Below are 72,089 nucleotides of genomic sequence, written 5' to 3'. Positions count from 1 at the left end.
CCTCCACGACCTTGTCCATCTGTAGTTGTTATGTGGAGGGGCCCTATTTGGAGGTCGTGTCCACCATCTTCTTCCTTCCTTGAGGTCGTATCATCAGGAAAACAAATTTCCCAGCTTTGGAAATGAGCTTACTACATTGTTTTGCAGTAAACAAAGAGATGGCAGTAGGCGGTGCTACATTCAGTATCCTGTACAACTTATTTCTCAAAGTAATAATAATAGCATGGGGCCTTGATTCATACACAGCATGTCCCTTCCACAAGTATGGTTGTCCTAATAGTACATCACAAACTTCAAGGGGAGAAATGTCACACAATACCTCATTCGTGAAGGGCTTGATGTTGTATGGAAGGCAACACTACTGGCTCACGCGAAGATCCCGTCCTTGGTGAAGCCTCTCGATGGTGTACAGTTGTGGATGTGTTGTGGTCGGTAAGCCCATCCGCTTCATGACCTCCGCTGAAATGAGGTTATTTTGGATCCCGCTGTTGACAATGAACTGTAGTGGGGATCCATTTACCCACATCTGGGAGTAGAAGAGATGCTCCTCCTCCTCTGGATCTTTGGGTTCCTCCTTCTGGATCTTTGTGGTGGCAGCGGTGGCATTGGGATCCACATCTATAATCTGTGTTCCTTTGTCATTCCCCTTGTCAGGTTTTGACTCAGAGTTGAAACATGCATCTGTTTCTGAAACCTTTAGCTCAGCCACTAGTGACTGCTTCACCTCACACTCACTTGTGTTGTGAGTGGAGCTCTTATGGAACTCACACCATTTTCCGTGTCCTTTTTCAGCTTCGCAACATTGTTCTTTGCTTGCAGCTTTAGCGGGTTGTCTTGGGCTACCTAGCCTTGGCTTTGTCCTTTGTTCTATGATTTGGGGGCACCTTTCACTTGCTTCAGATTCGCAGATCCAAAGTCTCGCTTCTTCTGTTTAAACTTTTTCTCTACGTTGACGGCATATCATTATGCCATGACAATCAAGGAGATGTTCAGGAATTATTTCTTCCTAGATGTACTTATGCAGGAAGCTATGGTATTCGAGTATCAAATGCTCCTCCAAATCCTTGATACCCAACTTTGTGCGAAGGGTATGGAAAATATTGGTAAACTCCAGCACGTCTCAGTCCCTTCCCCGCCGTAGCGTGGTCCACTTTATGTATTGATCCTAATAGCTTCCGACGGTGTAGTACTGCTCCTTGATGGCATTGCAAAATGAATTCCAGGTGGGTGTGGCTGAAAATAATGAGTCGGTATTTTCATCATTCTTCTTGCAGTAGATTTCCCACCAGTTCTTGACGTGGGGGGCTACTTTGAGAAGAGAAAAAACAATATTTTCCCAATTCGAAAATTCATGAACAGAAAAATAACCCTCTAGCAGATTTAACCATTTATCTACGATGTTTGCCTCTATCTGACCCTTGAATATGGGGATTTAAAAATTAATTTGTACCTTAAAGGGCGTGGCATTTCCAGAGTAACTACTGGAAGTCGAAGCGTTGCCTCTGGGTAGCCGCCAAAGGATCTGGGCAAAGCTATCCATCGTCGTGTTCCTTTGTCGCTTGAGGGCTTCTTCGAGCAAGATTTTGATAGGCTCTCCTACCCCCTCGTCTTTCTTCTCATCCGCCATGGGAGGCTGTCGGGATTTTTGAGTCTCTTCTTGCAAATGTTTGACCAGTTCAAGCCCTAACACCTCATATCCCGACCACTTCTTGATAGTCAGTTTGGCAATGGTGCAAGCAGTGCATGATCTAATGTACTTCTCGACATCCTGTCAAAGATTCGGCCAATAGAAATACTTCTATAGTACTACCACCGTTTTCTCGACCCCGAAATGCCCAGTAGCCCAACTGTAGTGTGCTTCCCAAAATCTGGAGGTCAAAATCTAGAACATGCTGACCCTCCAAGAGTGTCTAGTATGAGTGGCCGAATTCTGGGCTGCTTTTGTAGAGAAGTTGCCAATCAGAAGTCTCGTGCCCACAAGTGTTGAGCACAGTGGTTAATGCCATGATCAGCGGTCGACTAAGGCAATATGCAACATTATTGGTGCTGCCCTTCTTTTACTTGATATTCAAATGAAACTATTGCAGGTATGTGGAACACTTCTGATGGCAATCATTTTGCAATTTCCCATGGGTTTGTATGAATTGGAGGGGTAAGTGATCTATGTGGATGACCGTTTCCTTCCCCAAAATGTAATGTTTCCATTATAGGTAGACCTGCACAATGGAATACATCTCTTTATCGTAAGTGGGATAATTTTGAACTATGCTTGAAAGTGTCTCACTATGATATGCCACTGGATGCCCGTGTTGAGTAAGGACTGCCCCAATAGCATAGTTAGAGGCATCTGTCTCAACCTCAAATGGTTGATGCAAGTCTGGAAATGCGAGCACTGGTGCCGAGTAGAGGTGATCTTTCAACTCTTTGAATGCCTTTTGTTGAGATTCAGACCAAAAGAGTTTTGCTTTTGCTCCTCCCTTGGTGACTTGACTCAAGGGCCCAGTGATATGAGAAAATCCCAACACGAACCTGATATAGAAGTTGGCAAGACCTAGAAAGTTGTGGAGCTCTATTAGAGTGGTTGGGGAGGGTCAATCCCAAATGACTTGGATCTTGGCTAGATCCACATGCCTCCCATGTTCATCAATAATGTATCCCAGATACTGAACCTGGGTCATGCCAAAAGTTCATTTCTCCAAATTGGCAGATAACTTGTGTTGCTGCAGTGTTTGGAGAACCTGTTGGATGTGGTGGAAGTGCTCTTCTCAGCTCTGGCTGAAGATCGGGATGTCATCCAAGTATACCACTACAAATGAGCTGGATAATGGCCACAAGATGTCATCCATTAGCCTCATGAAGGTTGTAGGAGCATTCGTCAATCTGAAAGGCATAACCAACCATTCAAAAAGGCCCTCCTTGGCTTTGAAGGCAATATTCCACACATCGGAGGGTTCGATTGGTACCTGGTGATATCCTGACTTCAAGTCGATCTTGCTGAAATATTTCCCCCCCTTCAGTTGGTCCAGGAGGTCATCAATCCGTGGGATCGGGTACCTATTATGGACAGTGATCTTGTTCAGCGCCTGATAGTCAATACAGAGTCTCCAAGTCCCATCCTTCTTCTATAAAAACACGATTGGGCTCCCACAAGGCGATGAACTTAAATTGATGTGACCGTTCTGCAGCAGCTCCTAAATCTACCTCTTGATTTCATTGTTCTCTAGAATGGAGCACCGATAGATTGGTCCATTGCGTAGTGGCACACCTGGGGTCATATCGATGGAGTGCTTGACTTGATAGTGCAGAGGAATCCCTGCGGAGGAGGTGAAGATGTCCTCATACTCCTCCAAGACCTTGTCCATCTATAGTTTTTGTGCGGAGGGGCCCTGTTTGGAGGTCGTGGCCATCGTCTTCTTCCTTCCTTGAGGGCGTTTCATCAGGAAAACAAATTTCCCAGTTTTGGAAATGAGCTTGCTGCATTGTTTTGCAGTAACCAAAGAGATGGCAGTGAGCGGCACTACATCCGGTATCCTGTACAACTTATTTCTCAAAGTAATAATAATAGCACGGGGCCTTGATTCATACACAGCATGTTGCTTCCACAAGTATGGTTGTCTAATAGTACATCACAAACTTCAAGGGGAGAAATGTCACACAATACCTCATCTGTGAAGGGCTTGATTTTGTATGGAAGGTGACACTGCTGGCTCACGCGAAGATCTCATCCTTGGTGAAGCCACCTGATGGTGTATGATTGTGGATGTGCTATGGTCGGTAAGCCCAGCCACTTCATGACCTCTGCCGAAATGAGGTTCTTTTTTCTCCTGCTATCGACAATGAATTGTAGTGGGATACCTTTACCCACATTTGGGAGTGGAAGAGACACTCCTCCTCCTCTGGATATTTGGGTTCCTCCTTCTGGATCTTCATGTTGGCAACGGTGGCGTTGGGCTCCACATCGATAATCTGCTTCCCTTTACCATTCCCCTTGTTAGGTTCTGACTTAGAGTCAGAACGTGCATCTGATTCCAAAACCTTTAGCTTAGCCACTAGTGAATTCTTGGCCCGACATTCACTTGTGTTGTGAGTGGAGCTCTTATGGAACTCACACCATTTTCCCGTATCCTTTTTCGGCTTCACGACATTGTTCTTCACTTGCAGCTTTGGCGGGTTGTCTTGGGCTGTCCCACCTTGGCTTTGTACTTTTCTATGCGGTTTTAGGGCACCTTTTGCTTGCTTTGGATTCGCAGATCCAAACTCTCGCTTCTTCTGTTTAAACTTTTGCTCGACCTTGACGGCATATCGGTATGCTGTGCCGAGTGAGGAGATGTTCAGGAATTCTATTTCTTCTTGGATGTACTTGTGTAGGTAGCCACAGTATTTGAGTATCAAATGCTACTCTGAATACTTGATACCCAAATTTGTGTGAAGGGTATGGAAAATATTGGTAAACTCCGACACGTCTTGGTCCCTTCCCTACCGCATCATGGTCCACTTTATGTATTGATCCTCATAGCTTCCGATAGGGTAGTACTACTCCTTGATGGCATCTCGGAATGAATTCTAGGAGGGTGCGGCTGAAAATAGTTAACCGGTATTTTCATCCTTCTGCTCGCAGTAGGTTTCCCACCAGTCCTTGACGTGGGGGGCTACTTTGAGAAGAGCAAAAGCAATATTTTCCCGACTCGAAAATTCATGAATAGAAAAATAATCCTCTAGCAGATTTAACCATTTATCTACAGCATCTGTGCCTATTTGACCCTCAAATATGGGGATTTCAAAATTAACGTGTACCTTAAAGGGCGTGGCATTTCCACAGTAGCTGTTTGAAGCTGATGCATCGCCTCTGGGTAGCCGCTGAAGCATCTGGGCAAAGCTGCCCATCATCGCATTCCTTTGTCACTCGAGGGCTTCTTCAAGCAAGATTTTGATAGGATTTCCTACCCCCTTGTCTTTCTTCTTGTAGAGCTATAAAAAGGGTCTCTTTCACCTCTAATTACCTCACATTAATATGTCAATCCAGGAATGTTTGGTTATTTCAAAGAGTGACTCAATCCGAGGCTATTTGTCATAGTAATGCAAGTAGTACAACATCCTACAAAATACAAGAGTAAACTGATGCTTGTCTATAACTAAGTTCCTTCAAATGACTAAAGCACACACTCTCAAAGTATCAGTCAAGGGTCTAACAGCAATAGTCCATCCCTTGGAAACTGATGGAAAAGGAAACTAGAGCATGGATCCCAGGTTTGGGAGAAAGGCAGTAAATGCAGAGGCTCACTACAGCCACAGATCGTCTCTCACACCAAATGCGAGTAAATGAAATGGAAGATAGAAATGGAATGGAAAATAGGAAATTAAACAGTAAATCTAGAAAGGAATAGCAATGCTTAAAATGGAACAACAATTCTGAAATGGAACAGTAATCACTATAACTAAACCTCGCGAGCAACAATCAAACTTTACCCTATCAACTCAAAAGCTCTTATCGTAATCAAAACTCCAATCTTTCATTCTCCAAGCAAATCACGCAATCCACTAAAGGAACAATACTAACTCTTAATTATGGAACAACATGTGAAAGTCATACACACATAATATTCTAAGAAAGTAATCTGAATTTAATCTCAATCATCAACAGGAATTATAACTGTGTTTCCAAATGGAACAACATGGATTTTGAATCATAAATAACACACCTTTCAGATAATTACCTTAACACACATACTCAACATAGAAGCTTCATAACACAAGGATAACACTGTTGAATCTAATAAGATTTCATCCACTCTGAAAGTATTGATAATATAATGCAGAGTTAATGGGAAGAACATTAATGAATGAATCTTAGCAGAGCATGTAATGTAACTTATAAAGCATATCAGATTACCAATTAGTGACGATAAGCAAACCACAAAGAAATCAAATCGTAGTGATACAGAAGCAAATGTCCTCCGAGGCCGGGCCCTTAGCCTCAAGGGTACACCACTTTAAGCTAATCCAGATGCGAAGATGAGATAATCACCAAGTTTATATTAATGCATAAAACATAAAATACAATGAGCCAAGTTTAACGAGACTCGATGATCAAAGTTAAGTCTTAACAAAAAGTTACATAAAAAAGTCTCCCTTCAGACTAATAGTGCCATCCCTTTATATAAGGATAATGGCAGAGATGTCTAAGTGATAAGATAAATAAAGCAACGATCCCTCAGGATCGAAGATCCTGAGGGATTCAAAAAACTGTTAATCCCTAATCACTTCTTTATCTTCCGTCGAGCTGGTGCCTTTTCCTCCTTTTCCAGACCGGTTTGCTTCAGCTTGCTTTGCCTCGTCTACACTCGGTCCTTCGTTAAAGGGACAACAGTTACCCTATTCTTATCTTCTTCTTAGGAACAATAGCTCCTCGTTTCTACCCTTTCCTGCACAGGAGAATGAAAATCATCAGCGGATAAGTCTTTGCATACTAATTCCACGTATTCTACCACAATTCACTATTTTTTTCCTCATTCATGGTGTAAAAGATTCATAAGTCCTACTAAAAAGCCACTAAAATGATCATTAAAAACATACCTTTTTAGTACTCCACACACCCCCCTGCTTACCCTGTTTCATGCCCTCATGAAAACGTTGTAGTTGACATGCAAAGCAGTGACAGAGTAGGCTGGAGAAGGAATCTCATGTGGAGGCCTACAGCCATGGTGAGTGACTAGGTAGTCAAAGAACTGGCCTATTTGACCCCCAGGCATCTCATATAGGGCTTGATATCCGGGTGCAGGGTGCCAGATAATTGGACTGCGAAATCTATATCCTAACCAGGATGGTCCTACCCTCAAGATGCTTTCACCAGAGAGGTTCAAATGATTGGCGGCTAACTGAAAATTCTCATACTTAAATGGCTCCCTGAGCTGGATGTTTCGATTAGAGGTTCGATACTGGAATTTGGCTGCATCAATGGCGAGGTCTTTGATAGAAAGAAAATATTCTAAACTTTGTCGAATGAGTGCCTCGTGCATGGGTCCTAATGTTTCAATGACACCCGGAGTTCTCATAAGGTTTCTATGTGCTCTCCATAGCTGTGGTGGGTCCCTAGGCTCAACCCTTACCCATAGGTCTAGGCCATTTTCCTGTCTCTGAAAAATGTTATAGGCTTTGAGCCATTTAATCTGATTGACCCTGAATGAGATGAGTGCTTGCAATTGAATGTCCCCAACAAAAGGGCCAGGGTTCAACTCAGTTTCCTGATCTAGCACGAGGTTATGCAAATAGAATTCACATAGCAATCTCTGGACCTTCACCCCATAATGTTTACAACAATCTATAAAGTCACTGACAATATTAATTTGTATTGGGGCACCTACTTTAACAGCCTTTATCTTTAATTGCAAGTATCGCTCCAATAAAAACAAAGCATAGTTTTTGGCAGGACCCTACATACTAAAACGTCATTGTATAAAGAACACAAGGTATGCATCTGTTTGATAACAGTATCTAACCTACAGATTACCTTTGCAACTTTCTCCTGTTCCTTTTGCCACCCTTCAAAGGCCTCGCTTTCAGATTGATTAACATTCCGTAGTTGCTGTTGGAGTTCTTCATACTTCTCACGAGGGACTGTCTGCTCTCTAAGCCTCTCCATCTCTTGCTGAGCCTCTTTCAATCCTTTGTGCAGGGTCCTTGTCTTTGGATCTCTCTTCCATGCATTAGTGGAGGCCGGGAGTTTTACCTGAACTTTCTTATTTCATTACTTTGAGTTCAGAACCCTTATCACCCCTGAGGGTGGTGCCTCTGTTTGAATCTCCTTGTTGTCTTTTTCTTTTTTAACACGAATACCGGCTGGCAGCTTTTCCTTTTCAAATGGAATAGCAGTCTGTCCCTTAGCTTTATTTGGAACAACAGCTGAACTTTTAGCTTGATTTGGAATGTCAGCTGGGCCTTCGGCTTCATTTGGAACAACAGTTGGACCTTCATCTGAATAGCAGTTGGATTTTGGGAAGGGTTTTGATCAACAGAGCGATTTTTAGTCCTCCGCCGTTTTATCCTGCGGTTTCTTACTGCAGTGGTCATCTTTTTCTTACTAGTGGTCTTCCTTGTCCTCTGCCTTGCTTTCAGAATCCTGATCTGCTGGTGGAGCTGGGCTATTATGCTCAATAACCTCCGCTGTTCCTTTCGTAATTCTCTAATTTCCAATGTTTTGTTAGAAGGAATAGCAGGATTTTTGCTGCGTTCTGGGCCGTGACTAGTCCCTTGATCTTTCTCCTCGGGTACTTCTTCACTATGTTGTGCTGGTTGTTCCGGGGTAAGAACCCTAGCTGATTCCGTGGCTTCGCTTTCTATTCTCACTTCTTCTGGTTCCGTGGGAATAGATTGTTCCCTCTCAGTATCTCCTATCTTTTTTTCATCATGAACGGGCAGATTTCCTTCCTCTGCCTCTTCTGCATGTGGTTTTTCAGGTGGATCTTCTTCCTGGGGTTTGTCGTGGAGGTATGGTGGAATGGAAGGTTGGCCATACTCACCCATATTGGCCAAGATTGCGGCCAATTCCTCTTCTCCTACTGGGTCCTGTGGTGGGCTACCTACCTGCTATCCCATTTCCTCCTCCTTCTGGATTGTCCATCTTCTGCCTCAGGATGCTCAATTTCCATTTCAGGGTTCTCGGCTTCTATCTCAAGATGTTCAACTTCTGTCTCAGGGGGCTCGACTTCTGTCTCAGGGTGTTCAACTTCTGCCTCAGAGGGCTCGGCTACTTCATCATTTTCTTCTTCAGATCGCTTAGCCTTCTCAGCCTCCCCTTCCTTTTCTCCTTCAACTTATTCTTCTTCTATCTCTGGTCGTGTGGGTTGTTCATCCTCAATTACCACTGGCTGGCTAGTGCTTTCCTGGTATGTTATCTTTCCCGAATAATGAGCTGACACATAACTCGAGGAATCATGAGGTGAACCTCCCCCCCGCAATGCGATAGGCTGCCCCAGCTGTCAAAGAAAGGAGCGGCACCCCGATATATAACCAAGTCATAAGGGAATAGCGTATGACAATATGCCATGTTTAGAAAAACAACAGTTTTCTGAAATAGAGGCGTAAAGTTGGATCGCATATTACATAAGAGGTTGCTGTGATATGATGCGAGGCCAGGGATAGGACGTTTGTCGTACTTGCCAAATCTCAAGTGGTCATTGTCACCTCCTTTGCCATGATTGGTGTAATAAATGTCCATGTGGTATATAAATTGGGAGATAATGTATGATTAGTGCCTATGATATAAGAAACAAAAGAGTACTAGTATCCTGCCTATTGGTGTAATTAATGTGACCTCGATACCATTAACAGTGCTCTGCAACCGACAGGTGTCCATAACCTTGGCAGAGTTGTTTGTTTCACCTGCGGAACCATGATCCTTTGTGTGCATATTAAGGAATGCGATGTCAAAGTGTAGTTCATTATGCTGGCTTGGTAACCAAGTAGCCATAATTCCATTCACGAGGAGGGGGCGAAAAGTGGGCAGGCCGGCTCGTGATGAGACCTCCTGTTCCAAGGTTTTTTTTTTCTTTACTATACCTTTTGGACCATATCCCTGGTGTGGTGGCCATAGTGGGAATGCCACTTCGCTTCCATCCTCATGATCATGGTAGGCTGGCTCTTGATGAGACCCCCTATCCTGCATTTGACATTTTATAATTCATTTGCTTTTTCTTTCTCTTTTTGATAAATCACTATTCCTTATATATCCACAAAGGGTGGTTCAACACTCCTTAAGAGTAGGAATGGTGGAAGAAGTCTTATCATCTCAATAGGAGGATATAAACCCTTTGCTTTTATTCCTGAACAAAATCAAAGAAAAGAATGGCATGATAAAAGATAACCAATCAGGGCAAGATTAGTAAGACAATGATAGCAAAAGATAAGTACATCCTTCCTTCTGTCCTCTTACCAATACATAGCCTTATAAAGATAGCGATTTATAATTGCCTGATTTCAGTGTGTTGTGATTTGGATTCATTGCATAAGTGGATTTCTTGTCTCTAAAAGACTTTTGAAAGAATAGGGGCAAGAAGCATCCTTACTTGGACTAGCAAGAGGTTAGCTGTGTCACAAAGAGAGAAGAAGTATACTAGATGAATAAAGGAGCATGAGTTCAAAAAGTGCAAATGCCGTTCCTTTTGGAAAAGGAATAGCAGAACACAGCAATGCCGTTCCTTTTGAAAAAGGAATAGAAAAAATCAAAATGTGTTGTTCCTTTGGAAAAGGAACAACATAAAATCAAAATGTGCTGCTCCTTTTGAAAAGGAACAACAGAAAATCAAAACGTGTTGTTCCTTTTTAAAAGGAACAACAGAAAATCAAAACGTGTTGTTCCTTTTGAAAAGGAACAACAAAAAATCAAAACGTGTTGTTCCTTTTGAAAAGGAACAATAGAAATCAAAACGTGTTGTTCCTTTTGAAAAGGAACAACAGAAAATCAAAAGTGTTGTTCCTTTTGAAAGGGAACAACGGAAAATCAAAACGTGTTGTTCCTTTTGAAAAGGAACAACAGAAAATCAAAACGTGTTGTTCCTTTTGAAAAGGAACAACAGAAAATCAAAATGTGTTGTTCCTTTTGACAAAGGAACAGCAGAAAATCAAAATGTGTTGTTCCTTTTGAAAAGGAACAACAAAAAATCAAAATGTGTTGTTCCTTTTGAAAAGGAACAACAAAAAAATCAACAAGTGCTGTTCCTTTTGAAAAGGAACAATAGATAATCAAAAAGTGTTGTTCCTTTTAAAAAGGAACAGCAGAAACATGCAAATGCCATTCGTTTCAGGAACGGCAGAAAAATTGAAATCTATGTATGCACAACAAGTTTGAAAAAAAAAAGAAGAAGAGATTATGTACAAATTGTGAAAAGAAATAAATTCCTTAATGAATTACGGGTGAGGAAGATTTCTCTTCCTCCCCTAAAATCTCCATATCAGCGTCTCTGCGTAGCTGTTGGCAGAAGGATTCCAGAGTGATTGGTTTACGATAGAGACGAACCCGGTGGCCATTCACTTTGAAGGTGTATCCAGACCCGTCAATGGTAGTTAAAGTGATGGTCCCATTGTCATGTACCTTCTGGATTTCGTATGGTCCTAACCAACGAGTTTGGAGTTTCCCAGGGAAATCCTGAAACCGAGAGTCATATAATAGGGCCCAATCTCCTTCATGAAAGACATTGTTTTTGATAAGGGCATCATGCCATTTAGCTCGCTGCTATTGAATCAATGCTGTATTTTGTAGTGCGGAGAGCCTGATTTTGTCCAATTCATTGATCTGTTGTAGTCGATTAATCTGTGCCTCAGTTAAATCTAAGCCGACTCCCTGTGCTGTTCTTAATGTTTGGATTTCAAATTCTATAGGGAAATGGGTTGTTTTCCAAACACTAGTTGATAAGGTGAGTAACCATTGGTGCTTCTCCATGTTGTTCTATAGGCCCAAAGTGCTTCAGGTAGTCGGGCAACCCAGTCACGCCTATGTGAGGCAATGGTTTTTGTTAGGATCGATTCTATTATCTTATTGCTGCTTTCTACTTGTCCGTTCGCCTGTGGGTGATATGGAGTAGTAATTTTGAGCTGGACATGATAATTATTAAGTGTTGCTACTAATCTATGGCCAGCAAATTGTGGTCCTCCGTCTGTGATTATTTCCCTTGGAAGGCCATAACATACAAATAGATGGAAGAGGAACTGTATAACAGAGTCCTCTGTGGCCCTTGGCAATGCTTCTGCTTCAACCCACTTGGTGACATATTCTGTTGCCACCAAGATATATGTTCTCTGATTTGATGAGGGGTTGATGGGTCCAACGAAATCAAGAGCCCATCGCTCAAATGGTTCGATGAATAACTGAGGTTTAAGGGGCATCTCATCAGCTTGACCAGGACGTCCTGCTCGCTGGCAGCTGTCATAGGCTTGGACAAATTTCTTTGCATCTCTGAAAATCGTGGGCCAGTAATATCATGTCTGTAATACTTTGTGTCCCGTTCTACACTCAGCGAAGTGTCCCCTTATGGTCCATCGTGACAAGATTTTAGGATGTCAAATATTTCATCTTCTCGAACACATCTCCTAATATGCATGTCTGCCCCTATATGAAACAAATAACCCCCAATCTAGGAAAATCGAGTACTCTTCTGAACAATTTGTTTTTGCTCATTAGGGGTTAAGTGTTTTGGTAGTTTGCCTACTGCAAGGTAATTGGCAACATCGGCATACCAGGGTGTTCGAACAGCAATAGCAAACAGATGTTCGTCCGGAAATTGATCTTCAACAGCTGCTGCATCAACTAGCTTTGGCATTCTTGAGAGAAAATCGGCTACAGGGTTCTCTTTGCCAGGCCGGTCCTTGATTTTGATATCGAATTCCTGCAATAAAATCAACCATCTAGTTATTCTGGCATTTGTGACAGGCTTATTTGCTAAGTAGTTTATGGCGAAATGATATGTATACAAAATAACAGGATAGCCTGTAATATAATGCCTAAATTTATTGACAGAATGTATTACAACTAGGAATTCCTTTTCAGTAACAGTGTAATTTAATTCAGCAGGAGATAAATTTTTGCTGATATAATAGATAGCATATGGTTTTTATCTTCTTCCTGCCCAAGGACTGCGCCAATGGCTGTATCTGAGGCATCAGCTGATATTTGAAATGGCAGGTCCCAGTTTGGTCCTCGTAGGACTGGGGCTGTAGATACAAGCTTCTTTAAATCCTTGAAAGCACGTTCACATTTGTCTGTCCAAAGAAAATCAACGTTACCAGTTAGTGCATATAAAGGTGCAGCAGTATGTGAATAATTTTCTATAAATCGTCTATAATATCCAGAAAATCCAAGAAAGTTGCGTACCTCTGTTTGAGTAGTAGGAGTGGGAATAAGCAAAAGTATTTGGATTTTGGCCGGGTCTACCTGAATGCCGGCTGCTGAAATATAATGTCCTACAATAAGTCCTTCATTCATCATCATGTAACATTTTTCGTGACTTAAGCAGAGCCTGGTAGCTATACAACATTGTAGGACTTTTTCTAGGGTATTTAGTGCTGGATCAAAATCATCTCCATAGGGTGTAAACTCATCCATATACACTTCAAGTCCATCATTTATTAAATCTGCAAAAATGCTAAGGATAGCCCTTTGGAATGTGGCAGGAGCATTACATAGGCCAAATGGTAGGACTTGGTAGGCAAATGTCCCCCAAGGACAAGTGAAAGTTGTTTTGTCCTGGTCTTCATGGGCAATCTGAATCTGATTGTATCCACTGAAGCCATCCAGGAAGGAAAAGAATTTTTTTCCTGCCAAAGTATCTAGCACTTGGTCTATGAATGGAAGTGGAAAATGGTCTTTTTGTGTTGCTTTATTGAGTTCCCTGTAATCCACGCAAATTCTCCGTTTCCCATTCTTTTTTGGTACAACCACAAGTGGAGAGACCCATTTACTGTCAGAAATAGGATAAATAAAATTAACATCTAACAGTTTCTGAAGTTCCGCTTTGACCACATCTTTTAAATGAGGATTGAGTCTTCTCTGCGGTTGACGGACAGGTCTAGCATCTTTTTCTATATAAATGTGGTTGTACACAAATGTGGGTCGATTCCTTTCATATCAGGGTAATCCCATGCAAATTCCTGTTGATATTTTCTTAATACATGGATGAGCTTAGTTTCTTGTTCAGATGTGAGGTTGGCATTGATATTTAAAGTTTTTCCCGGTTCAATTTCCACAATTTTACTATTTGCGACAGAAGTAACAGGTATTGTTTGATCATGTGTGTCTTTCAGAGGATCTTCCTCTAATTCATTATCAAATGCTGCTTCTATCATGTGACATTGTGTGCAAGATTGAGCTTCAGTTTGACTGATGAAATTATTAATGGCATCATCTTATGTTTGATCTTTAAAATCAAGTGCCTCTTGCAACGTCAATGGAGATCTAATGTTGTCAGTAAGGTATGATACAGGATACTTGTTAGTTTTAGTTATTGTGAGACTTGGCTGCGCTGGAGGGTATAGAACCAAATTCTTAATATCGGGTCCTTTAGTTATGGTCATATTTCCTTGTCGGCAACTAATGTAAGCATCGACAGTGGCAAGCCAAGGCCTTCCTAGGATTAGAGGGTGTCCATCAAGTCGGGTTTTTGGATTAATTATCAAGAAATCGGTCGGATATTCCCAGGAGTCTACAGAGACTATGACATCGTGTAGAGTACCTTCCGGTCTAATCACAGCCGGTCAGCTAATTCTAACAAAGTAGAGGTAGGTTCTACAGATGTAATGTCGAGCTTTTGACACATGGTGGTTGTTAAAATATTGATTGCAGCTCCTAGATCAACTAAGGCATTAGACAAGGTCTGACTGTAAATTTGAACAATTACAATGGGATTTCCTGGGTCTTCATATTTGATGGGTGTTTCTTTCCCAGATAAGAGATCAGATAAAGTGCCGACTACTTGGACTCTTGGATTAGTTGTTATATTCCTCCTTGGTTTCTTTATGCACAATTCTTTAATAGTTTTTGCATATATAGGAATGTCTTGAATGGCTTGGAGGAACAGGATTTTTATGTACAAATTTTGTAATTAACCCAAAATGTCAAAGTCAGGGTATTGTAAAGGTCGAGGTATGACTAATCGTTTTGGGAATGGGGGAGAGGATGTGGTTGCTTGATTATGAGACTGCTGATTATTTACATCCTCTCATTGCAATTGATGTTCTCTTACTAACTGATCTTCATTATGAACTGTTTTATCCCCCTCATTTTGAATGATACATCCAGATCGTAGTTGAAGATCATTACACTCCCGCAGATCAGGTCCTATTTCTGGTGATTCAATGATTTGAAGAGATTCGACTAGTCTGTTATTTGGATTGGGGTTGGGTTGGGCTGGGAGTTGCGGTCTCAAATTAGACTGGGGATTTTGTTGTAGAGATGGCAGAGTAGGTTGAGGGAGTGGAATAGTTCCTACTGGCTGTTGCATCGGTCTTTGCCAGTTTGTCTGCCAGGATGAACCTTGTGAAGTAGGGGGAGTCCATTGCGGAGGATATGGGCTATTTTGCCAATATGGTGAATTATAAGGGAAATTCGGCCAACTAGATTGATTTGGATGATTCAGCCATGGGTTTGAAGAAGGAAACGGTGGTGGTGACCAATTTGGGAATGGGGGTGGGGGCTGCTTTTGCCACATATTATATTGTTGAGCGTTATATTGTGGAGGCTGAAAAGAAGAGGTTGGGTCTGAAAACATACTGGATTGTCTTTGCTGCCACTGGCGGCGTTGGTTGATCAAGTACACTGATTTTGGTTCTTCCTCTGCTTCCTTATATACTGCCTTTAATCCAGGAAGTGAGGGGAAGCTTTCCGTAAGATGATCGTTTGTACAGATGGCACATGTTTGGACTGTATCCAGTGGACACTCCTTGTGGCTATGTTTTTTTCTGCATCGGGGGTAGAAGATTACCAAATTCTTTTCTGCCTCCATCTGCTTCTTCTTGGCCTGCAAAATATCAAGTTGTGTAGTTAGTGTCCCTAGAATATCAGTTTTAAAATTTTCTAATAAATTTCCAATCTCCACACGCGTTACTCCTTCTGTTGCTATCTTATTGTCTCTTGCAAACCGATCATATTCTGCTGGTTTTATTCTTGTGTTGCCTCTCGAACTCCTGATACATAGATCAATAATGTCAGCAAAATTCTCTTGATAAATATCCCCTTTTCCCATAATGTTTAATGTTTCGATCCACTGTTCTTTCATGCCCCTTATCAATGCAGTTTTTAACACATTATCAGGTAAAGGTAGTGATGCATAAGGAGATCTTTGTAAATTATATTGAAAACATTCCACATATTCTTCTAATGTTTCGTTTGGTTTGGTTGTCATTTGAAATATTTCATCTTTCAATTCTCTAGACCTACAATAATCCTGATATTTTTTTAAGAAGGATTATTTCATCTGATCCCAATTGTTGATGACCCCACCACCTAGTCCCGTAAACCATCTTAGAGCAACCCATTTTAATGTTGAGGGGAATAATTTCAATTTTTGGGGATCGTTGGTGTAATCATATCCCCTACACAACACATCGAATTCAAATAAAAATGCATCCGGATCTTCTGATGTAAGACCGTGAAAGGTTGGGATATGTTGAAGAGGGATAGCTTTCATGGGCGCATTTGCTGCAGAATCCACTATAGGATATTGTAATGTAGAGGTTTGAGTATTTGGTGATTCTGAGCCATAGGATCAAATATGTGCCAATAACCTTCTGGGATATCTAGGAGGGTATTCCTAGGTTGAGAGGGAATGATTTTAGCAGGGATAGTTCTAACAGCACTTCCTTTATCTGGGATAGGAGGAATACTTGATGTTTGAGGGGATTGAATTCTTTCAACAATGATTTTCGCAGCACTCCCCTTATCTGGGCTGTTTACTGGCTGATCTGTTCCAATGAGAGATTTTGGTTCTTCTATTTCCCCTGTTTCTCCTTCTCCTTCACAAAAGTTACTGAAATTCCCTTCCTGCAATAGTTCTGGAGTAGAATTTTCAATTTCCTAAAAGTCCTGCTCTTCAATTTGACTATGCACCTTAGCAAAGGCTACAGATGGTGATCCTGTGGCCTAAAGGGAACTAGTAGGCTTCTTAGAAATGGTTTTCCTGAAACCTACTGATGGCTGAGTTCTATTTTCTTATAGATTTCTTCTATGAAAGTTGTTCGGCCAAGGGTCACCGACCCCTTGGCTTTTTCAGGTTTGGATGGAAGCTTGATATTCTTTTCTGGTTTTTTCTGCTTAGTCATTCACTCAAATAAACTGTTATGTTCTATTCAATCAAAGCAAAAGAAAATCTGTTAGGAAAGCGGACAATGGAGCAGGGCTTTTACATGCTCTCTACGTAGGTTCTTACCTTTCGTTTTTAAAATCCAACTCTTTCCCAGCAGGTTCGTACACCACTCTGAAGAAACAAATGGCTACACTCTTTCCCTAGCAACGGCGCCAAAATGTAGAGCTATAAAAAGGGTCTCTTTCACCTCTAATTACCTCACATTAATATGTCAATCCGGGAACGTTTGGTTATTTCAAAGAGTGACTCAATCCGAGGCTATTTGTTAGAGTAATGCAAGTAGTACAACGTCCTACAAAATACAAGAGTAAATTGATGCTTGTCTATAACTAAGTTCCTTCAAATGACTAAAGCACACACTCTCAAAGTATCAGTCAAGGGTCTAACAGCAATAGTCCATCCCTTTGGAAACTGATGGAAAAGGAAACTAGAGCATGGATCCCGAGTCTAGGAGAAAGGCAGTAAATGCAGAGGCTCACTACAGCCACAGATTGTCTCTCACACCAAACGCGAGCAAATGAAATGACAGATAGAAATGGAATGGAAAATAGGAAATTAAATAGTAAATCTAGAAAGGAACAACAATGCTTAAAATGGAACAGCAATTTTGAAATGGAACAGTAATCACTATAACTAAACCTCGCGAGTAAAAATCAAACTTTACCCTATCAACTCAAAAGCTCTTATCGTAATCAAAACTCCAATCTTTCATTCTCCAAGAAAATCACGAAATCCACTAAAGGAACAGTAATAACTCTTAATTATGGAACAACATGTGAAATTCATACACACATAATATTCTAAGAAAGTAATCTGAATTTAATCTCAATCATCAACATGAATTATAACTGTGTTTCCAAATGGAACAACATGGATTCTGAATCATAAAGAACACACCTTTCAGATAATTACCTTAACACACATACTCTGCATAGAAGCTTCATAACACAAGGATAATTGAATCTAATAAGATTTCACCCACTCCAAAAGTATTGATAATATAATGCAGAGTTAATGGGAAGAACATTAATGAATGAATCTTAGCAAAGCATGTAATGTAACTTATAAAGCATATTAGATTACCAACTAGGGACGATAAGCAAACCACGCAGAAATCAAATCGTAGTGATACAGAAGCAAGTGTCCTCCGGAGCCGGGCCCTTAGCCTCAAGGGTACACCGCTTTAAGCTAATCCAGACGTGAAGATGAGATAATCACCAAGTTTATATTAATGCATAAAACAGAAAATACAATGAGCCAAGTTCAACGAGACTCAATGATCAAAGTTAAGTCTTAACAAAAAGTTACATAAAAAAGTATCCTTTCAGACTAACAGTGTCGTCCCTTTATATAAGGATAACGGTGGAGATGTCTAAGTGATAGGATAAATAAAGCAGCGATCCCTCAGGATCGAAGATAGGGATTCGCAAAACTGTTAATCCCTAATCACTTCTTTCTCTTCCGCCGAGCTGGTGCCTTTTCCTCCTTTTCTGGACCGGTTTGCTTCAGCTTGCTTTGCCTCGTCTGCACTCGGTCCTTCGTCAAAGGGACAATAGCTACCCTGTTCTTATCTTCTTCTTTGGAATAGCAGCTCCTCGTTTCTACCCTTTCCTAAATAGGAGAATCAAAATCATCAGATGATAAGTCTTTACATACTAATTCCACGTATTCTACCACAATTCACTATTGTTTTCCTCATTCATGGTGTAAAAGATTCATAAGTCCTACTGAAAAGCCACTAAAATGATCATTAAAAACATACCCTTTTAGTACTCCACACTTCTCATCTTCCATGGGAGGCCATCGGGATTTGCGAGGCTAGTCTTGCAAAGGTTCGACTAGTTCAAGCCCTAACTCCTTATATCCCAACCTCATTAGGGACATGCAAAGAAAAACAGAGAAAAAAATAGACTACTATGATACCACGGATTCAAATTTAAATAGGAATGCAATAAATTACATAGATAACCATAAACATAGAGATACAACAGAAATAATACTTCATTTCGTTAATGTAAAACACTGAAATATGCTTACAAAAGCAATGGAAATAAACCTGCTAGGGCGATGGTAGCTTATCTTTGAGAAGAGATGTGGCGGCTACATGCCTCTGAACTGTGTTACAATGAGGCTCGAAGGCCTATTTATTGTTGAGAAGCATGGGAAACCCCTAAACATCCAAAAACCTAACCCCAAAAGATGAAATGCCAAACTGTGGGCCCCATTTGCGTAAATTGGTACATCAACTTCCCGGGGTCATAACTTTGGCATACGATCTCCGTTTGACACGTAGAATATCTCGTTAGAAAGATCTATCCAAGAACTACAAAATTGGGAAGAGCAACATCAGTCCTTGGACCCATGTTGCTGCTAGTTTTCCCAAAAAAAGTCATTTAGGGATTCAAAACAGCTCAGGAAGTTTAGGACCCAAAAAACTGCTAAAAATAGTGAATTGTGCTACAATTAATGAAACTGAAAAGCTGAAAGAAACAATGGTGGGGGTCCAAGTGGACTTGGTGGGTGGCCACCAATATCCACATGGATCATTCCTCCCCTCTTAGGAAGCAATGGTCCCCATTGCATTGATTTCCTCCGTGAGATGAGCAAACTTCTACTGAACTTGGTCCCTATTGAGCCACTTGCCCTGGTGAAGGATTTGGCTTGCTTTGACAAGTTGATACAGTTGGATATTCTGTTGATGAGCGTGATAGATCTATGTGTCCATGATCAGATCAGTCACCACTTGTTCCATGTTATCTGGATTTAACTTTGTGGGAGTGAGTTGTTCTGCAATGTCAGATGTGTCTAGTAATGGTGGAAAGTATGGCCGAAGGCGGTCGACATTGAATACTAGGTGCAGGCTAAGGAATGGGGGAATGCTAAGCTCAAATGCATTGTCTCTCATGACCTTGGTAATGGTGTAAGGACCATATCGGAGTGGTATGAGTTTCTAATAGGCTCTGGTAAGGCGTTCCTTTTGCAAATGCAACCAGAATTTGTCGCCCACCTGAAACTTGTGTGGCACCCGATGTTGATCATGTCGTTGCTTGTACTTGGCATTTTATTTCTCCATAATTTCATGGAATTTTTGGCAAATATGTTGGATGTGCTCAATGAAGTTGATTTCCTTATCTGTTTTAGACTGGAGATGAGCTAAATCTGCGTGAGTAGCTGCAAATGGCATGGCCACATCAATGGGACATAGTGGTTGGAATCCCAAGCCCACCTGAAAAGGGTTGTGGCTAGTCAAGCTGTGGAGAGCCCAGTTGTAGCTGTGTTGAACATAGGGGAGGCTCTCTTCCCATGTGCATGGATGCTTTGTGTTGTACATGTGCAAAATGTGTACAATCATCCTATTGACAACCTCTGTTTGGCCATCAGTTTGAGGATGGAAGGTTATGGACTTCGTGAGTTTGGTGTCCGTCATCAACCAGAGAGTAGAAAAAAATGTACTAAGGAACCTGTTGTCCCGATCTAAGATGATAGATTGTGGGATCCCAAAGTGTACCCACCTTCGTTCAAAGAAGAGTTTAGGAGTGGCTTATGTTGTGATATTCTTCTTACAGGCTGCCATAATGGCCATCTTCGAGAACCTGTCAATGACCACAAAAACACATTCATTTCCATGCTTAGTGGAAGGAAGGCCTAACATGTAATCCATGGAGATGGATTCCCAAGGTCGACTAGGGGTAGGCAGTGGGGTATAGAGGCATTGCTTCTTGACAGTCAGTTTGGCAATTGCACAAGCAGTGCATGATCTGATGTACTTCCCGACATCCCGTTGAAGATTTGGACAATAGAAATTCTTCTGTAGTACTGCCACCGTTTTCTCGACACCGAAATGCCCAACAGCTCGACTGTAATGTGCTTCCAAAATCATCTTGGCAGGCTTGCTTGAAGGAACACAAATTTGACCTAGGTGGCATAACAGGGCATCATGGAGGTGAAAATCTGGAACATGCCGACCCTCCAAGAGTGTTTGGTATGAGTGGCCGAATTTTGGGTTGCGTTTTTAGAGAAGTGGCCAATCAGAAGTCTCGTGCCCACAAGAGTTGAGCACAGTGGTTAATGCCATGATCGGTGGTTGACTGAGGCAATATGCAACATTATTGGTGCTGTCGTTCTTATACTTGATATTCAAATGGAATTGTTGCAGGTATGTGGACCACTTCTGATGGCAATCATTCTGCAATTTCCCTTAGGTCTGAAATTTTCTCATTGTGATATGCCACTGGATGCTTGTGTTGAGTAAGGATTGCCCCAATAGCATAGTTAGAGACATCTATCTTGACCTAAAATGGTTGTTACAAGTCTGGCAATGCGAGCATTGGTGTCGAGGAGAGGCGATCTTTCAACTCTGTGAATGCCTTATGTTGAGATTTAGACCAAAAGAATTTTGCTTTCGCTCCTCCCTTGGTGACTTGACTCAAGGGCCAAGTGACATGAGAAAATCCCAACACGAACCTGCGATAGAAGTTAGCAAGACCTAGAAAGCTGCGGAGCTCTATTAGAGTGGTTAGAGAGGGCCAATCCTGAATGACTTGGATATTGGCTAGATCCACATGCACCCCTTGTTCATTAATAATGTATCTTAGATACTGAACTTGGGTCATGCCAAAAGTGAATTTCTCCAAATTGGCACATAACTTGTGTTGCTGTAGTGTTTGGAGAACCATTAGATGTGGTGGAGGTGCTCTTCCTAGCTCTTGCTAAAGATCAGGATGTCATCCAAGTATACCACTACAAATGAGTTGGCGAACGGCTGCAAGATGTCATCCATTAGCCTCATGAAGGTTGTAGGAGCATTCGTCAATCTAAAAGGCATAACCTACCATTCGAAAAGGCCCTCCTTGGCTTTGAAGGCAGTCTTCCACACATCAGAGGGTTCGATTGGTGCCTGGTGATATCCTGACTTCAAATTGTTCTTGCTGAAATATTTTTCCCCCTTCAGTTGGTCTAGGAGGTCATCAATCCATGGGATCAGGTACCTATTATGGACATTTATATTGTTCAACGCCTGATAGTCAATACAGAGTCTCCAAGTCCCATCCTTCTTCTCTACCAACACGATCAAGCTCCCACAGATCGATGAACTCAGACAGATGTGACCTTTCTGCAGTAGCTCCTAAATCTGCCTCTTGATTTGATCATTCTCCAAAATGGAGCACAGATAGATTGGTCCATTGGGTAATGTCACACCTGGGGTCATATCGATGGAGTGCTTGACCTGATATTGCAGAGGAACCCCTGCAGGAGAGGTGAAGATGTCCTCGTACTCCTCCATGATCTTGTCCATTTGTAGGTGTCATGTAGAGGGGCCCTGTCTAGAGGTTGTGGCCACCGTCTTTTTCCTTCCTTGAGGGCATATCATCAGGAAAACAAATTTCCCAGTTTTGGAAATGAGCTTACTGCATTGTCTTACAGTAACCAAAGAGATGGCGGTAGGCAGTGCTACCTCTGGTATCCTGTACAACCTATTTCCCAAAGTAATAATAACAATAAGGGGCCTTGATTCATACACAACATGTCACTTCCACAAGTATGGTTGTCCTAATAGTACATCACAAACTTCAAGGGGAGAAATGTCACACAATACCTCATCCGTGAAGGGCTTGATGTTATATGGAAGGCGACACTGCTGGCTCATGTGAAGATCTCGTCCTTGGTGAAGCCACCTGATGGTGTACGGTAGTGGATGTGCTGTGGTCGGTAAGCCCAACTGCTTCAAAACCTCCGCCGAAATGAGGTTCTTTTGGCTCCCGCTATTGACAATGAACTATAGCAGGGATCCCTTTACCCACATCTGGGAGTGGAAGAGATGCTTCTCCTCTAGATCTTCGGGTTCCTCGTTCTAGATCTTCATGGTGGCAATGGTGGCATTGGGCTCCGCATTGATAATTTGCTTCCCTTTGTCATTCCCCTTGTTGGGTTTTGACTCAGAGTCAGAACATGCATCTGATTTCGAAACCTTTAGCTTAGCCACCAGTGACTTCTTGGCCTAACACTCACTTGCGTTGTGAGTGGAGCTCTTATGGAACTCACACCATTTTCCCGTGTCCTTTTTTGGCTTCGCGACGTTTTTCTTTGCTTGCAGCTTTGGCGGGTTGTCTTGGGCCGCCCCACCTTGGGTTTGTCATTTGTTCTGTGGTTTGGGGGCACCTTTCTCTTGCTTCAGATTCCTAGATCCAAAGTCTCGCTTCTTTTGTTTAAACTTTTGCTCGACCTTGATGGCATATCAGTATGCCATGCCGAGCGAGAAGATGTTCAGGAATTCGATTTCTTCCTGCATGTACTTGTGTAGGCAGCCATGGTATTTGAGTATCAAATGCTGCTCCGAATCCTTGATACCCAACTTTATGTGAAGGGTATGGAAAATATTGGTAAACTCCAGCACATCTTGATCCCTTCCTTGCCACAACGTGGTCCACTTTATGTATTGATACTCATAGCTTCTGACTGGGTAGTACTACTCCTTGATGGCATCCCGGAATGAATTCCAGGTGGGTGCAACTGAAAATAGTAATCTGGTATTTTCATCCTTCTGCTCACAGTAGGTTTCCCACTAGTCCTTGACATGGGGGGCTACTTTGAGAAGAGCGAAAAAAATCTTTTCTCGACTCAAAAATTCATGAACAGAAAAATAACCCTCTAGCAAATTTAACCATTTATCTACAACATCTGTGTCTATCTGACCCTCGAATATGGGGATTTCAAAATTAACTTGTACCTTAAAGGGTGTGGCATTTGTAGAGTAGCTGTTGGAAGCTGATGCATCGCCTTTGGGTAGCTGTTGAAGGATCTGGGCAAAGCTATCCATCATCACATTCCTTTGTTGCTCAAGGGCTTTTTCAAGCAATATTTTGATAGGATCTCCTGCCCCTTCATCTTTCTTCTCATCTGCCATGGGAGGCCATCGGGATTTGTGAGGCTAGTCTTGCAAAGGTTCGACTAGTTCAATCCCTGACTCCTTATATCCCGACCTTGTTGGGGACATGCAATGAAAAACAGAGAAAAAATAGACCGCTTTGATACCACTGATCCATATTTAAACAGGAACACAATAAATTACAGAGGTAACAATAAACATAGAGATGCAATAGAAATAGTACTTCATTTCATTAATGTAAAACACTAAAATATGCTTACAAACAACAATGGAAATAAACCAGCTAGGGTGATGGTAGCTTATCTCTGAGAAGAGATGTGGCAGCTACATGCCTCGGAACTGTGTTACAATGAGGCTCAAAGGCCTATTTATTTTTTATTAACATGGGAAAACCCTGAACATCAAAAAACCTAACCCTAGAAGATGAAACACCAAACTATGGGCCCCGTTTGGGTAAATTGGTACATCAACTTCTCGAAGTCGTAAATTTAGCATACGATCTCTGTTTGACGCGTACAATATCTCGTGAGTGGGAAACAGTTTGGTAGATAGGTTGAGTACTAGTTGGCCCTCACATCTACTGATGTTGTTGGGTAAATGTATAAGATGTGCTTTATCCTTAATACACATTGCTGGTAGGAGGGCGATGGGTGTTGGAGGAACTAGTGCCCCCCTATGGATAGCCATAACTCTGCTGAGTATATGGTGAAGGATATGAAATAGCTCCGATGATACCATCAATGGTGTGAGATTCCCTCGTGCATTGGAACTACCAAGATGAGGGAGGCCCATTATAACGGTATAGACATAACTAGATTGAGCATAAATCAAGTCATATCTCATAGCATGTTAGGCCCCTATACTACTAGTGTAACCCCTTATTGTTATTAGTACAACCCCCTTATTATGTTGTTGTACCCATGTAGTCCCCATATTGTTACTATTGTGCCCCATGAAAGCCCACTATTGTTATTATTATGCCCTTACATTATTATTGTTATGTCGGCTCTGATTATATTATGACCCCTTAGACTCCTATATATAGAAAGGAAGTACTTTCATTTGTATCATCCAAGAATTATTAATTTATGTAATGTAAATGATGCTTCCCCCTCGAAGAGGCTGAATTCTAAGGTGTTGATCTATATTTTCTATCTTTTTGTGAGTTGGTTTCATAACATTTGGTATCAGAGCTATGGATTCTAGGGTTTTGCTACTCCAAACAAGTCATCCTGGGATTTCCGCTATAACTATTTCGCTACAAAGTTTTAGAAGCTAAGAAAAAAATCCATTTGAGACGAGATCGGTCTAAACCTTGATTCCAAATTTCAGATCCTATCTCACTATATTTTCGGAGATATAGTTTGAGGAAGTTAGGGTTTTTGCAAACCCTCAAATCACATTCCAAATAGGTGACCTGGGATAAATCATCATAACTTTATCTCTGAGCATCAGATTGAAATTTCATAAGAAGTTAAAGAAATAGGACAAATTGTAGTTTCTTTTGTACATTTTTTAGATCCAAAGGTTGAAACAGTGACACATGTCATGTCTTACAAGTTCGCTCTACTGAACTAGTCTATAATCAGGTCACCGTGGGAGATTTGGCATAACGTTTTCTTGGAGAATCCAATTTGGATTATATTGATGGCATTGGAAAGAGGATGCAAAGGGCTACTATAGATCATGGTTTCAAAACTGGAAGATCTGAAATTATAGAGTTATAGCCATTTAAAGATTGAGCTCCTAAAATCAAGAAAAAGCTAGATGAGGAAGTTTGACAACAAAGTTCTAGTAAATTGGATACTACAGATGGAGAAATATTTTGATCGACATGGTGTACCACTATTACAAAAGGTATGTATTGCATCTAATTATTTAGAACTGAATCAATTTTTATGGTATAAAGGGCTTTGTTCTCGTAAACCACTTGTCACATGGTCAATTTTCACGGAGGAAATGATAGTACGTTATGAGGATAGAAAGACAAACTCCTTCTTTAGCCAATTGATGAATCTCAAAAAAAATGGTTCAATGGAAAATCACATTGAAGACTTTCAAAAATTGAATAGAAGGGTGAATTATATTCTAGAGAAGTAAAGGACTGATGTCTTCATAGGGACTTTAAGGGATAAAGTTCAACATGAGGTTCATTTTTGGGAACCTGATTCATTGGAGGAGGCATTCGAGTTGGCAAGAAAAATTGAAAGCGAAATTATGAAAACAAGGAATCCCACCACTCATGAATATAATTATGGAAGTGTTTCTTCTCCTAACCTTTCACAACCTACAAGGATTACACCACAACAATTGGAAAAAAAAGAAGAGAAAAAGGGATTTGTTACAATTGTGATAGAAGATGCACTAAAGGTCACAAGCGTGCTGAGAAGAAATTATTTTAGATAGAGTATGAAGAGAAGGATGAAAAGGATCAAGAATCATCAAAAGAAGAGGATATAAACTAGGACCCAACCCCAGATAAAGAAGAAATAAATCCAACCATATGTTGTAAAGCATTGGCAAGAATTACCACTCAAACTCTCAAGATAGAAGGACATATCAAGAAGAAAAAGGTTCAAGAAGTGAAAGATCACATCGAGAAAGAAGAAATGAATCCAACCATATCTTGTAATGCATTTGCCGGAATTACTACTCCTCAAACTATCAATATAGAAGGACATATCAAGAAGAAAAATTTTCAAGAAGTGAAAGATCACATCGAGCATTAAGAAATGAATCCGAACATATCTTGTAAAGCATTGGAAGAATTTACCACTCCTCAAACTCTCAAGATAGAAGGAAATATCAAGAAGAAAAAGGTTCAAGCAGTGAAAGATCACATCGAGCACCAACAACAAGTTCTCCAACTTTTAAAGGATAATGCTACATTGGTGCAGAATCGAATGAAAAAACAGGTAGATCAACATCGCAGTGAAAAATGTTTTGATGTAGGTGATTGTGTATTTTTATGGTTACATCTCAAGCAAGCTATTTATGAGAAGGAAATGTTGGCAATACTACATGCACTTAAGAAATGGCAACCTTACACAATGGGAAGACACTTCAAGGAAAAAATGGATCATGATAGTATTAAATACATTTTAGAACAAATATTATCATTAGAAGAACATAAAAAATGGGTCACAGATATGTTGGGTTATGACTTTGACATCATATACAGAAAAGGGACAAAATTTCTTGTTGCAGATGCACTCTTAAGAAAGGATGAGAATGTGGAAGCATTGTTTTGTGCTATTTCTATTATCCAATCAAATTGGATAAACGAAGCAAGGGATGAATGGAAGAAGGAAAAAGAAGTGTGGCCACTCATTCAAAAGTTGTAGAATATCCCAATTCAAACAATATTGCCAAAACTTGATGAGGAAGGAAAAATAATATTCGAACCTGGAGCAGTCACAGAAACAAGAACCCGATAGCTAGGAAACTGATCAATTTTAGAGTATCTCATGAAGTGGAAGAACTTACCCACTGAAGATTCCACATGGGAGGAAAAAATTTATATAGAAGCATCAAAAACTAATCAAGCGTTGAGGACAACACTTCTTGAAGGAGAGGGGCATGTTAGGCCCCTATACTACAAGTGTAACCCCTTATTGTTATTAGTACAACTCCCTTATTATATTGTTGTACCCATGTAGTCCCCATATTGTTACTATTGTGCCCCATAGAAGCCCACTATTGTTATTATTATTCCCTTACATTATTATTGTTATGTCGACTCTGATTATATTATGACCCCTTAGACTCCTATATATAGAAAGGAGGTATTTTCATTTGTATCATCCAAGAATTGTTCATTTACGTAATGTAAAGGAGGTTGCTCCCTCGAAGAGGCTGAATTCTAAGGTGTTGATCTATCTTTTCTATCTTTTTGTGAGCTGGTTTCATAATGTAGTAGTCCAAAGAGCCTCTTCCTCTATATAAGGAAAGTGAGACGCGACATCTTTAGCAATAGGTGGTAAAAGGGTCCTAAGAAACCAATTGAGGTAGATAGGGTCCTAAAAGAGGTGGCCATGACACATGCTCCTCCTGATATGCCATTCTTGAACATGATTGGAAACACGGGTGGTAGAGGACTGATGAAATACGGTCATCAGTCCTCTGCCACCCATGTTTCTGAGCTACCGGAACGGTTCTACTAGATGTGACTACCGAGGTAGAACTACAACCACCACTAGATTGGTTTCTTGCACCTAGAGTGGGTCCTAACATGATGACAGTATGCGGTGAACAAGGCTTGGAATCGGATGAGGAATCAGATGAACTAGAAGAAGAGTCGGTATGGGGACTTAGGGGAGGATGAAATTGAACCCTAAGGGAAGGAGTAATATGTCCAAGAAGAAACTAGGGATGAAGGCCTAAGAGTCTCCACGACAAATGCCTTGGTGGAAAAATGCTTGTAAGACACAAGTGATATGGAAATGGTGAAGGGAGATAAACAAAATGTCTTTGTCATTGTGTGTGAAGATAAATTAATTAAGCTAAGTCTTGGCTTGGTAGTGTAAATGAAGTGCCCTTCGCTTAAGGTGTGCTTATGTGTACAAGTGTGTTTATTAATTAAGCCCATATTGTGTTTGTAAAAAAAAAAGTTTGCTAAAGTAAACTGAGATTAAAAACAACAAATCAACTATCTAAACCCCACCCCAACTGGGTTTGCAAACACTGTGTTGGTTGGTGGTGAAATTGACTGAAAACGCACAAAAATGGCCAAGATATCTAAGCGTCGGTGTGACTGGGATCAAATGGCACTATGCTACTAGAAAGTGGTGCAGCAACAACAAAAAATAGTGAGGAAAATCACTGCAAAAGATAGGGAAATGGATGTGAAACCTAGGGCAAACAGTGGTACCAAAAGGCAAATGAGCAAACAAGTTTCAAGAGGAACCTTGGATGGAAACAACCTATATTTGAAGATCTAAAGAAAGAAGGGACATATCTAGAAGATATGACTGAAAGCGCTACAAAAACTCAGACTTCTTACTCAACTAAACTCCTCATATAAAGGTGGAAGTGTACTATAATCCATAAGGGGCTAAATTCCACTTCGACGAGAGAAACATAGTAGTTCAAGGCCTAAGTAGGTTAAGGTAGTGGTCAACCAACCCAACAGAATGGTCTCGGCAAGACCCAGAAAAAGATTTAAAAAAAATTCCTAGAAACCCTAAAATCATAGGTACTAACCTATTAGGGGGATATTGCACTTGTTACACTAAAATTTGTCACCATGACTCTCTGCAGTTAGTATGGCTCCATCAACTGTCATATTATCCTCCTTGGAAAGTCTTACACCTTTGCTCCTCATGTCAAACTCCAAGAAAGAGAGAAAATCCTTAAAAAGTCAATTAACTCTGGTTACGCAGTTTCTCTTAGCCTTACCTGCGTGTACGCACCTTTAGTTCATAAAACCTGCGTACTTGTACGCTCTGTATATAAAGGGGTGGGTGCGTACTCCTGTAAAGGTCAAAAGGCGCAAGTTTCACTTCAAAAAAGTTACTTGTGGTCAATTCTAGAGCATTCTAGAAGATGGTTTGACGTGGATTGAGTGCCTCCAGATGGTTCATGCATCCCAATGAAAGACGAACTTATCCCATAAAGAGGGGAGCTATCCCATTGAAAGAGGGGCTTATCCCATCCATGGTGGACCTGATTAACTTCCTCCAAAGCACTATAAATACAGGCATTGGGCCAGAGGGAGAGGAGGTTGAAAGCTGAACATTCCTAAGGGTAGATGTTTTTGAAATTAGGACTCCCTTTTAGAGCTTGAGAGGAGAGATTCCAATCCTTTCTTAGCTTCATTTGGAAGTGGGTGAGCTGATCAAAGTAAAGGAGAACTCTTGCTGGACCCTGGGAGGGACCTGCACAACACAAAGGCGCTGGTTGTAATGGTTTCTTTTGTTTCCAATTAATACAATTAAGCTCATTTTTCTCAACAAGTTGTTTTATATAATTTGTTTCATATACTCCTTGGTCTTTATGATGAATATGTTTTATTATATGAGTTATTCAAGTGCTATGTAATCATTTGCTTGTTAGTGAATGCAGGCTTCAAGGAGAAGGAGCTCATCTGGATCAGAGAGGCTGGACTACAACAAATAAGCGTTGGACTAAAGGTATGTTTTAAACACCTGGTTGCTTGTATTCTAAATGCATGTTTAGGGAAAGATAGTGTTTAATTGTCTTGTTTGTCACTAGAAAGCCTTAGCTTCTAGGGAGGTCGGTTTTTTCCGCAAAATTGACTCTTTCCGCATGACAAAATGGCGACTCCACCGGGGAACTCCATGATTTGAATGATTTCTCCTTTGTGTGAAACTTTGATTTGAGAAAAGTCGTTTTCTTTCTGGTTTTTGGTTGTTTGACTGTGCAATTGGGTGGAATAGCTTAGGGTTAAGTTAGATTTTACTTTTCTTGGTTTTGCTAGAAGTACGCAGCCTCTGCGTTAAGCACAGTGCGTACCTATACGCACTGCAGATTTGTACACAGAGCGTACATGCACCTGTGCAAACAGGCTGCCTGCGTACCCTGTCAAAGTTGAGAAAATTTCATTTTTTTCCTTTTTTTCCTCTTAGATTTTGTTTATAATTTGTTATTGCTACCCAGATCCATTGGTTACCTACCAGAAGTCTTCATCTAAACTTGTTTCATCAGTGTCAAGAGTTTTAGTGAAATTCATAGAGGTTCTAGCCCTAGGGTTTGATTTTTGCATTGGTCCTGTAGTGACTTTGGCTTTAGAAGTTGTAAAACCTTGGATATCCCTGGTCTTTTCAGTCTTCTTAGGAGTCGGACCTTTCATAAAATCCACCTTTGTGAGAAACCTACCTTTGTGTTGTCTCTTTGCGTAATTTCGAAAAAGTTTGTCGGTGAAACTGTGAATTTCATTCTTAAGAAAAAGAACAAAAGATTTTGATTTTTGTTTTTGACTGGTTTATGGTTCTGCATGAACTAGTCCTTGGTTAAATCATGACTGAGTAAAACATCCTGGAATCATACTTTGTAGGCTTTGCCCTCATTAGATTTGCTTTTAGGTGAATTTCTCTTAGATTTGCTTTTAGGTAAAATTGATTTGATTGTCATAGATTTTTTAAAATTTGATTTTTGTTAAAGTAGTTTTTATATGTTTTGTTAGTATAAAAAAAAAATCCCAAAAGTATTTTTTGAAGGAAAGTTTGTTTTAGTAGCATTTGAAGATTTTAAAAAGAGAACAGAATTTTCGTGAAATAATTAGTGGTCATGTGTTGTATGCTTTGGAAAAGATAAAAAGATTGTTTCTTTGATTTTCATTGCCAAGAAAGTTGTCTTTATATCAATCTTGCATTCTCCAACTCTCTTAGCTAAGCAATTCATTGAAAAAGAAAATTAGTATAAATCATCCTAAGTGCATCTTTTTAGTGGATTTGAGTCGAGTCTACACACCATTAGTTTCATCTCCGCTACCTTTTGTCTTAAAGAAAAGCCATAAAAATTAACGCTTAAAGTAAAATCAACTTAGTAACTTTTTATTTACTAGGGCTCTGAAACACCAATATAGATCAGGCTAGTGTCTTGGAGTAGGAGAGTAATTAACTCTCCAAGATAGTAAAACCAAACAAGTAGATTATCTTGTGGTAGGATAAATCCAACTGTTTCATTTGTACTCTGGGAAAGCTCCTCTTAAAGGAGAAGCACGAGACCGTGTCCGAACCAGTGAGGGGATCAATCCTCCTTCATTGGGAAAGACGCCAGATACACACGTATTACCAACGGTAAACCTCAGATTATTGTCGAGGAGCCTGGGGTCACTTGTCGGTAAACCTTGGATTATTGTCAAGGAGCCGGCAAGGGGATTGAGCTTGTTACTCTGACCTTGCGTGCTATCGGGTCGTAGACTGTTCCACCAGGTATATTTGTTGCTGTTGGTAACCTTAGTGACCATTATCTTTAGGATTCTACCCGAGGTGACAGTGGAGGGAAGATCCCACTATACCTGGAGCAGACGTCGGCTAGACTCACTTGGATTTTCTGGGGGGTTCACTTCACTCGAGACGGTTAAAGTGGAGGAATTTGGTCCAGTCTATTCATTAAGTAGGTTGCCGGGGTAACTATTCCACCCGCCACTTCTGTACTGAATCCGGCGATGTTTGATTTCATCACCAACTAGTGCTTTCGGTTCGGAAGGTTACTGTTTGTGTTTGGTTTGACGCCCTAGATTCTTTAGGCATGTGATTCGAATTTGTTTGATTCTTTAGAGACTTTAGGCGGTTTGCTTTGAGATTTTACTTTGTTTGCGTGTGCAGTAGTTAAAAGTTTTTAACTGTGGCTGAATTATCGAGACAGTCCCATAGACTTCGGGGCCAGTCTCCTGAGATTGTAACCGTGGCCGAATTTGTTGAGGAAGTCTCGTAGACTTCGGGGCCAACCTCCTAAAGACGTCCGGGTCATTACGAAGGTTTGAAGGTCCTTGTAACTCCTAGTGGCAGTAAAGTAGGCTCACCTGAAGAAGGAGAGTCTTCGTTGGTAGTTCATCCTGATTACCAAAGTCTAGAAACAGGTTATAATCCTGAAGCTATTGCAGTTTCTGAGCTTGCTGGTAGTTTTTCATCTACTAGTGATATAGGCAAAGAACCTGATATATCTGAACCTGTTACTCCAACTTCTAGTGTTCCTGATTCACCTAGGGTAGAAAGAGTCATCACCGAAAATCTTCCTTCTGGTTTGATAGCTATTGAAGAACTTGATCCAGAAGAAGAAATAGGCGTCCCTATCCCTGAAGATCAACCTACTATTGATCTAAGGGAGCGTGAATCCATTTTTTACAGTCCACCTAGAAGTACTACTTGGTATCTTTCGTTAACTAATTATTTGGACAACTCAGGGTCAAGTTTTTCTCCACCTCGTACTCCTTATCCACCAGGAGGTATTTATACTCTTGTAAATATGTCTGGTCAGTCGTATATGTTTACTCAATCTCCTGAATCTTTCTTGTACGGCGGTCCTTCTGTTCCCGCTGGGTATCAGTCACTTTCTGGTACTTTTGCGGGAGCATCTCCTCAACCCATTGAACATGGGTTATTAACTGGAAACAATGGTAATAAACCGTTGGGTGTAGGAGACATTTACATGATGTCAGGTTCAATTCCCAGTTCTCAACCTCAAGGTGGCCAATTACCGCCTGGGGGCAGCCTCAATTAACGCCTGGGGGGCAACCTCAAGGTACACAAATTGCCTCTGGGGGGCAGCCTCAAGGACAGTATATACCCGTGGTACAGTACATTCCTCAAGGTCAACCCCAGCCCCAATATGTACCCCAAGGTCAACCTCAGTATCAATTTATACCTCAAGGTTGACTCCAGTATCAGTACTTACCTCAAGGGTATCTACCCCAAGGTCAGTACTCGAGTAGGGGTTATCAACCACCCCAAGGTCAATCTTATGTTCAAGGTACGGGAAATGTACCCTTCAATTATCAATCCTATCCTCAATCCGGTTATGGATCTCAATATCCTCAACCTGTTATGGGTCAATACCCCGGAATGAACATAGCGTGGGATCCATCGCAAATTCAACAGGTATTGCAGCCAAGTGTACAGTTGTCATCTCAAACTGGACAACCTTTAGTTTCTAGTTCACCCCAGCAACCAGTCCAGTCTAATGTTCAAACTTCTGTACCTTCGGTAGTTTCTCAGTCTGGGCCTATTGCACCCAGTACTCCATCTCAAACAACTGCTGCAACTACCGCAACATCTGTTCCATCCACCACACTTACTTCTGGAGTATCGACAGCTCCGGTTTCTACTGTCTCTGCAACTACTCCTCAGACATCTTTACCATTGTCTGGATCCACGATTCAAACTACGGTTCAGATGCCTGTAGGACAGCCTGGTTTAAGTACGGTTGTCACTAGTCAACCACAATTCGCTTATCAACTGTACCAGGGGCAGTACCAATTCGGGCCTGCTGTCCAGCAGCCAGTTTACCAGTATCAACCGTATCCTGGGTACACTTATCAACAACCACAGCAACCCCAGTACGGTCCAGTTAGTCTTGGTTTTCCAGGAGGATACAATATCCCAAATGCGATTCCTATTCCAAGTTATCCTGGATATCCTCCTCCTGGGACTGGTCTCGTGACCCAGAGTTTTAGGGATCCTAATCGGCAATTGCCGTTTATCACAACTTTGGATTTACCAGACTTGACGCGCCTAATGAACGATCCGATCAATTACCTTCCGTTTTGGCCGCCAATGCCGAATAAGTTGCCCAGTGACATTCCCAAGTTCGAGGGTAAGTCTGGAGAGGACCCGTCGAATCATGTGATGACTTACCACCTCTGGTGTGCCTCAAATTCCATCTCGGATGATTCGATCCACTTATGTCTCTTCCAGCGTACTCTCATTAGTCTCGCGGCCAAGTGGTACATTGAGTTACCACGGGCCCCTTTTTATAATTTTATCCAGTTAGCTACCTCGTTCCTAACTCATTTTCAGTTGCCGGTCAGATATGATAATGGCACGGAGTTACTAACTTCATTAAAACAATCGACGTCCACTTATATTTCCGATCATATTCATGAATGGAGACGTCGAAGGCAGTTAGTGAAAGTTTTTATCCCGGACCAAATCTTAGCTGAATGGTTTGTTAAATCATTATTACCGAAGATTACTGAAGACGTAGCCAAGGTCGGAGTAGTTACTGAGGAGCAAGTGATTGCTCAAGCGCAGTACCTTGACTTAGTTTACACTCAGTCAGGTATGTTACACGAAAAGATCCCAGATCTTCCAAAGTCAAATCAAATCACTGCTGCTCCTTCGGGATCTCATGCTGCCGATGGCATGATTGGTACGGTGAATAGTAAAAGCAAGAAAAAATCTTCAAAGAATTCTTCTCCTATTATAACCTTACCCGATTCCCCGATAGGAGATTCTTCTGCTGAACTTTCCGCCGACATTCACGCTGTAGAGTCATCTACGGCTAAATCAAAAACCGGTGGAAAGAAGAAAGGCAAGAAGAAGAATAAAGCAGAAAAAACTCCAAAGGAGAAAAATGAAAAAGCGGAATCCAATGATGAAAAACGCAAGCCTCGTTATTCGTGTCTTATTTGTGAAGAAGAACACTTTACAAGAGACTGCCCTCATCGAGCCGAGGTTGCGAAAATCGTCAAGGGTTCCCAAATTCCTGCTGTCTTGAAGGACCCATTTCCGAAAGATAGCAAAATGATAGGTTCTTCCTCGAGTGCCACTGAAGAACCCATATTGATGATGTCTCATGTAAGGATTGTGACTCAATCGCATGATTATGGTAGTAAAAGTCCTATTGATGGATCAAAAGAAGCAGAATCTTCTCATTCAAATCCATCAACCTCAGCTCCCGGTTCGATCCACTACAGATCGAGAAACCTAACCCTGACTTAGTAATCAAACCGCCCGCCAAGGGTGTACTTCGAAGGTCTGCTTTCAATCCACATGCGAGAGCAGCCCAGAATTACAACATTGTTGAGGATTTAGCTGTTTCACCCTCAGCAATGTCGGCTTTGGAAGTGGTGCAATCATGCCCAGCACAACGCAAATTACTTTTGTCGGCTATAGGAGCTGTTGATGTTCAGGACCCGAACCTAATAATATTTGATCTAGAAAATAGTACACCACGTTTGCCTCATCAAATGGCTTTCCAGATCCCAGTGATAGTAAAAAATAGGCCTATTCATCGGACTGTAATTGATGAGGGAGCTTCCACGTGTATTATGTCGATGCAGTGCTGGAGATCGCTTGGTTCTCCTTCACTAAATCAATCCCCAACAATTCTTAAGGCCTTTGATGGCTGTGGGTTCCGTCCTTTTGGCATTTTACAGGATTTGCCTATAGGGGTTGAAGGAAAAACCATTAGTCTAGACGTGGAGGTGGTTGATGCCCCTCTAGACTACAACCTTCTCTTGGGTCGAAGTTGGACTTACGCTATGACAACGGTCGTTTCATCGGTCTTCCGAGTAATAAAGTTTCCACATAATGGCAAGATCGTGACAATAGACCAGCTGACTTAATTTTCATCCGACCCAACCTCTTCAGAGAGTATCCAGCATGTCGGTAAAACGACTATCCCATATAAGGATGTTGGTGTGGGATTAGTTAAAGATGTCGGTTTACTGGGAACTTTTCCTTTTCCTCCACTCAACGCGTCGTCTTCATTTGCAACTATTCATATGATTACATCAGATACTATTTATTATGACAATCCATGGATCGTTCCTTCTGAATCTGAAATCGACTCCTTTGGTAATTCAATGACGTTGAGTCCATATGAAATTGCTTATGAAGCTGTGCAGTCTTTTGCCGACCCGTGTTCAACCAAAGTCGACCAAATGAATGTGGTCCGTGAGGAATCACTTTTCACATCAACCTCGAAGTTAATAGCGTTTCCCGAAGTTGTGTCATCTGACGAACAACTTCGTGAAGTCCTGTGTGTAGACGATTTACCATGGGAGGATCTCCATCATAGATCTTCGTTTTTACCTGAGGATGATCTTTTTGACAATGATTTCTCATCCATTTTCACAGCTGAATATGTAAAAGAGGCTCAGAATCCCATGAAACATCCTGATTCAGAGTTGAATTTGGGAAATATTTCTCGAACTCTTCCCATTGACATTTCAGTAAAGCCCGGAATTGTTGAAAACATTCATATAGGTGCCTCGTGTACAGATGACGAAATTCAGATATACAAGGCCCTATTTCAAGAATTCTGCGACGTGTTTACCTGGTCCTATGAGGAAATGCCAGGAATTGATCCTGCAATTGTTATTCATGAGATCAAGACTTACCCAGATGCTAAACCCGTCCGGCAACGTTTGCATCAGATTCACCCACGAAAAGCTGTTGCAATTAAAGCAGAAGTTGAGAAGCTGTTGAAAGCAGGTTTCATTTATCCGATCCTGTTAATGGATTGGATATCGAATATTGTTCCGGTTAACAAAAAACAGGGAAAAATAAGAATATGCATCGATTATAGGGATATTAATCGAGCTTGTCCAAAGGACAAGTACCCAACACCCTATATCGATCAAATCATTGATGATTGTGCCGGCAGTGAAATATTTTCCTTTATGGATGGTTTTTCCGGTTACAATCAAATCAATATTCTACCTGCCGATCAACCAAAAACGACTTTCATTTGTCCATGGGGGACATTTGCTTACTGCAAATTACCTTTTGGGCTTAAGAACGCCGGAGCAACTTTTCAAAGGGCGATGTCTTATGCGTTTCATGACATCAAACATATTGTGCAACCGTATCTCAATGATTTGTCCGCTCATTCATTACATCGAGCTGATCACCTTGTCCATTTATGAGCAATCTTCATGAGGTGTAGGCATTATCATATTCGGTTGAACCCACACAAATGTGTCTTCTGTATAGAAGTGGGACGATTGCTAGGATTTGTAGTTTCAAAAGCCGGCATCCGCGTCGATCCCTCGAAGGTAGAAGCTATCATCAAATTGCCTCCTCCTTCGAGTCTTCGCCAACTCCAAATTTTGCAGGGGAAAGCAAACTTTTTACGACGATTCATTCCTAACTACGCCGAGGTTACAAAAGGTTTTACACGGTTGTTAAAACAAAACGCTCAATTCTCTTGGGATGAGATAGCTCAGAAATCTTTTGATGCACTTAAACACGCGTTGACCCATGCATCGTTGTTGCATCCTCCCAACTACAACCAGGATTACTTTTTGTACCTCGCCACCTCCCATTCCACTATTGGAATGGTGTTAGTTCAGGAAGATGAATTCGGAACGGAGCATGTGATATATTATCTTAGTAGGACGTTAAATCCCACTAGCTAAAATACTCGCATGTGGAGAAATTGGCCTTGGCAGCCGTTCAAGCTGTCCAACGTTTTCGTCACTACATTTTACTCCATAAAACTACAGTTATTTCGGATTGCAACCCTATGATTTAGATTTTGAGAAAACAATTGCTAGGGGGCAAGTACTCCAAATGGATTTTCATCCTGCAAGAGTTCGACTTGGAGTTCGAAAAATCTAAGTCTAAGAAATCCTTAGTTTTTGCAGAGTTGATGTGTGACTTCCCGCGTGCTGACACGGAAATTGTGGCAGAGGAACCCATTGCGGACGAATCTCTGTTTCTAATCAGCACTTTAGATCCGTGGTTTGGAGATATCATCATCTATCTCCAGACCCAATCCTTTCGGCCCGAAGCTTCAAAGTCAGAACGTCGGAAAATTCGATTCCAGTCCCAACAATACAAAATTATTGGAGATACTCTTTATCGACGCGGGGTAGACTCTATTTTTCGACATTTCTTAACTCACGAAGAGGCAGAAAGGGTTCTAAATGACTGTCACTCTGGAGCGTGTGGCGGTCATATGTCTGGGTATGCCACAACCCAGAAGGTGTTGCGTGCTGGCTACTTCTGGCCGTCCATGTTTAAAGATTGTATTACTGGTCCGAAAATGCCACAACTGTCAAGTGTTTGATCGAAAGATGCGTGCTCCACCTGCTCCTCTCCACCCTATCATTGTTGTGGGTCCTTTTTCCAAATGGGGTATCGATTTTATTACATGTAACCCTCACTCGGCCGGGGGGCATGCGTATATCATCCTTGCGGTTGATTATTTTACTAAGTGGGCTGAGGCGATGCCTACATTCGAGGCTGACGGCAAGACAGCTGCAATTTTCGTATTCAATCACATAATTGCTAGGTTTGGTGTCCCACAAGCGATAATCACTGACCATGGGCACCATTTTTGAAACTTTATGATGACAGAACTTACAGGCCAGCTTGGTTTGCGTCACGATAGTTAAACTCCTTATTATCCACAAGCAAATGGTCTGGTTGAGTCTATCAATAAAGTTTTAGTTATCATGATCCGACGAACCATTGGTATTCATCGGTCGAATTGGCACAACATGTTATTTTCAGCGCTTTGGGCATACTGAACCTCAGTGAAAACATCTACAGGGTTCACTCCTTTCCAACTAGTTTATGGTTTAGAAGCTGTGCTACCCATTGAATGCGAAATCCCGTCACTGCAAATGGCCATCGAGTTACTTCCAGCTACTTCTGAAGAGGAGAAGCGTTTATTATACTTAGCTCAATTAGATGAGAATTGACGTGATGCCGCATTGGCAATCGAGACTCACGCAAAACGAATGAAAGCTCAGTATGATCGAAATGTGACCCCTCGAATTTTTTCGGAAGGAGACCTAGTGTTATTATATGATCAAGCTAATGATAAATTAGGTGCTGGAAAATTTGTTCCTATGTGGCATGGGCCCTATATTGTCAAGCGAAAGCTTGCCAAAGGAGCCTATGAGCTGGTAGACTTTGACGGGGACTCTTTGGGTAAACCCAGAAATGGACTTTACCTAAAGAGGTATTATGCTTAAAAGATGGGTATGGAGATTTTAGTTAGGTTAGGTTTTTCTTTCTAGATGGTGTGTTTGTTAATTTAGACAATGTGCTTAGCTTAGAAAGTGTGTTTTCGTCGTTATTCTGGCTTATTTTGGTTTTACACTTCATGATGCAGATGTCGATGCCTCTCCAGACATACATTGGTTTTGCTGATGGTGCTTGTCATAGTACACGGAATATCTCTTCCGCAGCTTGGGTTATTTATTCGCCCTCTGACGAGTTAGTTTCTATGCATGGGGTGAGCCTCGGTCAAACAACAAACAACATTGCAAAATACAGTGCAGTGATTGAGTTATTGTCTGAATCTATTTCGTTTGGGATTCAGAGTTTGATAGTGAGGTTAGATTCTGAACTCGTTGTATTACAGCTTAATAGAGTGTATGCCATTAGAAATCCAGTGTTATTAAGGTTATTTTTGAGAGTGCGTCTCTTGGAACATGAGTTTGATTACATTGAATATCAACATATTCCAAGGTCTTTAAATACATTAGCAGATGCAATTGCTTCTCGAATGTTAAATAGACATTTGCAATAATCATACATGTAAATTTAAAAACATTTTATCATACATGTTTAACAAGATAAGCCGGCAATAATGATATATATATAGATAGGAGTGTGTCAAAAAATACATCGTCTTCGATCATAGGTTGAAAAACACCTTATGATCAGCAAAAATGATAAGTACAAAAAACCAAAATGTCACATGTGTCTACAAAAACGACCATCTAAATCACTGGTGATGATCTCTACATGACACCACTGCACGAGCCACCCTACACAAGAACCTCCTAAAAGGTCCTGGGACTTCGACTACAAAGCGCTGAAGCCTGATAGGAATATCATCTATAGTAGTCTCTGGTATGTCTGCTGTGAGACGCTCTAGGTCATGCTCCAACTCAGCTAAAGTCTCTGTGGCCTCGTCCTGTGGGGCCGGTGCCGCTGCAACTGGTAGTCTCCTCTCGAAAGGCCGGAGATTGGCTGGTCGACGTGGGCCTACATCTGCATTTTGAAAATTGTCACTGTCAGCTTTGAGACGATATAAAAACAAAAAAAGTAGATAATTTAAAAACTTGTGGAAAATGAAGTACCTGTGTCATCCCACTGTTCTCCCGGTGGAAGAATCATGTCCGGATCTCCACGAAAATCAACTCCGACATAAGGAAAATCCTGTATCGAAAAGACCTGGTCCTCTAACCAGTGAAAGTACTCCGGATTAAATCAAAAAACCTCCGTGCCCTCGTCAGGATGACGGGCCATAACCGTAACCCATCGCACCAATTTAGGCTCTCGGGGAGGCCCAACCTCAACAGTGAGCTGCTGTGGGATCAGCATCAGAACCCTCTCTAGGGCAAAACTTACAACTAAAGGCCCATAACCAAAAGTCTTTAGCTGTCCATTTTTAGTCCTAGTCAGTTGGCCCTTTAAATTGGCCAACACAGCATCACACCAGTTGAAAATGGTGCCCTGATAGAAATCAATCGCCATCTGCATTTGGGACCCGGTGGCAATGTGCAAAGCGGCAGCCCCGCAAAGTCTGGTAACTGTAAAAGCAATGACCATAAGTTCAGGGCGGGATATAGTTTTAATCTCTATCCCCTTCTCCTGGTTCTGATTATTACACCACTCTAGACGGAGACTAGCGATGGACTGGCCACCCGGCCTAGTCCCGAACAGAGTCAAGTGTTCGCCTCTCTTGGGCAAACCAGTGAGAAAGTAAATATCTGAGGGCTCTATCTCAAGCTGGTGCCCTCCAATGTAAAAGCACTAATCCTGAACATTCCACCTCTCTACCCGCCACTCTAGAAATCTCACCTGGGCCCTCATGCCAGGTATGGCCCAGTATTTGTAAAGGCCGCATGTCTTCAAAGAATCAATAGATAGTTGATGATTAATGGCGGCCAAATCAACATCTTCGTGCTCTCTCTCATGCCAATCAAGCATGGTGGGCAATCTACACACCAGAAAACATCGATTAGAATTCATAAAATCAAATTTTATTGGTCCAATTTGGAGAATTTGGGGTTTGTAAACCCTTTGCGCGGAGTACGCACCCCGCCTTTAGGAACAGGGCGTGGGTACGTGGGTTCCTTTAAGGCAGGTTGCGTACGCCCGCCATTTTCCCAACTGAGAAAATGTCGGGGTACGCAGGTCACCAGTGGAGCACCTGCGTACCCCGAAAGGCGGATCTTGAAACCCCAAAGTCTCCAAAAAATGAAACTAGGGCCTAAAAACAAATTCTAAATGGATGAAAATGCAAGGGAGGATGTTGTAGAATACCTGATGAGATGGCATTCGATTTCGACGGTCGAATTCTCCGCAATGTCCACGGGAAATGTCTTGCCAAAAGCCCTTTTTCTCTCCTCAACAGTAAAATGGTAAAAATGAATTGGTAAAAGCCCTTTTTATAGGTTTTTTGGGTAAATAAATGTTAAATTTGTTTATTTTTCACCATGAAAAGGTATTTTTCAAAGTATTTTTATCTATCGTAAACAGGTATGAGTAATGTGTTGGTTTTTGTGCAGGATAAAGGATTTTCAGGGAAAATTGTCATTTTTTACAAACAAAAACATCAGAGTCATCTTTTAAGCCCTTTTCTGACTCTTAAAACATGAAAAGATTGCCGAGCGTTTCTTTTACACTTGTTAAAATAGAATTAAAAGATGGTCCCCTTATTTCCAATATCGTTTCAAATTCGATATTGGAAATAAAACGACGTGTCCTTGATCGCTTTTTACTTTTCAGGTCAAAGACACTAATCATGAAAGTACTCCTTGGTCGTAAAAGATCAAGCGGTTCTCTCAGGTATTATTTTATACTTTTTCGTGCTTGGGAGACACAAATTTACAAAAAAGTTCAACCCTGGAGTCTTCTTAAGTTTTTCAGACTCTCTAAAATTGAAAAATGTCGAGTTTCTCCTATACTGGACTCGTTAAAATTTCACAGTAAAGGACCTGTTCGATTACAAACAGGAACGAACCACTCCTTCTTAGGGTTCAAATCTAAACTAAGTTGGACTCATCCGAAGGATGAGCTTATAATCAAGCATATGTTATCCTCCTCAAGCTTGTAAAAAATAAAGAGGTACTTGCCAGAAATGGTGGGGGAAAAGAGAGAAAAATGAGCCTATTTGTTATCCTTTGTCTCAGAAGAAACCTTATGACCACTCTTGAACACGACAATTTTCATTCACCTGGGTTGGGAAATCCTTTGCCTCACAGTTGATTGAACCACATTGAAAGTCTTCAGCCGGGTATTAACTTTGGGTCAAATGTCACCAAGCCATCTGTTGTGTCGTTATGTGTTCAAGAGGTCGCTGGAAATAAGCCATTCATCTGCAAAATACCTGTCATCCATCTTGACCATCCCTGAGTCAGTCCTTACAGCTACATTTCTTCAACTTGATTTATGATTTCGTGTTGTGGGCTTGCCTACGACGGATCGCTTTCTATCGACATCAGCACATTATCTAGAAAGATGATCTAGAAATCGTCAGTACCTTGAAATCCGCATGCATCAATGGCAGATTTCTCGCCTTCGACGACAGTTTACATCATTGACTTTCGATCGAAGGATTCCGTGACATGTTCAACATCAGCACATTCATTCACATCTCATAGATTGTACTGGGTACTTTGAGAACCATTGACATCACTGGTGGTCTCTCTCACACTTGTTAACAGTTTTGACTAGTAATCAAGTGGTTTCTACCGTGCTCGACATCAACTCATTTATTCGCATGGATAGAATCGTACTATTTCGGGAAATAGAAATGAAGACCCTGGATCTAGTTTCCACCATCCAGGCTGCGAGGAGTTTTGTATTCATTGTATAGTAGACTAATTATAAACAGATGGCTGCGTCCATACTGTGTCTACATGAGTCTATGATTATGATGTACTGCGAAATCATTCCTGTATCAGACAGTAGTTAGTTTGTTAGTTAAAGTTTTGATCTGAGTATGGGAAATCCTACCTCAGCGATGATATGATCTCATACATGTATTTTGTGTTGAATACTTGCAGGTTCCAACCAGGCTCTCCACAAGATAATCCTTGAAATGATAAAGTACTTCACCCTTCCTAGATGATATGAAACCCTAATCTACTACAGGCTTCGCACTTTAGGGGGCAATCTGTTACACTAAAATTTTCACCATGACTATCTGCAGTTAGTATGGATCCATCAACTGTCATGCTATCCTCCTTGGCAAGTCTTACACCTTTGCTCCTCATGTCAAACTCCAAGAAAGAGAGAAAGTCCTTAAAAAGTCAATTAACTCTGGTTACGCAGTTTCTCTTAGCCTTACCTGCGTGTACTCACCTTTAGTTCATAAAACCTGCGTACTTGTACGCTTTGTATATAAAGGGGTGGGTGCGTACTCCTGTAAAGGTCAAAAGGCGCAAGTTTCACTTCAAAAAAGTTACTTGTGGTCAATTCTAGAGCATTCTAGAAGATGGTTTGACGTGGATTGAGCGCCTCCAGATGGTTCATGCATCCCAATGAAAGAGGAACTTATCCCATAAAGAGGGGAGCTATCCCATTGAAAGAGGGGCTTATCCCATCCATGGTGGACCTGATTAACTTCCTCCAAAGCACTATAAATACAGGCATTGGGCCAGAGGGAGAGGAGGTTGAAAGCTGAACATTCCTAAGGGTAGATGCTGTTGAAATTAGGACTCCCTTTTAGAGCTTGAGAGGAGAGATTCCAATCCTTTCTTAGCTTCATTTGGAAGTGGGTGAGCTGATCAAAGTAAAGGAGAACTCTTGCTGGACCCTGGGAGGGACCTGCACAACACCAAGGCGCTGGTTGTAATGGTTTCTTTTGTTTCCAATTAATACAATTAAGCTCATTTTTCTCAACAAGTTGTTTTATATAATTTGTTTCATATACTCCTTGGTCTTTATGATGAATATGTTTTATTATATGAGTTATTCAAGTGCTATGTAATCTTTTGCTTGTTAGTGAATGTAGGCTTCAAGGAGAAGGAGCTCATCTGGATCAGAGAGGCTGGACTACAACAAACAAGTGTTGGACTAAAGGTATGTTTTAAACACATGGTTGCTTGTATTCTAAATGCATGTTTAGGGAAAGATAGTGTTTAATTGTCTTGTTTGTCACTAGAAAGCCTTAGCTTCTAGGGAGGTCGGTTTTGTCCGCAAAATTGGCTCTTTCTACACGACAGCACTTTTGGGATAGAAAGTGCATTCTGAACCTCTAGATCATAGGTTTGGGGAAGAAAAGTGTGATTTCTGCTCCTCAGTTCACGAGTGACAAGTTTGGGGGAATTTTTTCATCCCTGTCGCGTCTGGTTCCTGTGACTAGCGGAAATAACCAGAAAGCTTATGGAAGTTAGAAATTTGATTGATCTAGGGTTAGAATGCTAGTAAAAAACATTAAGAGACTGAAAAAGAAAAATCCTAATATGAAAATTTAAGGTCATCTAGGTTTCTAAATCAAAATTAAAAATGCAGTGGAGTCGCCAATTTGTTATGTAGTATTCTTCTTGAAGGTGTACGAAAAGAAACCACTTTAGGCCGTGGATGAGAAACAACCCTAATAGTAAAAAATGGATGTTAAATAGTGTGGATCTGCAAAAAATGTGTTATCGGGAAATCTAGTGTCTATGCAGAGCTGCTAGTCCCACTAAGGCTGGTAGCTACCTTAGAAACAAACAAACTAAAACTACTTTCATTTTCCTTTATGAGAAATATATAAGAGGGGAATAAAGGAGACCAACCTCTGTCTTACGCTTGGTTCCTTACTTGATTCCTCTCCCTTCTCATAGATCTTTGCCACTCGCTTCCTCTTCTACCCAGATTCAAAGAGCACCTATAGAATCAAAGCAGCATAACCCTATCCAAGAACATAGATCTATTATCATAAACAATATAGGACCAGATATATATTGACCACACAAATGCATATATCATCAATCATACAAGAATGTGGAGGAAAACTTGAATAGCTTTATTAATAATCAAGAGAAGCAAAGAGGATTACAACCAATTGTTCTGACCCAACATCCTCCTCTTAGCAAGAAAGCCCTTCTTCACCTCATGAAAAGCTTATATCACCCAACACTATGATATTGCACCAAGAAATGAGCAGCACTTCCTTACAAGATACAAAATTCCAGCCTCTGGATCTCTGGGATGAGGGATCCATATATAGATGTTTGCAAGGGGGGTGAGCCATCTTTTGAGATTTGATTAGTGTCCTCTCTCTGATAGTTCTTGATTCCACTTGGAGATTGATGATCCCTTACTCATCCCTGGGCGAATGCAGAGAGGCAAGTGTCACAGGAGAAGTTTCTAGAAGATTCCATGATCCTCCACCTTGCAGATTGACCCTTCCATTTGTCCACTCTCACCCATCGCACCCCATATAAGGGCTTTCCAAGATGCATCTCACCTCCCGTGTGTATTTAGGTGGGATGCAGTGCACTTTGACCATGGAGCAGGTGAGATGGTCCATTTTTTACCAGATCTGAGGATTTTTTCATGGAGAACTTCTGGGAGAAGATGTAATCAGTTGACCTTGTTCTTTTAGAGGTTGGAACAACACTTTTAGGGGCTTAAGAGCCCTTGGTTTATGGACATTTATGATTGGGGTTGCAGTGCCCAAAAATTTCTATAACAGTTGCCCCCTAAAGCATGAGGTCGTTAATCTGTTGATGTCGGGTGAAATGCTTTATCATGAGGATCTGAAGTTTTTTCATGCTGGAAGGTGACCTGTAATAAGATACAATACAATACATTATCTTCATAATATTTTCATGATCTAGCTGAGGCGAGCATTCCCATGCTCAGCTTTATAAATTCATTTTCATGTACATAAGACAAACAATCATCTGAGTGTAGACTGATGATTCTGGTAGAGCCATCATCCCTTGGATTGGATGATTATCTGTGCAGTAATGATGTACATTTGATGTCTTTATTTCCCTGAATATATATCGCAGCTCGGATGGATGAAACTAGATCCGGGGTCTTCAATCTCATTCGATCTTCATTCAAAGTACAAGTCGATCCATGTGAGAGATGTTCTAGAGTCGAACATGGAGAGACATTGCCTGATTACCAGCGAATGATGTAAGCTGTTAACAGGCGCGAGAGGAATCACCGATAATGATGTAAAATCTTTCGGTCGAAGGCCATTGATGTAAACCTGTTGCCGGAAGTGAGAAACTTGTCATTGAGGCATGCAAGTTTCAAAGTACTGAAAGGGTTGTTCCTAGATCGACTTCTTGGATAATGAGTTGATGTCAACAAGAAGCGATCCATCATAGGAGGGCCTTAGTGAATCCCACATCAATGACACGGAACGGAGCAAATGATTTAATGGACGTGAAAACGATCTGGTGATATAAGGTTCAGGGTGGCGGTCATGAAAGGATGGAGCGTGAATGTATTGCAGTGGGTTAGACATAGGTGAATTCTCTGAGCGACTTCTCTTGAAAATACCAACGACAATGACATGATGGATCAGTAGCATTAACCCAAAATATCGATGGTGTGATGGAACCATGGTGATCTGACCAGTGAATGAAACAACCCAACCTGACTTGGATGCAGAGTGAAAGTGTAATGTTCAAGAGCGACTTGCTACCAATAAAGTTTTTCCAAGTTTTCCTCCCAATTTTCCCCAGTCATTGTTGACCAGTACCTCTTTATTTTTTTCAAGCTTGAGGAGGATAACATATGCTTGTTCTATAATTTTGCCTTCGGGAAAACCCATCGCTATGTTTTAACGAGCCTAGAGATAGTGAAACTCGTTCTTGTCTGTATGGACAAGTTTGTCGCTATTTGGTTTTAACGAGTTTAACGACAAGGATAACTCGGTCCTTTTCAATTTTAGAGAGTCTGAAAAAGGGACGTAAAGAAAACTATAATAATCATTTTTCGTCATATAATCCCTTGAGTCTAAAAAAGTATAAAACAATACAAAAGGGATGAATTTTTGGTACTTTTAATGAGCCAAACAAAACAAGCGCTCGATATTTTTGTGTAATGATCCCTCAAGTCCAAAAAGATTAAAATCTAAAGGAGGGATAGCACTTCCGGTCCCTTTAACGAGTTGGAGAGGCCAACGGCTCGGCAATCTTTCATATTTTACGAGTCAGTTGAAAAGAGCTTAAAGGAGACTTGTTTTTTGAGGAACGAGTGATAAATTTGGGTAGCAACTGATTCCAGGTAAGGTTTGGAATTTTCCAATCACGGCAGTGTCACAAGGATGGCTAACAGGATCACTCTTCGCAGTTGTTCCTCAAAAAGGGTAAACAATCAAATGGGGGTGAATGATCGGCCAATACAGAGTGGAGGTGATGATGAGAACACGAACAAGGATTCAAAGGCTGATGATAATACATTCACGATGGTTATTTACCGGAAATTGGTTCATTTTTTAATGAGCTTAAATTATGGGGGAACGTTTGCTCATTGCTTATGTTTATTTTTTAACGAGCTTGAATTCCGCATTAAACTGCTTGACTATGATGGTCCCGACCATGACCATTCTATATATTTGAGCAATGACTCGAAATGGTACACTAGCCGGTAAACGGGGTCTACCTAGTAGATTCCAATCGAAGGAAACCACCAGGTTTCTTAGAGGTCGGACCGAATAGACGGTCGGATATGACTTTGACGAACTTCCTTCCTCCAGTAAGGGAACTGGTAGATTTCCCCCATGTTCATCGGAGTCTTTTCTTATGAAGAGAATTTGGATGGTGTCGTCCTTGTTCTCTTCGGTGACTGTATCATCTGAAGATGGTTCCTCTGAAGGCAATAGCGGGTCAACTGCCGCCTAGACATTTTGACTTTCGTCTGGTGTGGATTCATATGGTTTATCTTCAATGATAGACGCTTCGGCTGACCATAATGGCATGTCAGCCGGATTCTCAACTAGTGACGGACTCAGCAAGCGTTTCTTATATCCAGGAAGAAGTCGTAACGGTGAAACCAGACGGTCGTCCAAAACTCTTTTAGCCTCATCTAAGAAGGGACAACGGTGGACAACGTGATCGCCTTCGCACAGTTTACAAGGAAATTTACATCTTCCTTTTTGTCCAGGGGCTTCACTTTCACTAGTTGATGGTTCACTTTCAACATGAACATCAGAGGTTGATGACACCGGATTGTGCAAACGAGGAGACCAGTCCCTTAATATCCGAGGGATGCAAGGACAATATTGATGATAGTGGTCTCCTTTGCAAATGACACATGGCGATTTATGCCTGGATGGTGCAGTGTGTGGATTTTCGCTAGACGATGCCTGGTCGCCCCTTTTCGCCTTTGGCTCCTTCTTCTTCTTCTCCTTCTTCTTCTCATTTACTTGATTTTTGGCTTTACCACCTTAATCAAGCGAAGAGGAAGGAGGAGAGGAAGAATTGGATGAAGTAGAGGGTTGGGGGGTAACTCTGGTATTGTTTAATTGCTGACTTGATTGTTTAGGAATCATAGTGTTCTAAACGACAAAGGTTGAGAAGAGCCATACGGGCAAGCCAATTGTCAATCCTCGAGGCGACAATGTGGCCATATGGGGTGCAACACCATCTCCCCAAGAGGAGAAAGGACTAGGATTTCCCCCAAGGGGAACTCCTTGGTTGGTGGGCTCCATTATTCTCAACCTATGACCAACGTAGGAAAGGCGATATTTATTCTGATTAAAATAAATTTTAAACGCTTTGACACAACTTGTTTTTTCAATTTTTAAGAGTTGAGAAAAAACAAAAGATGACTCTAGTCGCCTTCGATTTTTAATGAGCTTGAAGTGACAAGTGCTCAGATGGACCTTTTCCTTTAAGGAGTCTAAAAAAGAATAAAAGAGACCGCTCTCGAAATCTAGACAGAGGGATTACCAAACCAATCGCAAAACTGTAGAATACTTTTTACGGTACGGTAGTAAATCTTCCCGAATGCTGTATTCAGTGCATTGCGATCGATAGGGCGGCAGACACGGCTTCATATGGATAAAGGATAAAGCCTATTGTGGTGTCCCAATATATACTCGATGGTACATGGGAGCACAAGTCTGTACTGGCACTTATCATCTCAAAGTGGAGGAATCATCCAACCATTAATGAAAACGACAGTTACCAAGCTTTACGACGCCGGAATACGTCTCTAGCCTAGACTTCTAAATGTTGTGCGTTAGGTTCCAAAGCGTTTTTAGATTCATTAAATTTATTTTATAGTTGATCTTGCTTAAGAAATTTTCCTTTCAGGTTCACCACGTGATGTAGATGTACAATTCCTAAAATGCAATCTAGGATGATAAACAATCTTTTAATCTTCTTTTTGCAATGAAAATCCTAGCTACTAAGGAAAGAGAGATGATATTCTTTCAACATAGAGCAGAGAGCACACACTATATGCATTGTCCTAAATCAAACCAACAAACAGTATAAATGCAAATGCACATGAATGTATTTGTTTTTAGCCTTCTTAATGTGTGAATGATAAAAAGAAAGCTAAGCGCAAATCTGAATTATTTTTCAAAACGACATTACTAGCAAGTTTCTTTTCAAGACAAAATGAGGACAATAATGACACTTTGCGATTTTGGAATTGAAAACTTGCTTTCGACACTTGAAAAACTACTAATTCTAATCAAATACAAGAGTAACAGTGTAATCGACTATCATGAACAATCAGAATCTCTTCTCTGAATGAAAATGACACTTGCCACACTTTCAAATCAAGAAACGACAGTTCGATTACGCTACTTCTTTGTAAAAGAGAACTGAAAATGGCTCAAAATACATAAAAACATTTACAGTTCTTTGCATAATGGAGGCAGAATAATGGCAAGGAAGGGGGTTTCAACAGAGGTGTACTGACTACAGGCAGCAAAACTCCTGAATAGAGCTGAAAAGAGTGAACACAGAAACCAAAATCTAAGAGCAGAAGAGGCCTTGTCTGATCAGCGCACCTGTAACACAAGGAAAAAGAGATGCAGTGCACCTACTACACTCGGGAAGTGTGATGCATCCAGAATCCAAAGAAGAGACAGTGCGATGGACCAAGGATGAGACTTTAACTGGGTTCCGGGTCACAGTTTGTAGCTCAGTTCAAGGATTTAGGTCGAGCAAGTGGTAATCAGTAAATAAATCACAGGGGTAGATCTAAAGAGGTTACTAGAGCCACCACAAGGGTAATTAGAGAGCTTGCAAATCAATTGTTCAGTTCATAAACAAAACCCAGAGATAGACTGAAGCAACATTGATCTACTTTGCACTTGCATAGAAAATGCAATTTGAAGGCTAGCTGGCTTAACTTCAGGCTCTGTATGTAAGTTTATAAAGTAAACAAATGTAGATAAACAAACAATCTATTCGCTCCCCAGCGGAGTCGCCATTTTGTTATCAAGAAATCTAGTGTCTATGCAGAGCTACTAGTCCCACTAAGGCTGGTAGCTACCTTAAAAACAAACAAACTAAAACTACTTTCGTTTTCCTTTATGAGAAATATATAAGAGGGGAATAAAGGAGACCAACCTCTGTCTTACGCTTGGTTCCTTGCTTGATTCCTCTCCCTTCTGATAGATCTTTGCCACTCGCTTCCTCATCTACCCAGCTTCAAAGAGCACCTGTAGAATCAAAGCAGCATAACCCTATCCAAGAACATAGATATATTATCATAAACAATATAGGACCAGATATATATTGACCACACAAATGCATATATCATCAATCATACAAGAATGTGGAGGAAAACTTGAATATATTTATTAATAATCAAGAGAAGAAAAGAGGATTAAAACTAATTGTTCTGACCCAACATCATCCTCTTAGCAAGAAAGCCCTTCTTCACCTCATGAAAAGCTTAGATCACCCAACACTATGATATTGCACCAAGAAACCAGCAGCACTTCCTTACAAGATACAAAATTCAAGCCTCTGGATCTCTGGGATGAGGGATACATATATAGATGTTTGCAAGGGGGGTGAGTCAGCTTTTGAGATTTGATTAGTGTCCTCTCTCTGATAGTTCTTGATTCCACTTGGAGATTGATGATCCCTTACTCATCCCTGGGCGAATGCAGAGAGACAAGTGTCACAGGAGAAGTTTCTAGAAGATTCCATGATCCTCCACCTTGAATATTGACCCTGCCATTTGTCCACTCTCGCCCATCGCACCCCATAGAAGGGCTTTTCAAGATGCACCGCACCTCCCGTGTGTATTTAGGTGGGATGCAATGCACTTTGACCATGGAGTAGGTGAGATGGTCCAGTTTTGACGAGTTTTGAGCAGTTTTTCATGGATAACTTCTGGGAGAAGATGTAATCAGTTGACCTTGTTCTTTTAGAGGTTGGAACAACACTTTTAGGGACTTAAGAGCCCTTGGTTTATGGACATTTATGATTGGGGTTGCAGTGCCCAAAAATGTCTATAACAAAATGATAGAAAAAAACTTGCAAAAGCCCTGATCTATGCAATAGAAATAGTTAAACAATAAAAAGAAATAAGAAAAATAAGCATAAGTAACCCCAATAATCCAATGGAAACCAGATATAGAAAGAATATATTTTATTAAATGACACATGTGAAGGGAACAAATAATGTTACTAGTCCCCGTCTATGGGATGGGTTCTTGGCTATCCTTAATGTCTTCAACTATTGTAGAGTCTCTCTCCTCTATAATGTGTAAAACCTAGCAAACAAAATGTTTGAGCTCAATGAGAACTCAAATGGAAAAGAAACATTGTGTTGCAACAATGATAATAATGAAAGTTACAACAATGAGTGCAATAGTGAAAATAATCAAAAGTGAAGAATGAATGTAAAACCCTTCTATTTATAACAAAATATTAGGTTATTCTTGAATAATGGGAAATAATAAAATATTATTAACCAAATTCTAGAATTAACCATTTGGAATATTCTATTATATTTGGTTGGAGGGAAAAAAATATGTAAACTTTTATTTAGAAATAAAAATAAATAAATGATTTATTTATCATCTCGAGGAAAAATGGTTAAGGAATAATAAACAAATAATGATTTATTTAAGTATTCCTAGGGGATTTAGTCAAACTTGACAAGGAATAATAACTAATTAGTGATTAATTAATTATTCCTAGAGAAGAATAAGACCATTAATGATTTATCTATTTATTTCTCATAACTAGATCAAATAGACAAGGAATATTAGTTAAACAATGGTTTAATTAATTATTCCTAGAAGATAATTAAACAAATAGTGATTTATTTAATTATTCTTCATGGGTTTAATTATAAATGGCATAACAAATGTGGTTTATTAAGTAATTTCTTAGAGTGAAAGCAATTTTACTATGGTAAAATTGGCCCTACATGGTGTACTTCGATCCATCTAATAAATTATGGTGTTGACAGTGCTGGAACTGCCAACATTCAGGGAATCAACCTGGTATGAAGTCCCAACTAGACCTCACATAGTTTGGTGTGGGAGTTCCATCTGTTATGGTGGCGTGGTTGCCATTGTCTTAAGGATTTGCCTCAACTCTTGCTTGTCAGCACAGGATAGTGGTTCTCTTTGTCTTTGAGAAGTGAGGTTCGCGTGCCTAGTGAGTGTAAGTGTACTTGTTAATGGTTTTTCATTGTGAGGGAAGAAGGTGAAGGTGAGTTCCAGGTTGAAAGGGACCAGTCCCAACTCGGTTAGTAACACACAACACAAAAGGACATACACAGCTTCCAACGGAGCAGTCTACTTAGATGCAACAATCACAACATATGAGGTAAGATAACACGTACACCACTCATGGATTAGTCAAAAAAGTGCAATGGTTGTTATAACAAGGTTCATGTGAAAGGTATGTTTGATGTCTGACAGAGAAATCAACACGGATGGGACAACAATAACAACATAAGCAACGCATTTCCATTAATAGATTATGAATTACAACAAATGAATCTGTTCAGATGTAGAAATAGGTTAAAGCAACATGCATTATAAGTGTTAGATATCAGTCTTACAACAAATACAATACATGTGTGAAAAGGTGTTGGCCAGTTAACAAGATTTTGAATTAAGAGAAAGTTCCAAGACACATCATTACACCATACATCACTAACTCCATCAATGGGGTGTTGGAGTCACTACTTACTTCTGAAAGAAAATATTACAAACTCTCTCAGTTATGCGGGAGGAGATGAGGTGAAAACTCCTTTCATTTACATATGAGGGGGTATTTATAGCTAAGGGTGAAATCAACCCTTGTGGTTTTTCGAATACCCTCATGACCATTCGAATTCGAAGAATTTTCGACTTATATGACTCTATGTTCAACAAGTGGGTCTCTTGTGTTAGCATTATGATTCAAGTGTTGTCCTTGATGGCAACTCACTCAGAGGTTGGTACAGGTGCTCAGAGGTTGGTACAGGTGATGGCAACTTAATCAGAGGACAAATCTTAGTACAGCATGCCAAGAAAGTTCATACACGCAGGTTCGTTAAGCCCAAGTCGCGTATACAAGCAGGTTCACTATATACCAAGTCGCGTATACGCAGGTTCTCTATATATCAAGTCGCGTGTACACGCTGGTTGGCTTCAGTAAAAGCGCGTGTATGTGGAAAACTTATCTTTGGTCCACGGCGGTTATTCCTTGGAAGTTGTGCCTATGGTTTTGGACCTTGATGTCTTGACGAACGTGTTGATCCCTAGTTTTGAAGCTGATGGTATTGGGTTACTATGGTTTTGGACCGTGGTATTGTAAAGGGCCAAAGGCTATATAAGGAGAAGATCATTAGGCAAGTGAATGCAAGCATGGGTGTTTGACGAAGTGAGAAGATCTGGTATCACTTTTTATCTGTTTGGGATGCTTGGCAAGGGTCAGATCTGACAGCGAAGGCATAAGTAATTATTTCTAGATCTGCACGCGGGTTTCCTTTGGAGAAAGAGTGTATACATGCGGTTTTGGTACATGAAGTAGCGTATGCATAATAAGATTTGATATTTCAGGTTGCTGTTGATTCTGGTGGTTGTTGCAGAGTTCTGGGCTCTGGTTTGGGTTCTGTGTTCTTGATGACAGGGTTTCAGTGATTCAGTATTGGGTTGTTTAATGAATTATGATGCAAGTATAAGTTGATGATTGTATTGCAGTAATGTTTGTTTTGTACTCTTGGCTCCAGTTTGAAAATTGATGAAACGTGGTCCCTGAAGGAAAGAAGGTTGTAGGGTCAGCACCTACGTACTAGTAAATGGATCGGCTAGTACAAGAGCTAAGGGGGTTGTAGCTCCCTTCGAGAAGTAGTTGGAAAACGAGAGAGGTTTGTAGCCCTCTGCAGGTTGTAGCCTGCGTACTGGTAAAGGACTGCACCAGTACATTGTAAAAGAAGTTTCTTATTAAAGAAGAAAGAGACGATTTGCAGCAGGTGGTTTTCACCCACATTGGGTTTCCACCTTATATCATGGTGTTCATGTGTGTGGCTCTTGTGTGATGTTCTGTTCTATTATACTGCACCTGTTTACTGTTAAATATGCTTAATAATGTTCTGATGCATTTACTGAAGATTAAGCTAACTGAATCATAAGATCTCTGGATATATGCTAGTTGCATTAGACAAAGTAGTGTGTACACGTGGGTTCACTTAATTGAAGTACCATATATGTTTCTGAGTATGAAATTGGAAAGGTTTTACTGATCTGATAATACTGATTCACTCCCCCCCCCTCTTAGTATTATTTCCAACAATTGGTATCAGAGCAGGTCCTTCAGAGGAAGCTTGATCGCTTGAAGGAAAAGATCCATCAGAATGGCTAATCCAGAAAGAGAGGCACACATCAGGCCACCAGTCTTTGACGGGAAAAATTTTACTTACTGGAAGATAAGAACCACTGCATATCTACAATCACTTGGAGCATAAATTTGGGGAATCGTAGAAGGAGGATACAAATTCCCATCAACAACTCCTACAGATCCAGCAGAGAAAAAGCAATATGAGCTCAATGCCAAAGCTGTTACTGTCCTATTGAGTAGTTTGACACAATCAGAATTTATGAAGATCATGCATTTCAAATCAGCTAAGGAAATATGGGACAAAATCGTCACAAGCTACGAAGGAGATGATCAGGTAAAAAGAGCAAAGCTTCAAACTCTCAGAATCCGGTATGAAACTCTTAAGATGCATAGTAATGAAAGCATAGTTAATTATTTCCTGCGTATGGATGAGATTGTGAATTGTATGAGGGATCTGGGTGAAGAATTTGAGGAAGTTGTCTTAGTTGAAAAGGTTTTGAGATCTCTGTCTGCTAAATTTGATTCTAAAGTATCTGCCATAGAAGAAAAGGAGAATGTGCAGAAAATCACCTTGTCACAGCTTCACGGGATCTTAACTGCTTTTGAAATGCGACAAGAGGTACCACCAGAAGCCGCATTCGAAGTGTCAGAGGAAGAAGATGAGGTAAATTTTGTCAAGAATCTTGAACGGGGATTTGGACGGTTCAAAGGTAAGCTACCTTTCAAATGTTTTCTATGTGGTAGAGTTGGTCACTATGCTGCTAGATGCCCTCATAACAAAGGAAAGATATCTGAAGAAGATGGTAGAAGCTATTATACCCATATTACAAGTCCATTCAATGATAGTGAAGACATTAGAAGTCTCATGGCACATGAAAAGAAGAATGCTTCATCCAATAATAGAAAAAATATTAAAAGTCTCATGGCACATGAAAAGAAGAATGCAGAAACTGAAGAAGTTACCAAATTAAATGAACAATTGGAGACAGTAACCAGGGTAAGGGAGAAATTGCAGGATGTAGTAAAGGGTCAGAGCATAACTATTCAAAGGCTTGAATCAAAGATCCTCTCTCTAAAAGAAGATCTTAAAAAATCAAGAGAACAGAACAAAGAAGCTCTTGAAGATCAAGAATATGAAGTGATCAAACTAAAGCGACAAGTGGAAGAAGGAAGAAAAGCTGAAGAAGACCTAAGGAATCAGTATCTGATAAAGGAAGAACAACATCAAGTTGAGGTAAATATCTTGAAAGGTAAACTAGAAGAAAAGGATAAGCTTTTACGATTTCAAGATAGTACTAAAGTCTTGGATGATATTCTTAATAGCCAAAGGTCCCCTGCTACCAAAACTGGTCTTGGTTTTCATGAATATGTTGAAGGTGAATCTAGTTCACAAGGTGAGGCAAGAAACTCTAATGAGAAATCTGAAATGCTCAACAAGGAACAACCAAGGAAAGAAATTCCTCAAGGAAGATCCTTTACTCCTAACTATCGACGTGATAGACGATTATTTCCTCCACTGAATAATGTTGAATGTTATGTATGTCATAATCTTGGACATGTTGCAGCCAGATGTAGAAGTAGAATGGTTCAAGAAAGATCATCACATCCCAGGTATTTCAGAGGATATTGCTTTTCCTGCAATGCATATGGACACAAAGCAATTGATTGTGATAGAAGGAACATGAAAAATGTAAGGTGTTATACATGCAACAACTATGGGCATAAAGCAAGGGAATGCAGGAGTAGATTTCAAAATTTAAAACAAGAGGACCATACATCTTCACAGTTCCAGGAACTGAAGAAGACAGAGACAGAAAGGTGTGGCATAATTCAGACAGCTGACATAACAGACACAGGGGAATCTGAAAGTTATGAAATTTAGTATTCCATCCTGCATACGCTGATATAATGAAGACAAGTCGCGTATATATGCGAGTTACAGGCTGCAAAGTCGTGTATATGAAGAAAGGGCAGCAGAACAGACCCAGGTTCATTCATGGTTGGCTCAAGCTCAGGGGGAGCAGAACAGACTCAAGAAATGGTTCAGTCATGGTTGGCTCACACTCAGGGGGAGCATATACTTCAAATCATTCATTGTTGGCATTATGGTTAGAAGTTGCTGATGAAACTAAATGATACTTCTTGTTGTTTGATCAAAGGAATAATATTGCAGGCTGATGCTTATGGTATAGATCTGAATGGCTGGTCTTAGAACCTGCATCTGCTCAGGGGGAGCATGGATGGATTGATACAACTTGGCATATACAAAGGGGGAGCCAAATCAGAAACTTCAGCATGTACTCAGCGGGAGTATGGACAGCAGTATGGACAGTAAAAGGTATACCAAAGAAGAGAATATCTTGGTCCGCCCTTTGCCCTTGATGTCAAAGGGGGAGAGTGACTTGGTGTGGTGGTTGCCATCAAGTCCAAAGGGGGAGATTGTTGGCATTATGATTCAAGTGTTGTCCTTGATGGCAACTCACTCAGAGGTTGGTACAGGTGCTCAGAGGTTGGTACAGGTGATGGCAACTTAATCAGAGGACAGATCTTAGTATAGCATGCCAAGAAAGTTCATACACGCAGGTTCGTTAAGCCCAAGTCGCGTATACAAGCAGGTTCTCTATATATCAAGTCGCGTGTACACGCTGGTTGGCTTTAGTAAAAGCGCGTGTATGTGGAAAACTTATCTTTGGTCCACGACGGTTATTCCTTGGAAGTTGTGCCTATGGTTTTGGACCTTGATGTCTCGACGAACGTGTTGATCCCTAGTTTTGAAGCTGATGGTATTGGGTTACTATGGTTTTGGACCGTGGTATTGTAAAGGGCCTAAGGCTATATAAGGAGAAGATCATTAGGCAAGTGAATGCAAGCATGGGTGTCTGACGAAGTGAGAAGATCTGGTATCACTGTTTATCTGTTTGGGACGCTTGGCAAGGGTCGGATCTGACAGCGAAGGCATAAGTAATTATTTCTAGATCTGCACGCGGGTTGCCTTTGGAGAAAGAGCGTATACACGCGGTTTTGGTACAGTGAAGTAGCGTATGCATAATAAGATTTGATATTTCAGGTTGTTGTTGATTCTGGTGGTTGTTGCAGAGTTCTGGGCTCTGGTTTGGGTTCTGTGTTCTTGATGACAGGGTTTCAGCGATTCAGTATTGGGTTGTTTAATGAATTATGATGCAAGTATAAGTTGATGATTGTATTGCAGTAATGTTTGTTTTGTACTCTTGGATCCAGTTTGAAAATTGATGAAACGTGGTCCCTGAACGAAAGAAGGTTGTAGGGTCAGCACCTATGTACTAGTAAATGGATCGGCTAGTATAAGAGCTAAGGGGGTTGTAGCTCCCTTCCAGAAGTAGTTGGAAAACGAGAGAGGTTTGTAGCCCTCTGCAGGTTGTAGCCTGCATACTGGTAAAGGACTGCACCAGTACATTGTAAAAGAAGTTTCTTATTAAAGAAGAAAGAGACGATTTGCAGCAGGTGGTTTTCACCCACATTGGGTTTCCACCTTATATCATGGTGTTCATGTGTGTGGCTCTTGTGTGATGTTCTGTTCTATTATACTGCACCTATTTACTGTTAAATATGCTTAATAATGTTCTGATGCATTTACTGAAGATTAAGCTAACTGAATCATAAGATCTCTGGATATACGCTAGTTGCATTAGACACAGTAGCGTGTACACGCGGGTTCACTTAATTGAAGTAGCGTATATGTTTCTGAGTATGAAATTGGAAAGGTTTTACTGATCTGATAATACTGATTCACCCCCCCCCCCCCCCCCTCTCAATATTATTTCCAACATCTTGGACTTCCACGTTACATCACATTGATTGACAACAAGCCCATGGTAAAGATGTGGTCCAGATGAGTCATGACTTGACTCAACATGACTTGACAAACTCATGTTGTTGCTCGAGTGCATGTCAAGCTACAGTACTGTTGAGTGATGGATGTATTCATGGTGTATCATAGCTTCACCTCCACATGGCGTAGTGCATGGAGTCTTCAATGGTACTTGGTTTGCTTGATGAAGCTTTAGCATGTTGTACCTTGCTTATATGCTATAACGCTTGACAGGTTCATCTGTTTGCGAAGGTGCATGTTTATCATGTTCATTTGTGTCACCTAATTTGTTCGATCATCCGTTGGTGAACTTGTCCTTCTTTATGTGCCCCATTCGTTCATCTCGTTCATCGTCTTGCCATGTTGGTTTGTTTACTATACCTGTAGTCACTCATGATAATATACATTAAATCCAAAACCTCCTAGTCTACCATGACACATGATCATTTGGAAGCAGCTGACTGGGAGAGGCAGCAGGCCTGTGATGTGGGATGATGGCTCCGGGAAACTACTGATGAAAATACACAAGAGTCACTGAGAGATGGAGATAGGTGATCTGAGTTGACAGTGACTGTCTGCAAGGTTTGGCTTGGCTGGGAGGAAAAATCACGCGAATTTTGGAAAGAGTAGTCTTGGTTGCTAAAAGGTAAGGTAGATGTTGGCTTAATGGGGCCTGACCTAGGTTCAGAAGTGATTTGGCCAAGAAAATCGCGGTACTACTGGCCCTTTTGGAACAGTCTACGAAGCGCGGACTAAGGTCTCACCCAAAGTAGTATGGGAGGGTGCTAGAACCAGGTTTCTGCACCATGGGGATGTTTGATATGTGGTGATTGGTATGGGGTCCAACCTTCACACTTGCTGTGCTACACGCACCTACGGGCACCCCACGCCCTGTGCTACTATCTTCATGCAGTTCTAGTGGCAGCGCGACCCATGTTATTTACCCAAGTCTTCCTTAATTAGTCTCCATTAGTTGATTACTTAGATTAAATTCACATATAAGCATTCATACGAGCATTCATCAAATGCACACAGTAAATAAACATAGTAAAAGTAATTAATAAAATCAACATAAAGATTCCAAAAAAGATGCACAAAATAAACTTCTCTTTATTATATTTCAATCCCAAGTACAAACTTGACTCCGCCCTGCGCATTCAGTTGTAGGGGTCCGTGCACTATGCTGCGTGCTCTACTAGGCCTTTGCGCACTCAGTTACAGAGCTTCTTCCTACCACTGCGACCCAGTACACTTCTGATTCCACTCTATGCTCTAACCATGCCTTCGCATCTCTCTTTATTCTCTACTAAGCTTCACTGTCTTTACACTTAGAGCCTCGCTCTATTTACACAATCCCATGGTCCGTGGACCATGGGTAGGCCAACACAAATTTACATTAAATTGCAATATTTTAGGGTGGACAACCATATGACTCGATTGTACACCTCGCGCTCCTCGCCCGTACTTGAGAGAGTTCTACACCATATTTGACCAAAACTTGGGCTTTGAGCCCCAACACCTACTGCAGGGGATCCCATGCCCAACAGGCCCCCAACACAATCATCGTGACTCTTCTTGAGTCACTCTATTGGTGCGGCAATCTTGGCACGGAGCCCCTCCAAATGTGTCTATGCTATGCAAAGGTTCGGAATGCACTGTTCTGTCGTCTGCTTGATCTGCTCTACTCTTTCTTCCAAACGCTCGTTATCAGGGGCAGATCCCTGTCTTAAAGCATGCATCACCTTCATTTGTGCGAGCTTCCCTTTGATATTGGTAGTGATGTGGAAGGCCTCATCAATCCACGGTTAGACGCACTCTTTAAGTATTTCCTCTTTTTCTCATGCCACATCCACCTGTTCCTTCAACGCCTTCACTTCTTGTAGCTTCGCCAACTGCTGGGTTAGGACAACTATCTGTGCCATTCCGTGCACACTGTCATATTGCACTTGAAGTTCATGCGCTTCTATTTCTAGGCACTGTATGGTGGGGTCCTCCTGTAAGGAAGTGAGGACCCCGAGGGATTCTTCCAACATCATAGTACAGTCCTGCACTACCTATCCTATTTCCTCCGACCCCTTTTGGATAGCGTTAGCACACTGTTCCCTAACTTCTAGAGGCATGGATGACTACGCCTTTGATCGTAGTTTGACAATCTGAAGGTTGAGGTCCAATTGTATCCTCGTTGCTTCCTCCTTTGCCTTGCAGAATCCACTAGCCAATCCGTGAATTCGCACTCCAATTGGTAGGTCTGTCACAATTTCTAACTTTGGAGCATGGTGACATGCTTCCTCTACTATCTTCTCTAGCTGTTGATTCTATGCCAGTGCTTCATCGCATTGTAGACTAAGCTGCTCAATGTTGATTCGCTATTTGTTGAGCATTTGTACTATGCGTCCTTCCCTTTTGTGGAGTTCTATTGTCGCTCTGCCCTATAGCTGGTATAATATATCCTATGGAAGGGCAGCCAAGTTTAGAACAAGTACCTTGATCTGGCCCACCACAGCTCTGTCCTCCATGCTATCTGTTGTTAGTGCTCCTTCTAGGAGCACAACGTTGTTAGCCATTTTGGCTCACAGCAACTGCTCCGTTGTCGATGTACCTGTGGCACGGTAGGCAGCTACCATTCCCTCCTGTGGGGGCCGTACTTGAAGTTCCTGGAGCTGCACCCTGGGAGCCCCCAACACAATCTGCTGCTTCGTCATTGCTTCCTGGAGCGCTTCCTTGGTGACCTCGCGAACTATGTCATCGATGTCATATAGGTCACTCTCTGTGAACATAACGGGTTCACCATCTAGTTTGGAAGCCTTGGTCTTCTTCCATGGGCCTGTTCATTCCATACAGCACAGTTGTTTCAGTTGTGTAGATATCGTGCTGGGGTCCGAACCTTTCATTGTGTCCTCTGTCCCCTTTCCCATGGTTAGGTCCGTGCCTCCTTCCTCCTGCGTCGTGGTGGCCCCTGTTGCCGATGCTGCTACTTTTTCATCGGCCTTGGTCTGCTCTGCGATGGCCTTTGCTGCCTTGTGAAAAGCCCTTACCTCCTTGGCCAACTACTCGTTGCGCTTCTGCTATGCTAGTAGCTTGGTGGCATCTTTCTGTTTTTGCACCACTATCTTATCATGCGCCGCCAGATCCGGGGTGCTCCACTCAGGTGGCCATGAGAAGAGAACAACAAAAATGGCATCATCAATCGTGATGAATTGCAGTTTGGTCTAGTTCTGCATTAGATCTTTGCGTGCCTCAATATACACATAATGAATATCTGCCTTGAAGTTTGCAAAGCTCCACAGACTGTCGTACACCATGGGGGATGGGCGTAGCCTTCTGTTAATCCACATCCAGATGATCACCTAGAAGATCTTGGTCTCGCAGATCCGTGTGGCATCCTTCGTAGCCCAGAGCGATGCATATTTTGCGGCCTCTGGCAAGTCCTGTTCAAGAGGAGGGAACTAACTGTCCTTAGGCAATTCCCCTGACACGAGTATGTTGGAAAAGAGCAACCACACATAGTGGAAGGTCTTCCCTTGCTCCAGGACTTCCTTGCAGTTGGTGAGGAATTCTTCACAGAGGAAGGCGGCCTAGTTGAATTGGACATGCTTTGTGCGCATTTTTCGGTCATTGTGATGACTGTCACTGGTACCTTGTTGCCACAACATTTTCTCATCACCTTCCTAGCTAGAAACTGGGTGGCTACGTGCACCCCTTTTTTTGGAATGCTACTAATTACGTAGCCTCTCTGCTTCTTTTCTAGCTTGTATTTCTTCTTCATGGCCTCTGCGCATGCCAAATCTCCATTTTGCTAGCCATTTCCACAGGGTCCCTTCCCTCATAGGGAAGCCAAGAAATCCTGTGATGTTGTGATGGGAATGTTCTCCTCTAGCCACAGGTACCCATCGTGTACCAGGAAAAGCAGCTGCCTGATGACAAAGATCGTAATCGGTGCATGGTGAAAATGTGGAATCCATAGTAGGTGGAGTAGCCCAACCTTCTCCACACCGCGCAACCATTTCTATGGTTCTAGCATTGTAACAGACCCCTCCTTGCTCTGCTTCATGAGTTTGCTAGTCTCCAAATGTGGGAAATTTTCACTATCCATGAGGTCCCAATGTTCAAATTTCATCGTGGGCATGTGGCCCAGAACCGAACCTTCAAATAGAATTCCATCTAGAAGGAGCGGGGTTTGGAGTGTGCTCTTAACGGCATCCAAATCCTTGGGTACTTTTTCTTTCCCTTTCCATGGAGGGACATACTTGGGCGGTTTTGCTGCAGCGCGCACCGGCTAAATTTCTTCCCCCATTTCTTCATCCACCTCAATCTCTTCTATGAAATCCTAGAGGTCCTCCTCCTCATCTCCTCTCTCAAGATTAATAGTCTTTCCCCTATCTTCCATAGAAATTTTACCAAACCATGGATTTCGCGGAGAGATGCAGATTGGTCCTGCTGCTTGTGGATCCGTTTTGGGCCTCGGCATTTGGGGCGATTTTGGAATTTCTAGTGCATCCCACACCTACAGCGTAGGGCTCTACGTGACTTCCTCGATTGTCAACATCATTCTATTCATGAGGTCCTACGTCTCCTTCGACAATGTTCAAACACTGAACTTGCTCTCAAAGCCTCCAAATTAGCAAGGTCCATATCCACTTGATAGCACAACAACTGAATTCTCAAAACGCTAAGGGTTTTTCGCTGGATCACCACTTGTGATTTATAGGCCTTTTTGAATTCAAATTCGACCGTTCCCCCCACATTCAGCCCAGTAATGCTAGATTGGTGGCAGATCATCCCAAATCTAGCTCTTAATTCATGTATTAATTTCCCGCCGCCCACTCCTCTCTGTCTTAAATTGGATATCTTGTCATGAACAATGACACCAACGGTCACTTCCCAACCTACCCGCGTGGTAGCAAAGCCACCTCTACGTGGGTGCAACCCTTGTGACATGTCGATCCTGCATGCAACCTCCTTATCGTGCAACTCCCTCACAGACTCTTTTATAGTCCCGCGCTCTCTTTCAATTGATTAGAGCATTGAGACTATGGTCCCTACAGATAGTCAAGTGGTTTCCACACTTGTGCAAGGCTTAAATTCACTTTCCAGCCTAGTCTGCGAGCACTCCTCAATTACCCTTGCGACAGTCAGCGCCGCACGTTCTTCCTTGTGCGGTGCGCTCCCCTGGTTATTTTTTCTGGTAAGGTGCGCTCATAGCCATGGTAACAGAGCCACAAATGCTCGAAAAAATCTTCTAATGCAGTAGTATGGATGTCCGTATCTAGTCTTGTTATTCTTAGTTTATCTACACGATATGCTTGCGCAATTTCATTTTACATTTTTTTGATCTTTGCGTCCTTTAACATGCTTTTCTTCCTCAGTCGTACTCAATCTTCTTTTTGTTCGCGAAGTTTAACTTTCCCTCACCAAACAGTTTCCTGAATATACATATGTTCATCCTCACGTAGCTGCATAATTCCTTCGTCCTGGTCCCGCATACTGGCCCAACTGTGGGAGCTATTGCGTGAGGATTCCTTTCTTTCAAAACTAGGGTCTCGACTCCACTCCTCAGCTTTGGAATCGTCTCCACGCTCAGGTTTTGGCATATGGCCCTATAGGCCCATCGAATCGCTGGCATGTGCAGGTCCCAATCAATTTTTCTCACCAGGTGAGCCCTGTTCATGACCCTGCATGGCTTATTGAATGCTTCCACGTGGAATGTTTATGGTGCACGTCCCCTTTCCTACTCATGTGTCCTATTCCAATTTTCGATCCTTAGTTTGGGGTGTGCTTGAGTGGGTTGCACAACACACGTCTGTACCCATTGACACAGGTGGGCGTGCCAGTTTCTCTACCCTTGCTGCTCGACTCTACATTTGTGCCAGTCCTCAAAGTTTCCTTAATGTGTACCCCACCATTGTGTGGGTGTTGCACGCAGTGCCCATTTCAATGCATCGAATCACTGCTGTTCTAGTATTGCGCTTTCAAATTTTCTCAGGAATTCATCCACCGTTGTCAATCCATCATATGTTGGTAGCTCTCTTGCTTTTGTTGTCACGCAACATTGTGATCTAACCATCATGTTGCAATTCAACATTGTCACTTCATGCAACCGATTCTGCCGTCGCTCTACTTCTTTGTCTTAATACAAAGTGCAGGATCTTTCACGCTCCCACAAGATCCTCCCATCTGTAGTTCGATTCACCTAATCCTAGTCTTGCATAGTTATCTTGTAAATACAATCGATATCATCATCGTTATCATCATCGCCCACTGGTTCAATGTATCATGCTCCTTCAACTGCGTCTAGTGCGACTGCTACGCGTAGTGAATTTTTCTCAAAGATCATTTTGCACTTATTTAGATTGATGACTCCATTCATATCAACGGCCCAGTCTATCCCTAACAATGCAAGATAAGGATTGTTGTCATCGACAATATATATTACTTCAAAATCCGCCTGCGTGCTTATGCCTTCAATGTCAACTATTACCCCTTACAACCTCCCCATGGGAAAAATATTCTATTGGTTCACCATTCATAATTGAATAAGGGACCATTGTAACATGGGCCTACCCATGCGTTCCCATATTTGCTTCGGTAATACATTCGCGTTCGAACACGGATCTAGGATTACCTAATCCATTTCATATTCCCCAATATGTGTAGTCAACCTCATTTCCCTTCCAGTGTGTAATGCATGCTTCCCCAATTTCCGGATGACGCGTGGTTCCCCTAACCCTGCACACCTGGTGATTAGTTCCTGTAGTCCTTTAACTGCATTTTTGTTGTGCAATAGTTTTAAGCATGTCTCTAGAAAGGTAGTGAGCATTGAAGGATCCATTCCTGACTCTGGTTGATCCTTACTACCTGAAGTGGAGGCCTTCGCAAAGCTCTTCTTAGCTTCCATGAATTTCTCCTTTGTGTGTTCTAAGTCAAACTCACGTTCCTTTACAGGAGCCTTGCAAACCCACATACCTTCCTCTTTCTACTTCCCCGTACCTTCTCCCATGGTTGTACCACTTCTGAGTATCATGTTTACATTCGGGTCCTTCTTTGCGTGACTCAAACCTCATCATTTGTATATTCTGAGTTGGGGGAGGCTAGAATAACCCTTTTTCATGCATCTTTGTGATCAATGTAGGACAGTCTATTGTTTCATGTTCAAACTGAGCGCAATACGAACAGGATATCCTCGTCGGGTTGGTACAATCGCAGGCATAGTGCCCTGGTCCTTCACAATTGTAACAAATTAACTGTCTGTGGCCCCTTCCTAGACCCATTCCACCTCGTCCTCAACCTCGCCCCTGAAATCCAATGCGCTCCATCCCTGCATCTGGGTTGAGGGCTCGCGTTTTGGTCTACATCCTATAGGCTGGGGTCCGATCCATCATTAGCTCGTAACTGCGGCAAGTGCATTCATTGTGGCCTACCGACCTATAGAAATTACAAAACAGTTGCTAGGGTGTCTGTGTATATTTCTGTAGCAATGACAATTGTCCTTTGTGTGTTTCCCTCCTATCTGATAGATCGCACACCATAAAGCAAGTTTCATTCTCAACCCTGCTTGCACCTCCGGTCTTAGTGGCATTGTCCCTCCTCCTACCAAGTAGTTTGCAAACACTGGGTAGTGATCCTTGTCATGGCCCTGGCCTTTGCATTTTATGGACCATACTTCCACATGCGCCTCTGGTCGCGATGCCCTATCCTACTTCAAGCTTTGCATTTCCAAACACAAATTCTGTAGTTGCACATGGATTTGTTGAACTCCCAACCCAGGGTCTTGTATCGGGGTCTCCTGCAATCTCATTGCCATTTCCAACGCTTCGGCTTGGGTGGAAAGTTTCTGCTGTGACAACGCCATCCTCAAGTGCGGCGCTAGAGATGCTACAAACTATGCACAATGTTGTCCATCTGTTAATGTCATATTGGCTTTGTGGATCATACTCTTTAGCCGTTGATCCAGATCCCAAGGAGTCTCACCTAGGAGCATTGCAATCTCTTTAAACCTAATGATTGATTGTGTTTCTGACTTTGGTCTGCTAAATTCCATGTTCAACGTGTTCTGGATCTCTTCTATCCCTGCATTTGGGTGGTCATTAGAATGCTTGATATACCATGTTAATGCGTGATCCTGCAATGCGCTCACCAATGTAGCCTTCTTAATATTATCATCCCTAACACCTTGTGCTTCCCATATTGCTCTTACCATAAACCAGAATTGTTCTGGATCCTCATTCCCTACTCCTCTAAATACTGGTAGTTTGATCACGCTAGTGGGTGGAGATCGAGATGAGGGAGGTGAAGCAGGTGGTAGTGTGGGTGGAGGTTGTAACCGTGGAATCGGCTGCCTTATCAAACTGACCACGCTTCACAAAGAAACCTTTGCTAGCTTGTCCTCACTCTCTTGCGAGGGTGAAATTAAGGGATTGTTTTCTAATTCTTCGTTACTTCCGCTTCTGAAGCTCTTTCTGCTCTACGTAGTCCCAAACATTAATTTATACACATAACTCACTTTTCACATAACAACATCTTAATCTAGGTATTCAAAGATTTTATATACCTATCTCGCAGTCCCTTGAGAAAACGTCGCTCTACCTCGCTGTAACTGATAGTCATGTCCATGGTGAAGATAAATCCTCCTATTATTCAGTCGAGCCAGTTGTCCATAGCTCGCACTATCTTATCTTCTGAGGCTTCTAGACTGCGCACTAGTTTCGGAGTCCACACTATTGGTATATCGATCTTACAACTTCCTTGGTTGTCTGCTAGCTTCATGATCCACTCATACAGCTCAGAAGGAAAGGACACAAAGAAAATATTGTGGATTTTCGTATACACGTATCGCTCCAACCACTTTTTCTCAAATACTTGCGGAGTTCTGTTTTCCTGTGTCGTGAACTCGTGAATCTTCTTGTCCAACCACTCTTCAATTTAATTCTTTATTGAGTTATAGTGGTACGTCATCAGACACCCCTTATGTAGATCCTGGTCCTGGCAACAGAACCATTTGTTGGCTTAGTGGAGGCTGACCCAAGTTTGAAAGTGATTTAGCTAAGAAAATCCCGATACTACTGGCCCTTTTGGCAACATTCCACAGAGTGCAGATTGAGGTCTCACCTGAAGTAGTATGGGAGGGTGCTAGAGCCAGGTTTCTGCACCCTGGGGATGTCTAATATGTGGTGATTGGTATGTGGTCCAACCTTTGCACTTGCTGCACTACGCACACCTGCGGGCACCGTGCACCCTATGCAATTGTCTTCTCGTGGTTCCAGCTGCAGTGTGACCGATGTTATTTACCCATGTCTTTCTTAATTAGTCTTCGTTAGCTGATTACTTAGATTAAATTCACATATAAGCATTCATACGAGTATTCATCAATTGTGCACAATAAATAAACAGAGTAAAAGTAATTAATAACACCAACATAAAGATTCCAAAATAGATGCACAGAATAAACTTCTCTTTATTATCTTTCAATCCCAAGTACAGACCCAACTCCGCCCTGTGCACTCAACTACAGGGGTCTGCACACTTAGCTGTAGACACTATTAGGCCTCTGTGCACTTAGCTGTAGATCCTCTTCCTACCACTATGACCCAATACACTTTTGATTCCACTCTATGCTCTAACCATGCCTTCGCATCTCTCTCTATTATCTACTAAGCTTCACTGTCTTTACACTTAGAGCCTCGCTCTATTGATAAAATCCCATGGTCTGCGGACAATGGGTAGGCCAACACAACTTTACATTAAATTACAGTATTTTAGGGCAGACATCCCTATGACTCGATTGTAAACCTCGCGCTCCGCGCCTGTACTTCGCAGAGTCCTACACCATCTTTGATCAAAACTTGGGCTTTGAGCCCCAAAACCTACTGTGAGGGATCCCATGCCCAAAAATAGGCATGCTCTGCACATTTTTCATAAAAAATGGGCAACAGGGCTGGACAACCATATTTGCATAATTTTCCATAGGAATGAGTTGGGCTACATGAAGAGTCAGCAAGTAGGGATTGAGCATTTTTTCTGGGTAACTACCTGGGTCACTGGTAGCATAACTGCGAAATACCCAGAGGGAACTACCAGTTGGTTTATGGGGTCACTGGCAGCTAGAACTACACAATTCCCAAAGGGAACTTCCAGTTGGCTACCTGGGAGACTGGTAGTAGAAACTATGCAATTTTGAGAGGGAACGGGCAGTTTGCTGCTAGGGGCTGCTGGCAAGGAAAATTGCACTAAGACTAGGAGGATAGCCTGGTGACCATCTTTGTGAAATTTTTGATCTGAGCCGACTGATGGGCAGTGGAAAGCTTTCTCATGAACACTGTGCAATTTCTAAGATGAATAGTTGGTCGACTATTGGGATGACTGACTAGGAAAACTACACAATTTTCTGGGGGAGACAAGGACGGGCCCTTGGTGTTTGTCTAGCCTATCTGTGCAATTTCCTGAGTCAGTTGAGTGGGTGAGGTCAGTGGCCTCTGCGTAATTTTTGAGGGGATTTAGTCTCAGGGTGATTGCTGGGTCTGACTGTCCGGGTGACCAGCAGGAGAATTGATTGGATTGCTTGCAGACAACGTAGGTTGAAAATACTAACTTGGTGCTTCGATGCTATTCTGGTTGACAATCAATCGATTCAATATAGGGGTGAGGTCTAGCTATCAGAGGCGAGTCAGGTCACTAGAACCTTCAGAAAAAATGGCTAAGTGTGTGAACAATTGAAATATGCATAGGTGATCATACGACACACACTTGCATGACTTGATGATGAAACGACCAAACCATACAGACACATATGCTCAACAAGACTCACCAGCGGTGTAAAAGACAAGCGTGAGACTCATGATTTCTCAAAAATTGATCGAGACGACACTTGCACAATAGTGAATGTGACTCTGTGTGTGAGTGCGATAGATGCTTTCATAGCGAAGACAACAAGAACATACGAAGCAAAGACTTTAAGCATAACTAGAACATGGTCGCAAGCATGAATTAGGCATCAACATGCAGAGACTTGAATGCAATGAAGACGTAAGGTAGATGTAAGAACTCACACGAGCTCATAGAGTGAACCCAAATGTGTGCAGGCCAAAATTTTGGAGGGTGGTTGTAGCCGCTATAACACTTGGCGACACACTAGTGGAATTCCAACTTCTCTATTTTGGTTCATTTCTAGCACAAGGCCTTGGTCTTTTAGGGAGTATTGAATCGTCATGTGGGTTAGTTCAATTTCCCCACATAACCCATGGACATACATGGTTCACCTTTTTCCAACTCAGTCAAATACAATCAAAAGTTCAGCGTAGATCTCAGTGTTTCGAATCCGGGGAAGGGTAGTTTAGCTCACGAGTTGAAGATTTTCAGATTATAAGTTTTCATCTCTGGTGTTGCTTCGCTGCCAGAAGGCCTAAACAGTACCCTGATGGAGTCACGCAAGAACACATATATTTCTCAACTGCTAGGGATCCCTGCAGTACCCTGCTGGAGTTGCATGCTTCACCTCTCTGTGCAGGAAGCCTTTGTCTTCTTTCGCCTTTGTACTTTTCAAGAGGACTATGCATAGACAGTTATTTATTGTTGGGGTGGAAGAGGGATCCTAACTTATTGAGAGTAGAAGAGGTTGTTCCTTCAGAGAAGCATGTAAGTCGTATAACATAGGTTTGCTCATTTAGATTTTCCCCTTCTCCATTTCTATTAGTTGGATTAGCTTAAACACACAGAGCATAAGGCTAAGTACATGCATGGGGCTTCCTAGTGTGGACATAGGTTCATGTTAGACCAAAGGTTCCTTTACAATGGTTTGTATTTTCCATCAAGACTTCATTAGTTGAAGTTTGTAACCAAGCATAGAGAAAACAGACACAAGACTGGCCAAGTGATGTAGTGTCACAAGTCTCTTCAAATTTCAGCCACATACTCTATTCAAAAGTAAGAACGTAGTAGTTGGAAGCACTTAATTTCAGAAAAAAAAATAGTAATATATCAAACAAACAAAATGAACGTGAATGAAAATAGTAAGCAGAATCAAACAAAGTGAAAGCAAAGATAATAAGAAAAACAAACCAAATGAAACAACAAGTAGCAAGCAGACTATGTATGTGGCATGGGCACGACCCGACCTATTGAAAATAATGCTTGAGATCTTGGCCGTTGATAGGAAGGTTTTCAGTCCTCCCATCGAGTGATTGCAAATGATACGTGTATGGGCCAAGCTTCTCATGAACTATGTATGGTCCAACCCACAGGGACTGGAACTTCGTATGTTTGCCATTGTCTTCATGGGCCTTATCCCATTTCAGAACTAAGTCATACACATCAAAGCTAGATTTCCCTACAAACTTCTTATCAAACCACCTCTTGATACAGTTCTGGGGAAGTGTGAATTTTTCTTTTACTTTCATCCTTTCTTCCTGGATCTTATGGAGAGCATCCATCCTATGCCAAACTAGCAGGTAAGGCTTGCCTTGGGATTCCTAGGAAAGTTGAAGAGAAGGAAAGTAAATATCTGGCTAGAGGATAGCTTCTTTATTGTAAACCAAGAAGTATGGCGAGGTATTCAGAGAAGGCTAAGGTGTTACACGGTTAACCCATAGTGCATTTGTCAGGGCGGTATGGCAGTTACACTGCTCAGAGAAAATTATCTTCTTGATTATACGGATGAGGTTTTTATTCATAGACTCTGCTAGAATATTTCCTTGTGGATAATAATTCGATGAATCTTTTAGCACAATACCATTTTGTAATGTAAAGTCATAAATTTTCAAATATGAAAGATAAGTTGCATTATGAAAAATAAGTGATACCCGAATGTTGATGCATGAGATGATATTCTGCTGGAGGAAGCTGATGACCTCTTGGTCATTCACTTGTTTGAGAACAACTACCTCTGTCCACTGTGTAAAGTAGTCATTTGTTTTTAGGATATAACAGTGTTTCTTTGACGAATGAGGGAAAACTCCACAACAATGTCCAGGCCCCACTGTTGAAATGGTTTAGTCACTGCAACAAGGTGTAGTGGGGTTGCTAATATTCATGTTCTATCGATGCATCATTGAAAGACCAAGAATTTGTGGGCACAGGAAAGTGCATCCTTGAATAATGTGGGCCAATAAAAACTGGCTCGCATAACCTTGTGTGCAATTTTATTTCTAGCAAATTGACCCCCGTCAGGTCTGTCATGTAGATCTAGAAGTACCTTCTATGATTCTTGTGTCTCTAGGCACCTAAGCAAAACTCCATCATTGTGTTTTCTATAAAGCACTTCGTTCACCAACTAATATGCTAAGGCTTTCAGGTGCAATTCCCTCTTCTATCTAATAGAAAAGTGAAAGGGTATGGTTCCATTCTCAAGGTACTCGCGTACATCTACATACTAAG

Source organism: Pinus tabuliformis, chromosome 5_2 (assembly GCF_031772625.1).
Source record: "Pinus tabuliformis cultivar Carrire ecotype Pingquan chromosome 5_2, CPIR1, whole genome shotgun sequence".
Lineage (NCBI taxonomy): Eukaryota > Viridiplantae > Streptophyta > Pinopsida > Pinales > Pinaceae > Pinus > Pinus tabuliformis.
The sequence above is the reverse complement of the archived record's forward strand: the minus strand, read 5'-3'. Positions refer to the sequence as shown.